The following is a 71,791-nucleotide window of genomic DNA, read 5'->3' as shown; positions in this document are numbered from 1 at the left end:
CTGCCAACCTAGCAGTTCGAAAACATGCCAATGTGAGTAGATCAATAGGTACCGCTTCGGCAGGAAGGTTATGGAGCTCCATGCGGTCATGCCAATGGCCACATGACTTTGGAGGTGTCTATAGACATGGGAATGTGAGTAGATCAATAGGTACTCCAGCGGGAAGGTAATGGCGCTCCATGCAGTCATGCCGGCAACAAGACCCTTGGAGGTGTCTATGGATAATGCCGGCTCTTCGGCTTAGAAATGGAGATGAGCACCAACCCCCAGAGTCGGACACGACTGGACTTAACGTCAGGGGAAAACCTTTACCTTTACTTATTATATCAAATGGAAACAATGCCTATTATTGCTTCAAACGTTATTAAAAGTATTTATACTCTGGCCAAGTATTTTATTTGACCAAGTATTGTAATTTACATAACATAACAAACTTCAGAATCATATACAGTGGAGTCTCACTTATCCAAGCCTCGCTTATCCAAGCTTCTGGATTATCCAAGCCATTTTTGTAGTCAATGTTTTCAATATATCGTGATATTTTGGTGCAAAATTCGTAAATACAGTTATTACAACATAACATTACTGCATATTGAACTACTTTTTCTGTCAAATTTGTTGTATAACATGATGTTTTGGTGCTTAATTTGTAAAATCATAACCTAATTTGATGTTTAATAGGCTTTTCCTTAATCCCTCATTATCCAAGCTATTTGCTTATCCAAGCTTTTGCTGGCCCGTCTAGCTTGGATAAGTGAGACTCTACTGTAGTAGTAGTAGTAATAATAATAATAATAATAATAGGACTTGTTTAATTATAGTTTCATATTTCTATGTTGTGGATTTTAAATGGCATTTTTGAAATGTTTTGAGCCACTTTGTGTCTCAGCCAAGAGATAAAAGCAGGATGTTATTTGTTTGTTTGTTTGTTTACGGAGTCATTGAATGTTTGCCATTATATGTTGGAATTTGCCCTGAGTCCCCTTGGGGAGATAGGGCGGAATACAAATAAAGTTTATTATTGACACAAAGACAGAGTACGACAGCAAATGAGATATATATATGTTGGATTTCGTATCACAAAATCACAAGTTGAACACTTCCCAAGTGTCTAGGACTGTGTGATGTATTATTATTATTATTATTATTATTATTATTATTATTATTATTATTATGACGCAAAGACACAGTATGACATGGCAAATGAGATATATATGCTGGATTTCATGTCACAAAATCACAAGTCGAACACTTCCCAAGTATCTAGGACTGTGTGATGTATTATTATTATATTATTATTATTATTATTGACGCAAAGACACAGTATGACATGGCAAACGAGATATATATGCTGGATTTCGTGTCACAAAATCACAAGTCAAACACTTCCCAAATGTCTAGGACTGTGTGATGTATTATTATTATCATTATTATATATTATTATTATTATTATTGACACAACATCATTGTATGACACAGCAAACAAGATCGATATGCTGGATTTCATGTCACAAAATCACAAGTCGAACACTTCCCAAGTGTCTATGACTGTGTGATGTACTATTATTATTATTATTATTATTATTATTATTATATTGACACAAAGACATAGTATGACATGGCAAACGGGATACATATGCTGGATTTCGTATCACAAAATCACAAGTCGAACACAAGTCCCCTTGGGGAGATAGGGCGGAATACAAATAAAGTTTATTATTATTATTATTATTATTACTATATTATTATAATTATTATAATTATTATGTTGTTGTTGTGGTTGTTGTTGTAATTATTATTGTTATTACTAACTTGGGTACACAGCTTTGCCCGGTTTATTTGAAAAAGTCATTTTTCTAATTGTACAAAATGCATAAGGTTGTGGATGAACTACAACTCACATCATGCCAGGTTAACCCCGAGAAACATCAGTACTTAAAGCAAGGGTCCCCAAACTAAGGCCCGGGGGCCGGATGCGGCCCTCCAAGGTCATTTACCTGGCCCCCGCCCTCAGTTTTATAATATAATATTTTTATATCAGTTTTAATAATATAATATATTGTATATACATATAATATTGATAATAATCTTATGTTATACAATATAATACTAACAGTAATACCATATAATAATATTAATTATATGTTATATATTACATATTATATAATAGTACTAGCTGTGCCCGGCCACGCGTTGCTGTGGCGAAGTATGGTGGTATGGGAAATAAAGTACAGTAGAGTCTCACTTATCCAAGCTAAACGGACCAGCAGAAGCTTGGATAAGCGAATATCTTGGATAATAAGGAGGGATTAAAGAAAAGCCTGTTAAACATCAAATTAGGTTATGATTTTACAAATTAAACACCAAAACATCATGTTATATATCAAATTTGACAGAAAAAGCCGTTCAATACACAGTAAAGTTATGTTGTAATTACTGTATTTACGAATTTAGCACCAAAATATCACGATATATTGGAAACATAGACTACAAAAATGGCTTGGATAATCCAGAAACTTGGATAAGCGAGGCTTGCATAAGTGAGACTCTACTGTATGGAGGAATTGGTGGTAGTTAAGGTAAAGGGTAAAGGTTTTTTCCTGACATTCAGTCCAGTCATGTCTGACTCTAGGGGTTGGGGCTCATTTCCATTTCTAAGCCAAAGAGCTGGCGTTGTCCGTAGACTCCTCCAAGGCCATATGGCCGGAATGAATGCATGGAAACAATCAGGGCCAGCTAACAATCAGGGCCAGCTAACATGGAAACAATCAGGGACGTTAAAATCTGATAATCTGTTGAAGAGGGTAAGTGAGGCCTAACTGTGCCTGTTCCCTGGGCTGAGTAGGTTGCTAGGAGACCAAGTGGGCGGAGCTTAGCCTTCAAACTGGCAGCAATTGGATAAAAACTATTCTTCCTCTCCCTGTAATTAGGACTTTATTTTTCTTTTCTTTTTGTTGTATCAACCTAGAGCCGTGGATGATGGGTTGTGTTGTCAAATTTCGAGGTTGGGGGGGCCTGTAGTTTTGTTGTTTTGTCCGCTGCCCTGATGCCATCACTCTTTTATATATATAGAAGATAGTGGTATATTTATTTATTTATTTATTTACATCATTTATATTCCGCCCTTCTCACCCCGAAGGGGACTCAGGGCGGATCACATTACACATATTAGGCAAACATTCAATGCCTTTTTAACACAGGACAAAGACAAACAAACATAGCTCCGAGCGGGCCTCGAACTTATGACCTCCTGGCCAGTGACTCATTGCTCTCCCGTCTGCACCACAGTTCAGTATAGTAATATATAATGCTAATATTGTGTTATGCTAATAATATAATATATTGTATGTACATACAGCTGCTCTGAGTCCCCTTCGGGGTGAGAAGGGTGGGATATAAATGTAGTAAATAAATAATTAATTTTAGACTTGGGCTCGGCCAAAGTCTGACATGACTTGAAGGCACAAAACAACAACAACAATCCTAATTAACTTGACTATCTCATTGGCCAGCAGCAGGCCCACACTTTCCATTGAAATCCTAATAGGTTTATGTTGGTTAAAATTGTTTTCATTTTTAAATATTGTATTCTTTCGTTGTTGTTGTTGTTGCTCTACAAATAAGACATGTGCAGTATGCATAGGAATTTGTTTGTATTTTTTTTCAAATGATAATTCGGCCCCTCCACAGTCTGAAGGTCTGTGGACCGGCCCTCTGCTTCAAAAGTTTGGGGACCCCTGACTTAAAGTTTGTTATGTTGGTCAAGTTTTCTCTGGATGCATCATGGGTGAGAGTTCAGTGTGTTCTCTGGCTGTAGGGTGAACTACAACTCCCACTATGGTGAGTCAATCCCCTCAAACTCCTCCAATAGGTTGAGTTAGTAATGCGGGTTCTGTGTGCCAAGTTTGGTCCAGATCCATCATCGGTGGAGGTCACAGTTTCCCTGGTTGTGGGTGAACTACAACTCCCAGAAAGGAAGGACAGTTCTCTAACCCTAACCCAGACCCATCCAGTAATAAAATTTCATCATATCAAGTATGTGTGCCAAGTTTGACCGAGATCTATTGGTGTTTGGGTTCATAGTGTTCTCTGGATGTAGGTGAACTACAACTCCCCCAAATCAAAATGAATTTCCTTCCCTCAAAGACCTCCAGTATTATTATTATTATTATTTTTGCAGGTCATGGGGCCTCTCTGTGCCAAGTTTGGTCCAATTCCATCTTTGGTTGAGTTCAGAGTGCTCATTGATTGTAAGTGAACTATAAATCCCAGTACCAACAACTCCAAAATGCCCAGGCCAATTCCCCTCAGAACTTACCAGTATTCACATTTGGGCATAATGGGTCTGCAGGCCAAGTTTGGTCCAGTTCCATCACTGGTGGAGTTCAGAGTGCTCATTGATTGCAGGTGAACTATAAATCCCAGTACCAACAACTCCAAAATGCCCAGGCCAAGTTTGGTCCAGATCCATCATTGTTTGGGTCCATTCCCGAACTGGCTGTCAATCTCCTTTGTCAATATCCTATCGGCTTTGAGATTTTTCAAGCGAAGGCGGGACTAGCCCCTTTTAAACGACCTGCCTCGTCGACAATTGCTCTCGTCATGGCCGTGCTGTCAATATCCTTTGATTGAGGGGCGCCTCACCCTATTGGCTTTTACGATTGGCCGGCGGAGGCGGGACTAGGCTGTTTTACTCCCGCCCCTCGCTCAATGTGACTAGTCAGCTGAGCTCCGGCGCCTTCATTCCACTTCCGCTTGTGAAGCCGCGAGGAAGGAGGCAAGGGTTCTCCGGAGAGGCGGCGAAGGGAGCCGGCAGGAGCTGCAGGAGAGCGCCGCGCCCGCCAGCCATGGCCAGCCAGTCGCAGGGCATCCAGCAGCTGCTGCAGGCCGAGAAGAGAGCCGCCGAGAAGGTCGCCGAGGCCCGCAAGAGTGAGTGAGGCCTAGTAGGCCTATCTATCTACTACTACTACTACTAGGCCTTCCTATCAACCCTTGGAGCCCTGACTCTCACAGTCGGGGAAAAATGAATCACTGTCTAGGTTGGTGTGCTTTTTCAGGGCTTTCTGGCCATATCCCAGAAGCATTCTCTCCTGACGTTTCTCCCACATCCATGGCAGGCATTCTCAGAGGTTGTGAGGTCTGTTGTAAACTGAACAGGGTTTATATACCTGTGGAATAATGTCCAGGATGGGAGAAAGAACTCTTGTCTGTTTGAGGCAAGTGTGAATGTTGCAATTAATCACATTGATTAATAATAATAAAAAGGTAAAGGTTTTCCCCTGACGTTAAGTCCAGTCGCGTCTGGTTCTGGGGGTTGGTGCTCATCTCCATTTCTAAGCCGAAGAGCCGGCGTTGTCCATAGACACCTCCAAGGTGGAGCCCCCAGATGGCGTAGTGGACTAAGTGACTTACTTGAAGGTTGGGTTGCTGACCTGAAAGCTGCCAGGTTCGAATCCCACCCGGGGAGAGTACGGATGAGCTCCCTCTATCAGCTCCAGCTCCATGCGGGGACATGAGAAAAGCCTACCACAAGGATGGTAAAAACATCAAAACATCCGGGCGTCCGCTGGGCAACGTCCTTGCAGACAGCCAATTCTGAAGAAGCAACTCAAGTTGCTCCTGACACGAAAAAAAACCCCCTCCAAGGTCATGTGGCCGGCATGACTGCATGGAGCGCCGTTACCTTCCCGCCGGAGCGGTACCTATTGATCTACTCACATTGGCATGTTTTCGAACTGCTAGGTTGGCAGGAGCTGGGGCTAACAGTGCCCGCTCACGCCGGTCCCGGGGTTTGAACCTGGGACCTTTCGGTCTCCAGCTCAGTGCTTTTAACGCACTTCGCCAACAGGGCTCCCTTAATAATAATACAGTAGAGTCTCACTTATCCAACATAAACGGGCCGGCAGAACGTTGGATAAGCGAATATGTTGGATAATAAGGAGAGATTAAGGAGAAGCCTATTAAACATCAAATTAGGGTATGATTTTACAAATTAAGCACCAAAACATCATGTTATACAAGAAATTTGACAGAAAAAGTAGTTCAATATGCAGTAATGCTACATAGTAATTACTGTATTTATGAATTTAGCACCAAAATATCATGATATATTGAAAACATTGACTACAAAAATTTGTTGGATAATCCAGAACGTTGGATAAGTGAGTGTTGGATAAGTGAGACTCTACTGTAATAATAATAATAATAATAAGAAGAAGAAAACTGAAGAAGGAGACAGAAGGCCTGATCCTTGCAGCCCAAGAGCAAGCCATCGGAACAAATGCAATCAAGGCCAAGATCGAAAAATCAGCTGATGACCCAAAATGCAGACTGTGCAAGGAAACTGACGAAACTCAGCTGCTGTAAGAAAATTGCACAGACAGACTACAAACAGAGGCACAACTATGTGGCCCAAATGATTCATTGGAACTTATGCCTCAAGTACCACCTCCCAGGAGTAAAGAACTGGTGGGATCACAAACCTACAAAAGTATTGGAAAATGAGCACGCAAAGATACTGTGGGACTTCCGAATCCAGACTGACAAAGTTCTGGAACACAACACACCAGACATCACAGTTGTGGAGAAGAAAAAGGTTTGGATCATTGATGTTGCCATCCCAGGTGACAGTCGCATTGACGAAAAACAACAGGAAAAACTCAGCCGCTATCAGGACCTCAAGATTGAACTTCAAAGACTCTGGCAGAAACCAGTGCAGGTGGTCCCAGTGGTGATGGGCACACTGGGTGCCGTGCCAAAAGATCTCAGCCGGCATTTGGAAACAATAGACATTGGCAAAATTACGATCTGCCAACTGCAAAAGGACACCCTGCTGGGATCTGCACGCATCATCCGAAAATACATCACACAGTCCTAAATGCTTGGGAAGTGTTCGACTTGTGGTTTTTGTGATACGAAATCCAGCATATCTATCTTGTTTGCTGTGTCATACTTTTATAATAATAATAATAATAAGTTTATTTGTATCCCGCCACCATCTCCCCCGGAGGGGATTCGGGGCGGCTCACAGAAATATCAGATACAAAACAATAACAATGTACAATACATCAATGTACAATAACATGCACTGATTATAATATTTAAACATTGACCAGAAGAATGAAACACACTTATTAAAAACATAGAATTAAAACAGTGAGACTGTAATGATAGATTAACAAAGTGTATATTATAAGTTGTGAACTCAGAAACGTAGATTAAAGTGCCACAGATTCATTTGATTCATTAATTAGCATTGAATAGCCTTGCAGCTTCAAAGCATGGCTGCTTCCTGCCTGGGGCAATCCTTTGTTGGTAGGATTTTAGCTGGCCCTGACTGAATGGCCTTTCAGATTCAAAGCCTGGCTGTTTCCTCTTGGGAGAATCCTTTTTTGAGATCTGTTAGCTGGCCCTGATTGTGTCCTGTCTGGAATTCCCCTGTTTTCAGAGTGTTGTTCTTTATTTACTGTCCTGATTTTAGAATTTTTTAAATACTGGTAGCTAGATTTTGTTCATTTTAATGGTTTCCTCCTTTCTGTTGGAATTGTCCACATGCTTGTTGATTTCAATGGCTTCTCTCTGTCATCTGGCATGATGGTTATGAGCGTGGTTGAGCATTTCTGTGTTCTCAAATAATATACTGGGTTCAAGTTGGTTCATTGAGTGCTCTGCTATGGCTGACTTTTCTGGTTGAATTATTCTGCAGTGCCGTTCATGTTCCTTGATTCGTGTCTGGGCAATGCTGCTGCATTTGGTGTCAGCCAGGCTTTGAAGCTGCCAGGCTATTCAATTCTAATCAAGGTGATTAACTGCAACATTCACACTTACCTCAAACAGACAAGAGTTCTTTCTCCCACCCTGGGCGTTATTCTATAGACATACAAACCTCATTTGTGTAGTTTCCAATATACCTCACAATCTCTGAGAATGTGGGCTAAGTGTCAGGAGATAATGCTTTTTGGAACATGCACGTACAGTCTGGAAAACTCACAGCAACCCAATTAAAAGTCAGATTTGCTATACTTCCTATTGAATTCTGTGGTTAATGGAATTATTTCTTTTTTGTCTTCCCCAAGATGAGATGCCAGGATTACTCAAACCATATCATGTGCAGAATAGTAGTAATAGGGAAGTGTGACTCCCAACGCACATACTGGAAACTGTTTTTTTTTCTTTAGGATGTGATTTGTTACCGCAGACGATGGAAAAGATGAAAAATGTTGAGATTGGAGCTATTCCGTTAGCTGCAAAGGCAGCTTTAACAGTACAGTCCTTTAATTTGAGTCTCATTGGATTCAGTGGGGTTTCTTCCTAGGTTTGACTCCTGAAAGCCTGGAATTCTCTCTATTCTTGGGATTAGGGCAAAGCATTGCGTAGCAGGTCTTATCTCTTCTTGTGATTTTTCTTCTTTTTATTTGATGGCTTAGATGAGATCCTGCTTCTCTTTTCATGTTAGAGATGTCTCGATGGACCTCTCCTTGTAGAAGTCAACCCTTCATATGGAGTGATGGTCAAATGGTCAAAAGTTTTAGAAGCAATATCCTCGATAAAAACCTATCCAAATACAGACAGAAAGCTCTCTCCGTTCTGTCTCTTCTCCATGGTGTCGTCCCCGAGTTCGCTAAAGGGATTTTGTAGCCTATCGCTAAATCCGAAAACACTGCCAGGCATTGTCTGGATTTGATGTACTGTTTAATCTTAGGTAAGCTGCTTATTGCCTTTGATATCTCATCTGTTTTGCTCTTCTCACAAAAACAGGAAAGAACCGGCGGCTGAAGCAAGCGAAAGAAGAAGCCCAAGCTGAAATCGAACAGTATCGCTTACAGAGGGAGAAGGAATTCAAGGCAAAGGAGGAAGCGGTGAGTTACCACTAATGTACACTAATAGTTGTTTTCATTTTGTCCCTGTTGGCTTGTAGAATTGCAGAGTTGCCCTCTTAGTAAAAAGTATATACTCCATTCAGGAAAGAAGGCTTAGCTAATTGGAACAGGAAGGATTTTTTTGTGGTACCCAAACTGTGGCACTACTTTCCCTGTTGGCAGGCTTTTGCTTCTGTTGTTTAGACCGTGTTTGTATTTAATGTGTTGGGAGCTCACAGTGTCTAGACTGTATGATAATACATCTGTCAGCCCTAGCCTCCCATACGTGGACATGAGAGAAACCTCCCAGCAGGATGGTAACACATTTGGGCATCCCCTGGGCAATGTCTTTGTAGACAGCCGATTCTCACACACCAGAAGCAACTTGCAGTATGTTTCTGACACAATAAAAAAATTGGAGGGATTTCTAATAGGCCATAATGGGTACTACATTATAATAAAATAATAATAAAACAAATGTGTGATGATGATGATAATAATAATAATAATAATAACTTTAATAATAATAATAATAATAACAACTTTATTTTTATACCCCACTATGCCCTGAAGGACTCGGGGCGGCTTACACTGGGACAAACCCAAAACAGTATTACATCAATAAAAACAGTAACACAATAAAATCACAGTATGCGTGTAATACTCACATCCCCCATTTTTGGGGTGGCAAAGTCGGTATTTATATGTTCCTCGCAGAATAGTCGCAGAGCCATTTGAGGCTGATTTCCCCTTCCTCTGAAGGAAAGGAAATGTTCCTGGTTTGAAAATGTTATTTCCTTTTTGAATTGTGCACTCCTTTCTTTGATTTTTTGTGTTCGGCACAAACTAGGTTGAATTAACTGAGACTCAATTATCAGCCATTGTTTTTATTCTGCTGCCACCATGTTGAACTGACTGAGACTGTATGAGACATTCATTGAAAACTATAGCAACATGTGCTGTAATGTCTTGCAAAAACAAAGTTTTGGCAGTTTAATAAACTTTTCCCATGTTTTTGTGATCAAACCAATTAGGAGATTTATTTATTTATTTATTAGCGGCATATATATCCCGCCCTTCTCACCCCGAAGGGGACTCAGGTTGGCTGACAAGTTATATGTACATACGATATACTATATTATTAGCGTAGCACAATATAAGCATTATATATTACTATATTGAACTATATCACTATATTGCAATATTATTATTATTATTATTATTAATATTATTAATATTAAAGATAATATAAATATATAATTATAATAGTTATTATATTGTATTATATTTATAATCCAGGAACAAAATTGTGTTACATAGTGTTGTTTCTTATTATTTGGTGGGGCCAGGAGGACTTCTCCAGATGTCCTCACAATCTGAATGGACTCAGTATGAGGTGCCGTTTTCTGATCACCGAATCCTAAGCCATTCAGAGCTTGATGTGTGCCGTTTTCTCTCAGGCTCTGGGGTCCCACGGCAGCTCCACTACCGAAGTGGAGAAGGAGACCCAGGAGAAGATGTTTGTGCTCCAGAGCAACTTCCAGAAGAACCGGGAAGAAGTCCTCAACAGCCTGCTGAACCTCGTCTGCGATATCAAGCCAGAGATCCATTTGAACTACCGCATCAATGGCTAGAAGAATATCTAAACCTTCACGGAGCATAATACCAACTCCAGCTCTGCCCCTTCTTTGATAAAAGAGCTTAACTTATTTCCAAGAGTTGTAGATATTCTTGATCTCCTCCCTAAGCAAGAAAAAAATGTTCCTTTTGTCTCTTTAGTTCAATTATTGTGTCTCCAAAGTGCTTTATTATAGAAGGTGACTCTTGGGATGCTTTGCAATAAGTATTAAGTCCACATGCTGTCCTAAGTATTTGAAATATGAAGGCAGGCCTCCTTCTGCATAGCTCTATGAATTTGGGTCCAAAGAGCACCTCCCTCTACCTCGCTTTGTAGGAAAAGTGGTGGAGGTTGAATTTATTTGTTGTGTAAGGAGTGGTTTTGAAATAGGTTCTGTAATAACAACCAGCCTCTTTATACCTTTCCTGTTTAACTTGAACTAGAAACCTGTCCTTGATGGTGCTTCGAGAAAAAGTAAAGATCTGATTTAACCCACATTTTGATTAAAATGGCTTTTTTCTTGGTTTTCTTGTTGCCCAACTCCAACTTTCTGTCACTGATACTTCAGTCACAAGCATTGGAATGGTGATGATGATGATGATAATATTTTTTTTTCGTGTCGGGAGTGACTTGAGAAACTACTAGTTGCTTCTGGAGTGAGAGTAATAATAATAATAGTAATAGTTAAATAACCTGCCTGTTGAACATCTATGTTATAATGTGTTGTCGAAGGCTTTCATGGCCAGAGTCACAAGGTTGCTATGAGTTTTCTGGGCTGTATGACTATGTTCCAGAAGCATTCTCTCCTGATGTTTTGCCCACATGTGTGGTAGGCATCCTAAGAGGTTGAGGCATCTGTTGGAAACTGGACAAGTGGGGTTTATTTATCTGTGGAATATATAGAGTGGGAGAAAGAACTCTTTGTCTGTTTGAGGCAAGTGTGAATGTTGCCATTGACTACCTTGATTAGCATTGAATACCCTTGCAGCTTCAAAGCCTGGCTGCTTCCTGCCTGGGGGAATCTTTTGTAACACCTCCCAACCATGGACATTTCTCCCAACTTGGGCATCCCACAGATATATAAACCCAAGAGAGCTAGAGCCCACAGAGGAGATGCCAATGAACAAGAGTGGTCCGACGAAACCAAGATGTTGAACACCATCTTATAATAATAATATTATTATAACTTTATTTTTCTATCCTGCCTCCATCTCCCTGAAGCGACTCAGGGCAGCTAACATGGGGCCAAGTCCAAAAACAAAATATGAATAGAGTTACAACATAAATAAACACTATCAACAAAACAGATCAAATAAAATAAAACAGATTAAAACACAGTAATACAATATAATACAATAATAACAAAATGAAATGATAAACATCACCACTCTTGGATAAAAAGGGGGGCGGTCAAGTCAAAAAATGCAAAAGTACAGTACAAAAGTACAAGACCTTTTGATAAAGTGCCTGGACCAAGTGTTGAAGAGTTATCTAGGAAAGTTTACGTTAGGGTAGGAAGTCAAGTTGTTTCCAATACTGGGGCAAACTAAAATGCGGAAAAGCAATATTTCTATAGGAGGGGTCTGTCGTGGGGGTAAATTATTCAAATGCACACTGGAAAATCCATGTTTTTAACTGTTTACTAAAGGCGCAGACATGGTTGGGGCCGGTCTTGGAGGTGGAAGAGCAGTTCGCAAAGCCGCAACCGGCCAAGGCTCTGGCCATGCTTCACTTCCAGGTCCAGGATCTGCCAAAATCTCCAGAACTTGTGACGAAAGTCCAGCAAATAAGTGGTTGCTGAACGCGGAGCCTTCCTTGACCCTTCACTGCTTGACCAAACTCCTGAAATATAAGCAAAACTATGCCAAATGAGAGAGGTCTTCACGGGTTCAGGTAATGGCCATGACATGAGGAACTTGGTTGAAGGTGCAATGGCAATGAAGGTCTGCAAAGTGAAAACAATGGTATTCCCTGTAGTAACCTATGGATGTGAGAGCTGGAGAGAGCGAAGGAAGACTCAGCTTTGGAGGAAAAACCTGAGAGTGCCTTGGACCATGAGAAGATCCAACCAGTCCATACTCCAGGAAATAATGCCCGGAGGGAAGGATATTAAAGGCAAAGATGAAGTACTTTGGCCACATAATGAGAAGATAGGAAAGCCTGGAGAAGAACATTATGCTGGGGAAAAAGGAGGAGGTGCAGAACAAGGGCAAGATGGGTGGATGGTATCCTTGAAGGTACTTGCTTGACCTTGAAGGAGGTGCGGGTGGCAACGACTGACAGGAAGCTCTGGAGCAGTGGTTCCCAAACTTATTTGGCCTGCCGCCCCCTTTCCAGAAAAAAATATTACTCAGCGCCCCTGGAAAGGGGGGCGTGGCTTACAGGGGTGGGTGTGGCTCCTGCTCAAGAGGGCGGGGCTGAGCCTCTCCCCTAGTCCAAGATGCAGGGCTGGGAGGGGGAGGTGGGCGGGGCCACAAATGGGAGGCCATGACTGGGATGGGCGGAGTTACGAGCTCTGAGGCAGGGCTGAGCTTCTATCCCTGTCCTGCAGCGCCTTCCAGGACACAGGGGGCGGGGCTAGAGGAGGGGGCGGGGCCGCTTCCAAAGTGCCTGATGGGGCTGAACTTCTATACCCCGCTCCCATGTTCTAACAAGTGCCTCGGGAGGTATACAGAGGCTCAGCCCTGTCTTGTGCTCTTGGGAAGAGGCCCCGCCCCAGCCTCGCCCTTTAGTCCTAAAAGGCCTCTCAGGAGAAGTATAGAGGCTCAGCCCTGTCTCAGGCTCTTGGGAAGAGGCCCGGCCCCCACCTCAGCCTCGCCCTTTAGTTCTAAAGGGCTTCCCAGGAGAAGTATAGAGGCTCAGCCCTGTCTCAGGCTCTTGGGAAGAGGCCCGGCCCCCACCTCAGCCTCGCCCTTTAGTTCTAAAAGGCTTCCCAGGAGAAGTATAGAGGCTCAACCCTGTCTCAGGCTCTTGGGAAGAGGCCCGGCCCCCACCTCAGCCTCGCCCTTTAGTTCTAAAAGGCTTCCCAGGAGAAGTATAGAGGCTCAGCCTTGTCTCAGGCTCTTGGGAAGAGGCCCCGCCCCCACCTCAGCCTCGCCCTTTAGTTCTAAAAGGCTTCCCAGGAGAAGTATAGAGGCTCAGCCCTGTCTCAGGCTCTTGGGAAGAGGCCCGGCCCCCATCTCAGCCTCGCCCTTTAGTTCTAAAAGGCCTCTCAGGAGAAGTATAGAGGCTCAGCCCTGTCTCAGGCTCTTGGGAAGAGGCCCGACCCCCACCTCAGCCTCGCCCTTTAGTTCTAAAAGGCTTCCCAGGAGAAGTATAGAGGCTCAGCCCTGTCTCAGGCTCTTGGGAAGAGGCCCCGCCCCCACCTCAGCCTCACCCTTTAGTTCTAAAAGGCCTCTCAGGAGAAGTATAGAGGCTCAGCCCTGTCTCAGGCTCTTGGGAAGAGGCCCGACCCCCACCTCAGCCTCGCCCTTTAGTCCTAAAAGGCTTCCCAGGAGAAGCATAGAGGCTCAGCCCTGTCTCAGGCTCTTGGGAAGAGGCCCCGCCCCCACCTCAGCCTCGCCCTTTAGTCCTAAAAGGCTTCCCAGGAGAAGTATAGAGGCTCAGCCCTGTCTCAGGCTCTTGGGAAGAGGCCCCACCCCCACCTCAGCCTCGCCCTTTAGTCCTAAAAGGCTTCCCAGGAGAAGTATAGAGGCTCAGCCCTGCCTCAGGCTCTTGGAAGGAGGCCCCGCCCCCTTCCCCAGCTCCGCCCTCTGTGTCCCAACAAGAGCCTCAGGAGAGGTATAGATTCTCAACCCTGTCTCAGGCTCTTGGGAAGAAGCCACGCCCCTCCCTTGGCCCCGCCCCCTGTGTGTCCTAATAGGTGCCATCACCGCCCCCCTGGATTGCGGTAGCGCCCACTTTGGGAATCACTGCTCTGGAGTGAGCTGGTCCATGGGGTCATGAAGAGTCGGAAGCGACTGAACGAATAAACAACAACACCTTCACTTTGGGAAGAAAGACAGAGAATCCTTTATGTGAAGCCTATTCTCTTTGGCTTCCGCTGTCGCCGTTGCTCAACATTGGCACGCAAAGCCACTAATTAAATAGATTTTTAAACAAAATCCCATTCTGCAACGTCAGCGGGGAAAGGGCCCGGTTGACTCAATGTCAGTGCTTTAATCTAGGCTTTTTTTTTTTGCTCAGTGTTCTGATTTGATTTTTAATTTTCTCTGCCTCGATTGAATGAAATTACTCGCCATTTGCGTTTTAATTAGACCAGGCTTAGTGACAATCGGTCACAGAAAAAGCAAAAACAACACATATTTGGATCTTATAATAGCGCCTAATTTTAGTGTGTAATCTGTTTAAGCAGATTTCCGTTTCTCTCCCAAGCCCTGGAGTAAATTGCAATTATATTCCTTAATCTCATTTCCCCCCAATAATAAACTTCATGGCACTGAATAAGGAGAAAGAGAGGATGTAATTTCAAATATATCGGGCTGCAATGATGCATTCTTCAAACTGGGTTACTGCAGAATTCAAATCTATTACGAGTTCAGCTTTGGGGAGAAGGATTTGAGGAGCACATGACTGCATTCCTTTCTTCAAAGCTGAGCAAAAAGCTGGGGAATGGTGGGAATAAGATCTCCTTTCCTGGCTGGTTGGATTCTGATAAATCTCCGTCAACAGGAGAAAAAGATTTTGCGGAAGATCGAACACTGCACCCGGATCTTGCACTTCTAGTTTAGAAGTAAGGAGATGTTTTTGTTTACTTCTTTTCTGCATCCAGCTATTAAAACAAATGTCCCCAACATCTTTCCAAAAGTATTATTATTATTATTATTATTATTATTATTATTATTATTATTATTATTATTATTACACAACAAGATGAGTCCACAGCAGACATTCTGCTGGCTGGTGTATTATTATTATTATTATTATTATTATTATTATTATTATTATTATTATTATTATTATTATTATTGTTATTAAGTATTCACCGTTCTGCTTCCAAGAAACAATTGCAGTTACTGTTTTGGTCCTAGTTGTAAAAGAAATTATCTATAAAAGACAAGGCATGCTTACTAAACTGCACTCCTATAATAATAATAATAATAATAATAATAATAATAATAATAATAACAACTTTATTTTTATACCCCACCCCATCTCCCCAATGGGGACTCGGAGCAGCTTACATGGGGACCATATAACAACGTTGATGTCTGCTTGTACTACAAAGGCTGTTGGGAGGTAAAGTGGCCCTCTGTGACGTCGGTATATAGATGGAAAGGATGATTTAGGTCTCTAGGTATGTATGGATGCAATGCTCATATGCAGTCACAAGAGGGCAGTGTATAGATAGAAAGGATTAGCTCCTAGGTATGTATAGATGTAATGCTCAGATGCAGTCACAAGAGGGCGGTGTATGGATAGAAAGGATTGGCTAGGTCTCTAGGAATGTATGGATGCAATGCTCAGATGCAGTCACAAGAGGGCAGTGTATAGATAGAAAGGATTAGCTCCTAGGTATGTATAGATGTAATCCTCAGATGCAGTCACAAGAGGGCGGTATGTAGATAGAATTAGCTACTAGGTATGTATGGATGCAATGCTCAGATGCAGTCACAAGACGGCAGTGTATAGATAGAAAGGATTGGCTAGGTCTCTAGGAATGTATGGATGCAGTGCTCAGATGCAGTCACAAGAGGGCGGTGTATGGATAGAAAGGATTGGCCAGGTCTCCAGGTATGTATGGATACAATGCTCAGATGCAGTCACAAGAGGGCAGTGTATCGATAGAAAGGATTAGCTCCTAGGTATGTATAGCTGTAATGCTCAGATGCAGTCACAAGAGGGTGGTATGTAGATAGAATTAGCTATTAGGTATGTATGGATGCAATGCTCAGATGCAATCACAAGACGGCAGTGTATAGATAGAAAGGATTGGCTAGGTCTCTAGGAATGTATGGATGCAGTGCTCAGATGCAGTCACAAGAGGGCAGTGTATAGAAAGGATTAGCTAGGTCTCTAGGTATGGATGCAATGCTCAGATGCAGTCACAAGAGAGCAGTGTATAGATATAAAGGATTGGCTAGGTCTCTATATATGGATTCAGTGCTCAGATGTAGTCACAAGAGGGCAGTGTATAGATAGAAAGGATTAGCTACTGGCATCTATGTATGGATGTAACACTCAGGTGCAACCACAAGAGGGCAATATGTACTTTAAAAATATTTGCTTTTGGTAGGTGAAATGGCCAAACCAAAAACACCACAGCCTTGAAGGCCACAGTCAGGACATCCACCCTATAAGGAAGTAAGCATAATGTGCATTTGGAGTATAAAAGCACATGAGATATCTCTTGCCAGTTCTTGGATGCATATTTCCATCATTCGCTTCATTGCATGTCTGCAAACACAGTTGTGGATTCATACAGTTATGAAGCACAGATTTTGGCTCTCACTTCCAGAAAATGTGAAGAAAATATTTGTCCTCGGAATATCATAAGCACCGAACACACACAAACAGATGGCACTGTATTTTTGTGCCTTCCCAAACACCTCACCACAATGGATGGATTGTTTCCTTCATTCTTTATCGTGGTTGCGAAATGTTTTGTTTCACAACCGTTGCAAGCACACAGAGTCAACATCATGTGCTACTGGTGACTCAAGTTTTGGAGGTTCGAAGAAGCTCCAAAACTTGTCCTCCACTAGGCTCTCCCTAACTTGTCAAACCAGGGATCGTGATAGTGCCCGGAGATGAAGTAGAGGAAATTATATTTATTAAAAGAACTAACATTCTGATGTGTTGTAAGAGTGTGTAAACGTTACAATTTCACAATCATTTCTCTCCCATCTGTCACTGCCTTTGACTCGAAGGGAGAGAAGAAGCTCAGTCACAGCTCTATCATGCAATGTCCAATAGTAGTAGTTGTATTTCCCCTTAAAATTGGGACTGAAAGAATGCATTACCACAAAATTTGATAATCCAGGTCTTGATAACCCGGAAAGCTTTGGTCGCCTTGGTGGATGACTTCTGCAGAGAACTAAGGGTGAATGTGTTCCTGTTGGTTCTCTTGGACATCTCAGCGGGTTTTGATACCATCAACCATGGTTTCCTTTTGGGTCAGCTTTCCAGAATGGGTCTTGGAGGCTTCCTGGAGGACTGTACCCAGATGGTGGTGCTGGAGGACACGTGATAGGACCTCATGTATCTCTGTTGGTTCTCTTGGACATCTCAGCGGGTTTTGATACCATCAACCATGGTTTCCTTCTGGGTCAGCTTTCCAGAATGGGTCTTGGAGGCTTCCTGGAGGACTGTACCCAGATGGTGGCGCTGGAGGACACGTGATAGGACCTCATGTATCTCTGTTGGTTCTCTTGGACATCTCAGCGGGTTTTGATACCATCAACCATGGTTTCCTTCTGGGTCAGCTTTCCAGAATGGGTCTTGGAGGCTTCCTGGAGGACTGTACCCAGTTGGTGGCGCTGGAGGACACGTGATAGGACCTCATGTATCTCTGTTGGTTCTCTTGGACATCTCAGCAGGTTTTGATACCATCAACCATGGTTTCCTTCTGGGTCAGCTTTCCAGAATGGGTCTTGGAGGCTTCCTGGAGGACTGTACCCAGATGGTGGTACTGGAGGACATCTGATAGGACCTCTGGTCATTAATCAGGATGAAGTTATCCAGAGTTTTGGTGTTGGGTGCCATCTCTACGCAGATGACACTCAACTCTACTACTCTTTCAACCATGTCCCAAGGAAGATCACCGGATCATGGACAGGTGCCTGACAGTTGTGATGGACTGGGTGAGGACCAACAAGCTAAGGTTTAATCCAGACAAGACAGAGGTCCTCCTGGTCAGTTGCAAGACCCATCGGAGTATAAGGTGGCAACCTGTATTCTACGGGGTTACACTTCCCTGAGGATACAGGTCCAGAGTCTGGTTGTCCTCTTGGACTCGGCACTTGAAACTCGGTCTTTACACAAAACTTGTGCACTAGCTATGACCGGACCTTGAGAAACCTGATTTGGCCATGGTGATCCATGCCTTAGCTACATCTAGAACGGACTACTGCAATGCACTCTACGTGGAGCTGCTTTTGAAGATACGAGGGTTGAATGAAAAGTAATGCCTCCACCTTCGTTACTTGGGTATGAATGGGAATGTTTTAATAAATCAAATGCAGAAATAATCCTCAGAATGTCCTCTTTAACTACCACTATTCACTTTTCCACATAATCGCCAGACAATTGGATACATTTCTGCCAACGATGAACAAGTTTTCTGAAGCTGTGACGGAAGAAGTCGACACTCTGTTTCCGCAACGAGCGTCTCACAGGACCCATTGTGCACCTTACTCGCCCAACGATGCACAGGACTCACATCAACACAATCACCATAAACAGCTTGCATTCTCCGATGAATCTTTTTTGAAGTGACACTTTCTGCTGTCAAGAATTCAATGATTGCACGTTGCTTAAGTCACATTGACCGACCGTCTGCGCAGGGTTCCATACTTCGCACTTTAACAACACAACTGTTCAATGCTAAGGTTTCCCGTCTGCGCAGGGTTCCATACGTCGCATTTTAACAACACAACCGTTCAATGCTAAGACTTTCCCGTCTGCGCAGGGTTCCATACTTTGAACTTTAACAACACAACCGTTCAATGCTAAGACTTTCCCGTCTGCACAGGGTTCCATACTTTGAACTTTAACAACACAACTGTTCAATGCTAAGGTTTCCCGTCTGCGCAGGGTTCCATACTTCGCGCTTTAACAACACAACCTTTCAATGCTAAGACTTTCCCATCTGCGCAGGGTTCCATACTTTGAACTTTAACAACACAACTGTTCAATGCTAAGGTTTCCCATCTGCGCAGGGTTCCATACTTCGCGCTTTAACAACACAACCGTTCAATGCTAAGACTTTCCCGTCTGCGCAGGGTTCCATACTTTGAACTTTAACAACACAACTGTTCAATGCTAAGACTTTCCCATCTGCGCAGGGTTCCATACTTCGCGCTTTAACAACACAACTGTTCAATGCTAAGACTTTCCCGTCTGCGCAGGGTTCCATACTTCGCACTTTAACAACACAACCGTTCAATGCTAAGGTTTCCCGTCTGCGCAGGGTTCCATACTTCGCGCTTTAACAACACAACTGTTCAATGCTAAGGCTTCTCCATCTGCACAGGGTTCCATACTTCGCATTTTAACAACACAACCATTCAATGCTAAGACTTTCCCATCTGCGCAGGGTTCCATACTTCGCATTTTAACAACAAAACCGTTCAATGCTAAGGCTTTCCCGTCTGCGCTGGGTTCCATACTTTGCATTTAACAACACAACTGTTCAATGCTAAGGCTTTCCCTCCACATGGAACTGTCTGCGCGGGGTTCCATACTTCGCACTTTAACAACACAACCGTTCAATGCTAAGGCTCCCCCGTCTGCGCAGGGTTCCATACTTCGCACTTTAACAACACAACCGTTCAATGCTAAGGCTTTCCCGTCTGCGCAGGGTTCCATACTTCGCACTTTAACAACTCAACCATTCAATGCTAAGGCTTCCTGCCCAATTGAACTATAGAGGAGAGTCTACTGAACAAGCCAGGACCTGCCGCATACCAGTGCTGCCATCTGTGGAGGAATTACGAAGGTGGAGGCATTACTTTTCGTTCAACCCTCATAGCTCGTAGACTGCGATTAGTACAAAGGTCGTCTGCCAGATTGCTAACTGGGGCAGCTTACAGGAGTATAACTTCCGTAGTTAGTTTCTGGCTGAGCTTTGAATTTTTCTATGGGCAGGTGAGCAAAGGGCATGCGTGTTGCGTGTATGAACGGGCCTCTTTTTCTGGGATCGGCCTCAACTCGGCTGTTTTTGTGGCGAGCCCAACCTTGCTTCAGAGCGTGACTCAGTGTAGCAGTTCAGGAGGAAAAGAAAAGAAAGCAAGTGGAAGTGAAACATGTAGAATGGAGCTTTCAAAACACTCCACGGTAAACACCATCTTCACAGCCAACGTCTGACCACCACTTGCGCATGGAATGGAAGACGTGGCCCCACTTGGCTCTATGTTTTTCCTCCAGGAAAATACCTACAAGAGCTCCATGACAATCACCAGATGAGGAGGGCTGGATCCAGAGAAGATAATCTGCCTCCTTATCGTGACTTTGGGGTAAAGTCAAGCGGGCATGGCTGAGGAAAGGGAGCTGTCGTTCTCCGTCGCTTTCTGTCACAGCCAAACAGAAGACTCCTCTGTCTCCGGGAGAAATGGTAAGTGGAATTATTTATTATGCCATAAGGAGAGAGATTAGCATAGAAATGTTTCTTCTATCACGGTGAGTGGTTGTGTGCTGATTCTTTATGTGCATTTCAATGCTTTTGCGACACCTTTGGGTGGATAATAATAATAATAATAATAATAATAATAATAATAATAATAATAAGCAGTCAAAGAAGAAGAACATGCCCTGGCAGAATATGTAAAGCAAAGTGAAGAACCTGCTTTGATTGAAGTCAAAAATCAGAAACTCCTCAAAGCACAGCAGACAAAAAACCAGTACAAGAAAACCGCACTACAAACTAGAGCTGACAACTGGCACAACAAAACATTGCATGGAAAGTTCCTTGACAAAATTGAAGGAAAAGCTGATAAGGAGAAGACCTGGCTCTGGCTCACGAATGGGACCCTGAAGAAGGAGACAGAAGGCCTGATCCTTGCAGCCCAGGAGCAAGCCATCAGAACAAACGCAATTAAGGCCAAGATTGAAAAATCAGCTGATGACCTAAAATGCAGACTGTGCAAGGAAACCGACGAAACCATTGATCATATCCTCAGCTGCTATAAGAAAATCGCACAGACAGACTACAAACAGAGGCACAACTATGTGGCCCAAATGATTTATTGGAACTTATGCCTGAAGTATCACCTCCCAGCAGTAAAGAACTGGTGGGATCACAAACCTGCAAAAGTATTGGAAAATGAACACGCAAAGATACTGTGGGACTTCCGAATCCAGACTGACAAAGTTCTGGAACACAACACACCAGACATCACAGTTGTGGAAAAGAAAAAGGTTTGGATCATTGATGTTGCCATCCCAGGTGACAGTCGCATTGACGAAAAACAACAGGAAAAACTCAGCTGCTATCAGGACCTCAAGATCGAACTTCAAAGACTCTGGCAGAAACCAGTGCAGGTGGTCCCGGTGGTGATGGGCACACTGGGTGCCGTGCCAAAAGATCTCAGCCGGCATTTGGAAACAATAGACATTGACAAAATCACGATCTGCCAACTGCAAAAGGCCACCCTACTGGGATCTGCGCGCATCATCCGAAAATACATCACACAGTCCTAGACACTTGGGAAGGGTTCGACTTGTGATTTTGTGATACGAAATCCAGCATGTCTATCTTGTTTGCTGTGTCATAATAAAATAATAACAATACATTATTTATATTCCACCCTATCTCCCCAAGGGGACTCAGGGCCACAGTACACATTCACGGCAAACATTCAATGCCATTTGGAGACAGGACAGAACAGAAAAAGACAGACAGAAGGAGGTCCGTAGTTTTGAAATCCAGTTTTTTGGTGCCTTGGAGGTTGAGGTTGCGCTCAGATTCAGTCCCAGATTCATTCTCTGTCATGAAGAGCCATCAAGACTTCCTCCTTCCACCTTTCTCTCAATCACCACATTTCTGGTCTTGTTATTTATGGTCGTAAAATACCCCCACAATTTGCGATATCTAATTTCTCAACTTATATATTATAAGCTGTTTTCGGGATGCTTAGGTGAACAGTGAGCTGGGCTTGAGGTCAAGCACTCACCCCGACCGGGCTTTGAACTGGCCACCTTTCAGTTGGTAGATCTTATTACTGCTGTTGATTTACCAGCTGTGTTACAGCCCAGTTCATATGGAATGAATATCAATAACCAATTTCCTTCCCCAAAAGTTACATTTCATTCCAGTACTCCCGTCATTGACGCTGAACCTTCTTTACTATTCTTCGTAGGGTTTCAGAACGGGCTGGTGCTCCTGGTCCTTACAGCTCACCAGGCCTGTTTTTCCACCCCGTTGGATATAAATCTGTGGTCAGATAGGCTGAAGAACTTGGGGATTGAGGTAAGGTTCCATCTCTTTCTGAGATCTGAAGAGCTAAAGGAGTGTGGTTTGTGGAATGCCACCAAGACTGTGACCAGTTCTGAGCACCACAATTCAAGAAAGACATTGACAGTCTAGAACAGTGGCTCTCAACTGGTGGGTCCCCAGATGTTTTGGCCTTCAACTCCCAGAAATCTGGTTGGGATTTGCGGGAGTTGTAGGCCAAAACACCTGTGGACCCACAGGTTGAGAACCACTGAACTAGAACGTTTCCAGAGAAGGAAGACCAACATGGTCAAAGGCCTGGAAACCATGAATCCTGTGAGGAGCTGTGGATGTTTAGCTTGAAGTAAAGGTTGAGAGGGGACACAAGAGCCATGTGTAAATATTTGAAAGGATATCCCATTGAGGAGAATGTCTGCTCTAGAGACAAGGACACAATGGGGCAATTGAGTCAAATGATTCCACCGAAACATTAGGAAGAACATCCTGATGGTAAGAGTTGCTTGACCATGGAACGTGCTTCCTTGGTCTCTTTCTCCAAGGAACAGAGATTGGTTGACCATCTCTTTGATGGTGTTGTAAAGAAGTGTGTTTTTATTTTGATTTATAGATGTCATGTTTAATTTTGTTTTAAAAGTCATGTTTAAATATGTTTAAAAGGGTAAGTATTAGTCACCAATGCGTGGGGGATGGTAACCAACTCAGCATTCTGAGGCAGGTTACCGTAGCAACGGGGGCGGAGCCACCCGCCGTTTGGAAAAAAAAGAGGGAATGTTTTAAAAAACAGCTCAGTTTGTGATTTTTAGTCACAGGGAAGACACTGGTTCCAAGTTAGGGAAACCAGGGAAGCTCAGATCTCTAGTTGAGTCAGATTAAGCAAGTTAGGTGACTTGTTTAGGTTTAATTGTAGAGACTGAGTAGTAGGGGGAAGCAATCCCAGTTAGATCCAGAGTGATCAGTTTTGGTTGTGAGAGGAGAAAGTAATTTGAAAGTGAATCCATCATAAGTTATATTTGCAACTGTTATCTAAGTGCCTTTAAAGAAGTTACTGTAACCACTAAGCTCTGTGCCTGAAATAAACTTGTTTTTGTTCTTTTAACATCAAAGTCTCTGTCACACATATATTCTAAAATAAGTAACGCTACCATCTAAAGTAAATTAAAAAAAGAAAAGAAAGATCAAAAAAAGAATAATTTCCCCTCTGCCTGACATCTCCACAATTGGTGGCAGTGGATATAGTTAAACATTTTATAATAATTAATTAATTAAAAACATCATCAATTCACCACATTTGGTGGCAGCGGTGGGATTCAAAAAGTATTCCTCCCTGCCACTTCGCCACAGGTGTGATCCTACATGGCTGAGTAGGGTTGGACTAGGTAGCCCTTGTGGCCTCCTCTGACTCTATGATTCTATGGTCCAGGTGCAATCTCTATTTGTTAATCTCATGTTTACATTCACAAGGCAGAAAATCCAGATCAAACAGATCTCAGGGAACAAGTTGTGGCTTTCTGTGGGCTGTTAGCTTCATTGCTACACGCCCATATTAGTTCAGCTTCCAACTCAGGATAGACTTTGCTACTGATTGCGGACACAATGATAATGATTGTATCATCATCGAAACAGATGACTGTTGACCAGTGGAAACACCTAATCCAACATGCAGTTTTGGAGCCAGAAGTGAGAAACTATTTGTTCTACAACTCCAGGGCTTTTGGAATATCCATTGCTGTGGTAAGAAGAACGGGGCATCCCAGATATTCATGAAAACATATATGTTTTATGTCTAAACACATATATTCCATGATATCTTGTAATTATCCTTGTTAAATGGAGACAATGGAAATCTTACTCCTGTGTCACAAATGTATATACCGTATATACTCGAGTATAAGCCGACCCGAATATAAGCTGAGGCACCTAATTTTACTACAAAAACTGGGAAAACTTATTGACTCGAATATAAGCCGAGGGTGGGAAATGCAACAGCTACAGGTAAATTTCAAAATAAAAATAGATACCAATAAAATTTCATTAATCGAGGCATCAGTAGGTTAAATGTTTTTGAATATTTACCGTATTTCAAAGAAAAGCAATAAACTAGCTCTATAAGTGGAAAAGTAGGGGCAACAAAAGCAATATGGTATCAACAATAAAATAATAATAATAATAATAATAATAATAATAATAATAATAATAATAATAATAATAATAAAACTTCATTTGGATCCCACCCTATTTCCCCATGGGGACTCAGGCCGATTTCCAACATAGTAACAGGCAAACATTCAATGCTTATATAAACAATGCAGAGCTAGATATAGATCTATAATTATAGACACTAATTTCACATATGCATTTCCCTCTGAAACATTTGCAAATCCCCTCTGTGTGTGTGCATTTCCCCTACAATATTTGCAAGCCACACACACACATATATATATACACACACACACACACACACACACACACACACACACACACATCTATCTAGATATGTCTATATATATTTGTGTATTCATTTCCCCCCCTGTAATATTTGCAAGCCCAATATATAGGTAGGTAAGAATATATTCATATCTATCCAGACATCTCTCTTTATATAGATACTAGCTGTGCCCGGCCACGCATTGCTGTGGCAAAGTGGTGGTGGTATTGGTTAAAAATTGTGTAATTTTTATTTGACGGTATTTGTATTTTTTTATAATTTTTATTGTAAGTTATCTTTTTATTATATTTTATTATTTTCTTGTATTATTTTTAGTTATTTTCTGTTATAGTATTTTATTGTATTAATTTTTTAGTGTTTTTAATTATTTTTAGTGTTTTTTATTATTTTTATTGGGTTGCTAGGAGACCAAATTGGAGGAGCTTAGCCTTCTAACTGGCAGCAATTGGATAAAAGCAATTATTCCTCTTTCTCTAATTAGGACTTTATTTTTCTTTTCATTTTGTTGTATCAACCTAGAGGCGTGGATGATGGGTTGTGTTGTCAAATTTCGAGGTTGGGGGGCCTGTAGTTTTGTTGTTTTGTGGGTCGCCATGATGCCAACACTCTTTTATATATATAGATTTGCAGAGACTTGCAAACATATGAGGGTAAATTCATATATAAAATTAATGTATATGTATGGCTACAGATACACAGGTACATGGATCTATATGTATAAAGGATTTGCAAAGACCTGCAAACATATGAGGGGAAATGCATATATAAAATTAATGTATATAGATAGATACAAATATAAAGGTACATAGAGATGGCAAAAGCTTGCAAAAGGTTAATGCCTATATATCTGTAGGAGAGTTTAACAAATATTTCAGGGAGAAATGCTTTCATAAGATTAATGAATATATATTTTTCTTCTTCCTGACTTGCAAGAGTGTCTTTCTCTTATGAAAACATTCCCTAGATTAAGAGCGAGAGGCTTTGCAAAAGAAAACACACTGATAAGGGAGGAGAAGAGAGAGATCACATATTGCAAGCAATAGCCTGCAGGCTCTGTTGCTGGCCTTGATCTTGACCCGATTATAAGCCGGGGGAGGCTTTTTCAGCTCATAAAAAGGGCTGAAAAACTCAGCTTATCTTATCTTCGAGTATATACGGTAATTTCCCTTTCCTTGTCATTTCAGATTCTCTATGTAATCCTCTGGGTCAATCTTTATTCCACACTAAAGGCATTTTCCGTAGGACCTTCTTGGGAAGTCAGCATCATAGTCACTGTAGTGGCCTTAGTGGCCGCTGTGGTCGTCCGACTCGTAATCCATCGATACCAAAGCAAGGTGAGAAGACATTGGATGTGTCTTGAGTTGATGCTTGTTTGGTGCGATTCTCTCTGATCCAGTTATGAATGGATTTTGGCAAGACTTTGAGGGAGGACTACTAGGGCCAATGAACTTCCACATTCTGTGTTGTTTATAGTTGTGTTGTTTATAGATGTGCTCAACTAGGTCTTCTTCTCTGCTAAGTGTTTCTGCTTCTTCATTCACCAGATGAATATGAATACTGACATGAGGCTGGCAGCTGCAAATGAGGTTTTCATGAAACATGAATTCCTGGTGGGCTTCACCAATCTTCCAGACAAGCATCGTAGCGTTCCACAGGTATCCTTTCTGTCCAAGACAAGAAATGCACAAATCTAATAGGTTGGTTTTGTTAAACTCCTAAAGAACGCATCTGTGAGCTTACCTCAGATTGAGTCAGTTTGGGAATCTGGTGCAAGGTATCCAAGAACACCTTGCTTTATATCAGGGGTCCCCAAACTAAGGCCCGGGGGGCCGGATGCGGCCCTCCAAGGCCATTGACCTGGCCCCCGCCCTCAGTTTTAGACTTAGGTTTGCCCAAAGTCTGAAATGACTTGAAGGCACAACAACAACAACAATCCTACTTAACTTGACTATCTCATTGGCCAGAAGAAGGCCCACACTTCCCATTGAAATCCTGAAAGATTTACAGTATGTTGGTCAAAACTGTTTTTATTTTTAAATATTGTATTGTTCTTTCATTTACTAATACAGTAGAGTCTCACTTATCCAATGCAAATGGGTCAGCAGAATGTTGGATCAGCAAATATGTTGGATAATAAGGAGAGATTAAGGAAAAGCCCATTAAACATCAAATTAGGTTATGATTTTACAAATTAAGCACCAAAACATCATGTTATACAACAAATTTGATAGAAAAAGTAGTTCAATACACAGTAATGCTATGTGGTAATTACTGTATTTACGAATTTAGCACCAAAATATCACGATGTATTGAAAACATTGACTACAAAAATGTGTTGGATAATCCAGAACGTTGGATAAGCGAGTGTTGGATAAGTGAGACTCTACTGTATTGTGTTATGGTAATAATATAATATATTGTGTATACATATAATATTGATAATAACTTATTTATATATTACAGTATTTCTACCCCCACCCTTCTCACCCAATAGGGGACTCAGGGCGGCTAATAATAATAATAATAATAATAATAATAATAATAATAATAATAATAATACAATATAATAATATTGTAATATATATATATATATATATATATATATATATATATATATAATGTAATATTACTAATAATATTATGATATAGTGGTATAGTACAATATATTAATATATAACGCTAATAGTGTACTATGCTAATAATATAATATTGTATGTACATACAACTTGTAAGCTGCTCTGAGTCCCCTTCAGGGTGAGAGAGGGTGGGATTTAAATGTAGCAAATAAATAAATAAATAAATGTTGTTGGGGGGGGCGGGCGTTTACACTACAAATAAGACATGTGCAGTGTGCATAGGAATTTGTTCAGTTTTTTTTTTCAAATGATAGTTCGGCCCCTCAACAATCTGAGGGACCATGAACTGGCCCTCCACTTAAAAAGTTTGAGGACCCCTGATCTAGATGGTCTTTGGAGGTCTCTTTCCTTACCTATGGTCTTATGAGATCGTCTAGATCAGGGGTCCCCAAACTAAAGCCCATGGGCCGGATGCGGCCCTCCAGGGTCATCTACCTGGCCTTTGTCCTAAACTTTAGACTTAGGGTTGACCTAAATCTGAAATGACATGAAGGCACACAAAAACAATCCTAATTTTTTACTATGTCATCATAGTCCGGCCCCCCAACAGTCTGAGGGACTGTGAATCAGCCCTCCACTTAAAAGGTTTGAGGACCCCTGCTTTATATTATGTGGTGTGTCTCCAAATTAGGCTTTCTAAAGACATGTACCTTTTCACTTTGCCTTCCTGAATTCCCTAGTTTCCATCTGACAACCAACCTATAATGTAGGTTTCAATAATGGTCCTTATAGTTCCTTTCAACTCTATGATTCTGTGAGTTATTTCATTGTTCTTCACCAGCCCAACTCTGGACCTAGAACTTGACAACCTTGTTGTAGATCAGTCATCAGAGGCTGATAGTTTAACTGATGATTTAGAGAGGATTGTGAGCTTTCCTGTAGATGATTAAGAGAGGATTGTGAGTTTTCCTGTGGCACAAAGTGATGGGCTCTCAAGTCTGGGAAATTATGCTTCTCTGTGAGAAAACTGGCAGAGAAAGTGTAGGCCTCGAGGGCATCCAGGGGAGTCAGAAGTAGTAACAGCAGATAAGGAATTGAGTGAAGAACTGAGTGATAAGAAGTGTTCTTATGGGAACCCATAAGCTACGGAGATAAACAAAGTCTTTGTTTACAAATCAGAGCTGAAATAGAGTATGTCGTTCAGAGAGATTATGTGGAAAAGTTGTGAAAGAAATTCATGGGAAACAGAATGCTTTCATGGGTGTCTATTAAGCAACAAGTTGTTAACTTTAAGGTCAATTCAGGCAACACTGTGTTAGAGTGAGAAGCTAAGTCTGAGTTCTCTTTTTCCTGGTTCCCGTCAAGCTTTGATTTTGAATTTAATATATCCTGGAAGTTTTCTATGTTCCTGTTCATCTACTCCTGTTCAAATCTTTCTAGTTATATCTTCCTAATTGTGGACTTACGTTGGATCTGTGATTTCTGGCTGTTCCTGGACTTTGTCACTTTTGGAACTTTATGAGACATCTGGATTATTGTTTGGTTCTTACCTTTTGCTAAACCTTTTTGGATTATATATCTTCCTTTTTATTTGTATTCCTGGACTCTTGTGTGGTGCAGTGGTCATAGGTGTTTCCAGGCCTGGAGTGCAACACACCTAGAGGTTGAGTCTTACCCGACTTTCCCATATTCAACCATATCTTGAGCCAGATAGAGGTTTTATATGCCCTTGCTACAACCTGATCTCTTCTATTTTCACTTTGTGGTGATATATACACTACTGTGTAAGTCAAATCTGGGTAGAGTGAGCACAGGGAACTCAGTAACTAACCATCCACAAGAGCCATAACCCAACTTTAATAGTTCTGGTGAGCCATAATTCTCTATAAACCAACCACAAGAGCCACAATGTGTAATGAAGTACAGATTTTTGGTTTACAAATGTTATGTTTAATTGTGTGTTTGGGTTTAGAAGGGTAAGTATTGCAGTTGCTGCCTCTCAGTGCTCAGAGGCTGGTTGCCATGGAGAAGTGGGCGGAGCCAACTGCCATTTTGCTGAAGAAGTGCAGAGTTTTTTAAAAAAGAAGGCCAATCTGTGCTCTGATGAGGCACAGGGAAGACTGATCCTAGGTTAAGGGGATCAGGGAGACTCAATTGGTCATTTTGAGTCAGTTTAAAATAAGTTTGGTGACTTATTTGATATAATCTGTGTCCTAGTAAGGAACAGAGAATCTGTGATAGCAGATCACAGGGGTGACTGTGGTATAAAAGTGACTGAGGAATAGAGTTTCCTTAAGTAAAAGAAGTAATATTTTAGAGAGTTGGTTCATCTTATTCTGGAATTGTAACTGTTATTAAGAATACCTCTTTGTGAGAAACATCATTGTAACAACTAAGCTTTGTGCCTGAATAAACTTGTTCTTGTTTTTCCAACATCGAAGCCTCTGTCATATATATTATAAACCAAGGACGCTACCATCTAGAGTGAATAAGAAGAAAAGAAGTAAAAGTAAAAGGTCTCCTCCCTGACTCTTTGGTGGCTAGATCATTACAATTGGTGGTTCCATCTTTCCAAATTAGTGACAGTCATAATTAGCTCCATTACAAATTGGTGGCAGCTCCTCGTAATTAAGCATCCTTTACAATTTGGTGGCAGCAGTGGGATAAAAAGATTCCCCCCTGCCTGAAAGAGCCTTAGACGTAATTAAGTTCGTTACACAATGCAACTAGACAGCTCTGTTGTGCTGCGAAGAAAACACAGTGTGTATTTAACTTTCCTACATTCCATTCAGCTGTGGTTTATCCATTACAAGGTGGAACCCTGCCTTCAGTCCTTGGCAGACACTTTGGTCCAAATGAAGAGGAACCAGGAGGTGAGTCGTTTCTGTTCTTGCCTTGAGGCTGACAATCTGCAGAAAGACCACAATTGCTATAAACCAATGATGGGCAACCTTTTGCGCTTGGTGTGTCAAAATTCACCAAAAAACCTAGCATGACTTGGGTGGTGTGTCACTTCGAGAAAAAAACCATAATTTCGCAATATGTATAGTTTAAATAACAAAAATATATAATTGTTATATATAACTGTATTCAATAAATCAAAAACTATTTACTACCATTATTTACATGTACAACTATCTATGGTACCTCTTGCAATTTCCTCGCTGATTTTTCTCTATTCTAGTTTCAATGTAGTCATGAGCAATGAATAATATAAAAATAATATAATAGTAATTATATGATAATATACTACAATAATAAGGTAAAGGTTTTCCCCTGATGTTAAGTCCAGTCGTGACCGACTCTGGGGGTTGGTGTCATCTCCATTTTTAAGCCAAAGAGCCGGCATTGTCCGTAGACACCTCCAAGGTCATGTGGCCGGCATGACTGCATGGAGTGCCATTACCTTCCCGCTGGAGCGGTACCTATTGCTCTACTCACATTTGCATGTTTTCGAACTGCTAGGTTGGCAGGAGCTGGGGCTAACAGCGGGCGCTCATTGCGCTCCTGGGATTTGAACCTGGGACCTTTTGGTCCGCAAGTTCAGCAGCTCAGCACTTTAACACACTGTGCCACCACCAGAGGCCGACTACAATAATAATAGAATAATATATATATATATATATATATATATATATATATATATATATATATAAATGTAATGTGTATAATTGCCATGGAGTAAACAACAAAACCACTGGACCAAATCACACCAAATTTGGCCACAAAAGACATAGTCATCCAACCAATCTGCATGCAGCAGCGTGTCAGCAAAAATGGCTAGGCGTGTCAGGTTGGCCATCACTGCTATAAACAAAGATGGACAAGCAAGGAAGTCTATCTTAGCAGATAGAAGTTGCCTTGAAGTTGTTTCTGACCCATGGCAACCCTAAGACAAATCTGTCATGGCTGTTGGCTCTCATGCCAGTGGGAAGTTGTATTTTCACATCGGGAGGCAATATGCTTGCATTTCAAAATGAAATGCCTCATTGAAAAACAGAAAATGGTGAAGCCATGTCTTAGTTTGTGTGCTGTAGTATCGTCATTGGAATTGTTTCTTTTCCATCTACACAGAAGCACAACATGGACAAACTCTGCCTTGTAATCGAGAGCCCTGTTGTCTCTGCTCTGGGAAGTAAATCAGACAGATCTTTGGAAGAGACCCCACTCTTATCCGAGAGAAGGAACAGCAGTAGAGGAGTCATTACATATCGGGAGCCCCTCCGTCTCATCCCCGATGGAACTCCAGAAGTAAGATTTTGCTTTGCAAGAGGTTCCATTCGTGTGGCATACGTTTTCCTCAGTTTAGCCTGTCTTCCTTAGTTATGTTCCAGAAGCATTCTCTCCTGACGTACTGCCCACATCTATGGCAGGCATCCTCAGGGATTGTGAGGTATATTGGAAACTGGGTTGATGTGAGTTTTCAGGGCTGTATGGCCATGTTCCAGAAGTAACTACCGTATATACTCGAGTATAAGCCGACCCGAATATAAGCCGAGGCACCTAATTTTACCACAAAAAAACTGGGAAAACATTGACTCCAGTATAAGCCGAGGGTGGTAAATTTCAGAAATAAAAATAGATACCAATAAAATTACATTAATTGAGGCATTAGTAGGATAAATGTTTTTGAATATTTACATAAAGCTCTAATTTAAGATAAGACTGTCCAACTCTGATTAAATCATTATTATCTTCTTCAATGTAAATGTGCTTATGTATCCTTTTAATAATAATAGAGTAAAATAATACATGTAATAATATTTATTTATTTATTTATTACAACATTTATATCCCGCCCTTCTCACCCGAGAGGGGACTCAGGGCTGCTTACAATAAGCACACATATAAATATTATACAATACACTATAAATCAGATTAAAATTATTAACTTACATCAGCATTCATAAAAACATTCAAAAATGCAAATGGATATGTATTTATTATTATTATTATTATTATTATTATTATTATTATTAATAATAATAATAATAATAATAATACAGGAAAATAATACATGTAATAATAAATAGAGTAAAATAATAAATGCAATAATAATAATAATAATAATAAGATCAGAGTGAAATAATAACTATATTATTAATAATAAAAAATAGAGTAAAATAAATGTAACAACAATAATAGAGAAAAATAATAAATGTAATAATACCAATAATAATAGAGAAAAATAATAAATGTACCATATATTCCCGAGTATAAGCTGACCCAAATATAAGCCAACCAGGACCCTCACCCGAGTATAAGCCGAGGGGGGCTTTTTCAGTCTTAAAAAAAGGGCTGAAAAACTAGGCTTATACTCGAGTATATACAGTAAATGTGCAGATGTCTATAATCTACAGTAAAACGTAAAAAGGAAAGTATGCTATATAATATAGTATCAAGTAATAGATATATAAGTTTTATATTTGTAATGTAATGTTATCTTCTATATAAACAAATTTTAGTAACAACTGTCTTTCAAACTGCAAAAATTGTAGTGTTGTACTAATATCAATCTATACTGGATTTGAATGGAATCGGTGGTAGATCCTAGCCCCGTCCCTGTGAAAACTGTCACGTCAACTTTAACCCTGAAACATATCGGTATATGACTTGTATCCAGGAGCTATTCTACGGAGAACTTATACATATGTTATTTTATTTACTGAATGGACTTTATCTACGCTCCAGTAACTCTTGAGAACATTATCAAGATGGCAGTAAGATTGTACTTGGTTTTCTTTTATTTGTTTTGGCATAACTGGAACTAAGCTAGAGACTGTAACAGTTTTCCTTTAAGACTTATGTGAATGGTTGCCAAATTGTTCATTTGTATGTTAAGAATTGTTAATTAACTCGATTCATCGCTGCAACAGCACTTTAGATTATTATTAAGTTGACAATAAGCCTTTGTTTGTTTTTCATTTCCAATGGGCAAAATTAGAACGAAAACTAGAAACTGGAATAGTTTTTCTGTTATACCTTTGTAAGTACACGGTAAACGGTACACCTTTATGTGAAGAACTATACTAATGCAATGAATAAGAATACAAGTATTGGATACTTGTATGAATTTTTGGTTTACAGATGTTATGTTTAATTGTGTGTTTGTGTTTTAAAAGAGTAAGTATTACAGTTATTGCATCTCAGCACTCAGAGGCTGGTTGCCAAGGAGAAGTAGGTGGAGCCAACTGCCATTTTGTTGAAGAAGTGCAGAGTTTAAAAAAGGGATTCAGTCTGTGCTCTGATGAGGCACAGGGAAGATTAATCCTAGGTTGAGGTAATCAAGGGGATTTAATTGTTCATTTTTGAGTCGATTTAAAATACGTTTGGTGACTTATTTAATGTAGTCTGTGTCCTGGTAAGGAACAGAGAATCTGTGATCATATATCACAGGGTGACTGCGGTTTAAAAGTGGCAGAGGAAGAAGTTCTAACTACTTTAAGTAAAAGAAATGACACTCATTCTAGTATTGTCACTGTTAATAAAAGTGCCTCTAAGTGAGAAACAATATTGTAACCACTAAGCTCTGTGCCTGAATAAACTTTTTATTGTTCCTCCAACATCTAAGCCTCTGTCGCATATATTATAAACCAAGTTGTGTTACCATCTAAAGTGAATAAGAAGAAGAAAGAAAAACATTTTAAAAAGGTCTCCTCTCTGAGTCTTTGATGGTGGCGTCTTCACAAATTGGTGGCAGCAGTGGAATAAAAAGATTCCCCCTGCCTGAAAGAACCTTAGTCGTTCTTAGTCCTTTACAAATTGGTGGCAGTCGTTAATAGCTCTTTACAGATACCTTAAGTAGAGTATACGTAGCTATATATACTACGAGTAGACATGAGAGTTTTCACAGGGATGGGGCTAGGATCTACCACCGATTCCATTCAAATCCAGTATAGATTGATATTAGTATGACACTACAATTCCCTGCTTTTGCAGTTTGAAAACCAGTTGTTACTAAAATGTGTTTATATAGAAGATAGTATTACATTACCAATATAAAACTTATATATCTATTACTTGATACTATATTATATACCATACTTTCCTTTTTACGTTTTACATGTTCCAGAAGTATTCTCTCCTGACGTTTCACCCACACCTATATCAGGCATCCTCAGAAGTTATGAGGTCTGTTGGAAACTAGGCAAGTGGGGCTTATATATCGTTTGTCTGGTGTTCCTGTCTTCCAACTCTGTGATAAGTTGATCTTGACTTGGACATCTCAGCAGGTTTTGATCTTGACTTGGAGGTTTTGTTGAGAACCAAGGTGGTGCAGTAATGGCTACCTACCTATCACAAAAGGTAGTGCAATAATTTGAGTGTTTAACCAGGTCCTGAGGAGATCAGGGTTCAAATTCCCACTCAGCTATGGAAGCCCATCTTGGGCAAAGTCACCATCTGTGAGCCTCAGAGGAAGGCAATGGCAAGTCTGCTCTGAATAAATCTTGCTACGGAAACTCAGTGAGAAAGTTTCCATAAGTTTCCATAAGATAGTACTGCCCTACGATTCTGTGAGACCAGGGCTGAAATTCCCACTCATCCATGAAAACCCACCAGGTGACCTTGGACAAGTCATCTTTTGGAATTCAACCTCACATTTCTCAAGTCTGTAGCTTCATCCTAGCTGAAGTAATTCATGCCTTTGCAGGATAACACTCTTCAGTAAACATTGACACTTCTTCTTCTTTCCTAGGAGATGGCCCAACATCTGTTGACAATCTTCAGTGGCTACTACGTCAGGCTGTTGGTCAGTGGTCAGCTCCCAAGGGTTCCATCAGGATGGCATGTCAACCTTGCCCATGTCCCGTGCCTCTGTCAATTCATTGAAGCCACAGTGCTGGGAAAGAGATCTTGAAGTGAGAAGAGACCGATGAGTTCTTACGATCTCCAGGTGAATATCACCAACTGACAAACAAGGAAGAGAATCAGAACAATCCACAGCATGTGTCACACCTCAGAATAGTTCACCTTGCTATAGACACCCAGTCTATAGAAAAAAGAAAGTCTTTTGTAGTTTTATTGAGCAAAAGCAAATATAAATCAAAGCAGGCAGTAAAAAAAGTCCATAGAAATCCAATAGTTCATAAGCCATAATAATCCACAAGTCCATTAGCCAAAACAGTAAACGACAGATCCCAAAGAACAAAGGCCCAAAGGTTTCAAAGATCCAGGAACAGAAATCTTCTCTTGGCATGAAACCGAAACATTCACTCAGATGAAGTGAGAATTTGCTTTGACAAAAATCTATTGCCAAACACACACTTTTAAAAGCACCCCAGAAATGTATTTCTCTTTCCTGTGGAGGCCTCTCTTCCCTGCCAATCTCACACTCCTACGGGGCTGAACTCCCTTCCATAACAACTGGTCTGCCCTAGATAATTCAAGGTCTTCGTTATCTTGCACCTGAACCGGGGCTGAAGACAGCGGGGCTTGAGACATCTCTTGCTCATTAATTCCCATGGGAATGTCGTCCTGGCTGTTATCTATGGCCTGTGGGGTCAACAGTTCATTCTGCTCAAGCTGCATTTCTCGAGCCTTTGAATCAGCCTGTATTATTCCCATGCCATCCTCCTGAAAATCATCCTGCATCCCATCATCTAGCTCTTGTATCTGAAACCCAGAATCCCCTTCTTCATCCTCACTCTGGCTATGCTGTGGCTGAGTCACAACAGCATGGAAAAAACCCAACAATTGATTACCTTCTCCATATGTAAAGGTAGAGTTACAGCTGGGCTTTAAGAAAACAAAAATAATGGCCTCAGATGATTTCCAAAGCTTCAAAGTGGGTGCTAGACATCAAAATAGCTGGCAACTGTCATAATCTTAAACCAGAATGGACATTGCTGTCAAGAAGAAGAATACAACTTGAAATACCAACTATGGAGGATCCGATCCTCAAGTGTAAAGATTTATCACTTAGATACCAAAATCAGAAGCATCCATGCCATAGCATTTCTCATTTCTATGGGCAGAAACAGGATCAATGCAACTAAAATGTAGTTCTGGAGGACAGTTCTATGGAGACAAAGGTCGGGGCTCAGCAGTTTGATGCTGGGGATGCTGGGGATGCTGACTCGGAGGATGAGGGGAATGATGGACTTTTCTCTGTGTGTGACCAGGCTGAACCTCAGACAGAAATGCAGGCCATAAATCAGAGAGTAGGGTCGACATCTGCAGAAGAATTAGAGGATATTGGGGATTCCTTTTCTCTTGATAATGGTCCTCCTCAGCCTTCAGAAGATTAGGGGTTACCCTGACTTAAGGTTTTGCTTGGAGAGAGCAAAAGTAATATTTATTAGAACGTCAGAAAGACTTCGTGAGAAGCAGTCCTTGAAGCCCAGGTGCCAAAGGGATGATCTCATGGCTTCTTGGTCAGGTTTGGGTTTAAATTGAATGATATTTTCCTGGTTTCTTTAGAGCAGATGACGTTGTGTTAATATCAAGTTCATTTAAAAGTCTTAAGTTTGCCTTAGTTCTTATAATAGTTTTGCCTCGGAAAAGTTCCTGTTTTCATGCTTATGGATGTATGCCTATGTTCCCGACTTCCTGGAATTCATGTACCTTGCTACCTTGGACTGTTGATCTTCGTATTTTTGGACTATTGCTATTTCACAGCGCCTTTTCCACGTCTTTCTGGGAAACGCCAATTTTCCTTTTGTATGTGCTTTTTGTAACTAAACGGCTGTACTTAGTGCATGCTGAGTGAAAAGGCGTTCCTTCCTTGGCTAGAGTGAAACAACAATTGACTGATAAAATGACCAATACATGCAATCTCGAACTCTCCCTAGAAAGCAAAATGACTAGATTGGCACTCTTGTGTTTGGCCCATAGCAGGGGTTCTCAAACTTTTTAAGTGGAGGGCCGATTCACAGTCCCTCAGACTGTTGGGGGGCCGGACTATGATGAAATAGTAAAAAATTAGGATTGTTTTTGTGTGCCTTCAAGTCATTTCAGACTTAGGTCAACCCTAAGTCTAAAGTTTAGGACAGAGGCCAGGTAGATGACCCTGGAGGGCCGCATCCGGCCCATGGGCTTTAGTTTGGGGACCCCTGATCTAGACGATCTCATAAGACCATAGGTAAGGAAAGAGATCTCCAAAGACCACCTAGATGATCTCATAAGACCATAGGTAAGTAAAGAGATCTCCAAAGACCATCTAGATGGTTTCATAAGACCACAGATAAGGAAAGAGATCTCCAAAGACCATCTAGATGGTTTCATAAAACCATAGGTAAGGAAAGAGATCTCCAAAGACCATCTAGATGGTTTCATAAGACCATAGGTAAGGAAAGAGATCTCCAAAGACCATCTAGATGGTTTCATAAGACCACAGATAAGGAAAGAGATCTCCAAAGACCATCTAGATGGTTTCATAAAACCATAGGTAATGAAAGAGATCTCCAAAGACCATCTAGATGGTCTCATAAGACCATAGGTAAGGAAAGAGACCTCCAAAGACCATCTAGATGGTTTCATAAGACCACAGATAAGGAAAGGGCCCCCCAAAGGCCATCTAGAGAATCTCATAAAACCATAGGTAAGGAAAGGGGCCCTCAAAGGCCATCTAGATGGTCTCATAGGACCATAGGTAAGGAAAGGAACCTCCAAAAGCCATCTAGATGGTCTCATAAGACCATAGGTAAGGAAAGGAACCCTCAAAAGCCATCTAGACAATCTCATAAAACCATAGGTAAGCAAAGAGACCTCCAAAGACCAGACAGACTTAGGTCAACCCTAAGTCTAAAGTTTAGGACAGGGGCCGGGTCAATGACCTTGGAGGGCTGCATCCGGCCCATGGGCCTTAATTTGGGGACCACTGTTCCATAGCATGGAATAGTATGATCAATTAAAAATTATATGACAAGACCTATTAAAGTGGGAGGCAGTAGGAAAAGAGGAAGACCAAAAAGGAAGCCACAAGGTGTCTTGGAGACCGCTTTTTCCCAGAGATGTCATGAGTCAGAGCCAACGTGATCGCAACAGTAGTAGAAGGAATGATTGAAAAGACATTCCATCTTTATTTTAAGGAGCAAACCATGGTCAACTGAGTAAGGCTGATGGAAGCTCTCCAAGGTCCTGGATAGACATATGAAAAACGAGTGTTGCGAGATTGTTCTCTTCTTTGTTTACTGTAATAATTAGGCTTGCTCAAATAATTCGATTTCCCCGTTACCCGTTATTAATTCGTTATTTTCGTTAGTTTTGAAGCAATATACGGCCTTGATTGTCCACACGTCTGGATATCGCGGTTTCGAATCGCGAGAGGCCGTTTTTTCTTATTTCGTCGTTTTTTTCGTTAGGAAAAAAAAGCTTTTGCAAATCACCCAAACTCCCACCATTCAGGCCCTTTCCTTTTGCCCCTCAGCAAAAGGGGCATCACGGGCTCAGCCAATGGGAGGGGGCGAGGGGGAAGGAGGCCGAGGAGGAGGAGGAAGACGGAGGGGGGAAATGGCCGCCGCCGCCGCCTCGCCTCAGCTCAGGCCTGGAGAGACAGAGAGGGGCCCGGCGGTGAGGAGGAAGAGGCCCGGGATGCGAGGGGGTGTGGGCCAGGCCCGTCCTCGGCTGCTCCCGGGGAGGGAGGGAGGGAGGACTACGACTCCCAGGGGCCCAGATTCGCACCTTCCCTCCCCCCAATACAGGTCTCCATACGACGCTACATGAACTTGAATGGATACTGTGGTTGTGTTGTCGAAAGCTTTCATGGCCAGGATCACACTGTTGTGGTATGTATTCCGGGCTCTATGGCCATGTGCCAGAAGCATTCTCTCCTGACGTTTCACCCACATCTGTGGCAGACATACTCAGAGGTTTTCACGTCTGTGCGAATCTAGGCAAGTGGGGTTTATATATCTGTGGAAGGTCCAGGGTGGGAGAAAGAACTCTTGTCTGTGGGAGGCAAGTGTGAATGTTGCAATTGGTCACCTTGATTAGCATTGAATAGCCTTGCAGCTTCAAAGCCTGGCTGCTTCCTACCTGGGGGAATCCTTTGTTGGGAGGTATTAGCTGGCCCTGATTGTTTTCTGTCTGGAATTCCCATTTTCTGGGTGTTGTTCTTTTACTGTCCCGATTTTAGCTTTTCTGTAGCTAAAAATGCATATAAAATTGATTCTATAGGGAGGATAAATGATTGGATTTCAACTCCTACAGCTTGGCTTTCTCTGCCAATAATGGTACCATACCAAACTAAACCTCCCAAGATTCTGTAGCAGTGAGCCATCTTGGATATTGTAAGGGATTTATTATTATTATTATTATTATTATTATTATTATTATTATTATTATTATTAGACCTTGCTCCCAGGAAGGTGCCTTCGCTGTGGCTCCCAACTTATCTATCTACCTTTCCACATATTCTCCACATTGTGTGTATGTGTATGTATATTATATATACATGAGCCCCGATGGCGAAGTGTGTTAAAGCACTGAGCTGCTGAACTTGCAGACCGAAAGGTCCCAGGTTCAAATCCCGGGAGCAGAGTGAGTGCCCGCTGTTAGCTCCAGCTTCTGCCAACCTAGCAGCTTGAAAACATGCCAATGTGAGTAGATCAATAGGTACCGCTCTGGCGGGAAGGTAATGGCACTCCATGTAGTCATGCCGGCCACATGACCTTGGAGGTGTCTATGGACAACACTGGCTCTTGGGCTTAGAAATGGAGATGAGCACCAACCCCCAGAGTCAGACATGACTGAACTTAACGTCAAGGGATACCTTTACCTTTACCTATATACACACACACACAAACACACACACACATATGCAGGGACTATATATATATACACAGTATATATCACACACAAACCAATTTAACAAAGTTTCAGCCACAAAAACAAGGTTTCTGAAGTAGAACAATGACTTTCACAGTAAAGACAACCCAATTTAACAGGAAATAAGACTTTCAAACCAGGAACAGATTTCTGCAATTATTAAAAAATGGTTTATTATAAAAGCTATGAAAATTTGCCAAAAATCAGAGGATAAGGGAAACGTTCCAAATTTTGGTGAGCTATCAGCGTTAAATGTGTTCTACCACTGTACCAAGTTTGAAGAAGATCACTCAAAAAATGAGGGTGGGAGAGTCCTGTAAAGTCCTCTCCCTCTGTGCTGTTTTTGGGAATTGCGCATGCGCGTCCGCCATTAACGAATTAATTTAGAAAATAACGAATTTTCGTTAATTTCGAATTTTTTGGGGGGCAAAATTCAGAAATGACATCAGAAACGAAACGCTGGCACCCCCTGCTTTTGAAACGAGTTTAGAATCAATTTTTTCATGGATCGCTCAAGCCTAGTAATAATCTTGTTTGCCATGAGAAATAATGTAGGAAACATTATCTCACAGGAATGGTGTGGGATGAAGCAACTGGACTGACTCCAGTGGGATGATTAAAGGAATACATCTTCCAGACCAGACGATAAGAATGTAAAGCATTTCTGGAGTGAGGATAGAAGTTTATTTCAGTTGGGTTGAAATTGGATGCTTGCCGAAGCAGCCTGTTGACTCCGATTCCTGGACATCATGCTGTTGTTGGTGATCCTTTGACATGATTCTTGGTGATCCAGAATCAGGGTTTTCTTTGTTTTTGGTCTTTAGTCAGTCTTCATCTACATCTATCAGGATTACAGGCAAGGGGGTAATCGGACATGTTTGTCTCTTCTCAAGTAGGAGTTTGCAAACATGTCTTCATGACTGCCTGTGGTGATAACGGGATTATGGGAAAGCTTTAGCAACATCATGGTTTTTCCAAGTCGGAATGGCACAGGATACCATGCTAGTGGATGGTATCCATGCAGCCTTCTATCTTCATGACCGAACACATGGCTCCAGGACGGGACGGATATTTGCAGCTGGTGGTCTAGGTGGACTGTCTGTTGGTTCAAATATATATTCTGGCGCATCGTCGTCAGCACCTCTGCAACAACAGCCACAGCAGATACCCATCATTTGATGCCCAGGCTGCAAATGATGGAAATGACATCGCGTGAACACCAAGGCTTAAGTCCTACAACACAGTCTATAGCAGTGGTTCCAACCTGTGGTCTATGGACCACCAGTGGTCCCCAAGAACTAAAGTATGGTCCACAGCCTCACCATTACTACACCGTTGCAACGAGAGCAAGTGGTCTTGCAAAACCCTCTTATAGTGCCGAGGCAACGGGGATGTCGGGAGGGGAGAGCTTGACTACCCATGAAATGAATAACAACAAGCCTCCTGACTGCTGCTTCTCCTCCTCCTCCCTCCGAGTGAAGCCATAACACTAAAATATGGTCCACAGCCTCAGTGTTACTACTACAGATAATAACACAGCCCAACCACATTTTTTCTTGTTATCTTCGTTCTTAGGCCTGTTCCTGGCGTTACTTGGGGTGCTGATTCAGAAAATTCCATTGGATATTATTTATTTATTATTTATTTACATCATTTATATTCCGCCCTTCTCACCCCGAAGGGGACTCAGAGCGGATCACATTACACATATTAGGCAAACATTCAATGCCTTTTTAACACAGGACAAAGACAAACAAACATAGCTCCAAGCGGGCTTCGAACTTATGACCTCCTGGTCAGTGACTCATTGCTCTCCCGTCTGCGCCACAGCCCCGGGTAGACCACATCAGCTCTAGATGATTAAATATGGTTTTCTGTTGGCAAGCAGATGGTGACTACTGGATGGCATACGTTCTATATCAAAAACTAGAGCTGATGTGGTCTGTCCAGTGCAGTTTTCTGAATCAGCACCCCAAAGAACCGAACCGAATCTAAAGTTGACCAAAAACTGATTTGTAATCTTTTTGGTACTAATGTTGGAGAGTGGTCAAAGTAGTTCCTGGTCAAGAAATGGTTGGAAACCACTGATCTAGCTCCTGTACTAATGTTGGAGAGTGGTCAAAGTAGTTCCTGGTCAATAAATGGTTGGAAACCACTGATCTAGCTCCTGTACTAATGTTGGAGAGTGGTCAAAGTAGTTCCTGGTCAAGAAATGGTTGGAAACCACTGATCTAGATCCTGTACTAATGTTGGAGAGTGGTCAAAGTAGTCCCTGGTCAAGAAATGGTTGGAAACCACAGATCTAGCTCCATTACTAATGTTGGAGAGTGGTCAAAGTAGTCCCTGGTCAAGAAGTGGTTGGAAACCACTGATCTAGCTCCTTTATTAATGTTGGAGAGTGGTCAAAGTAGTCCCTGGCCAAGAAATGGTTGGAAACCACTGATCTAGCTCCTTTACTAATGTTGGGAGTGGTCAAAGTAGTCCCTGGTCAAGAAATGGTTGGAAACCACTGATCTAGCTCCTGTACTAATGTTGGAGAGTGGTCAAAGTAGTCCCTGGTCAAGAAATGGTTGGAAACCACTGATCTAGCTCCTTTACTAATGTTGGTGAGTGGTCAAAGTAGTCCCTGGTCAAGAAATGGTTGGAAACCACTGATCTAGCTCCTGTACTAATGTTGGGAGTGGTCAAAGTAGTCCCTGGCCAAGAAATGGTTGGAAACCACTGATCTAGCTCCTGTACTAATGTTGGTGAGTGGTCAAAGTAGTCCCTGGTCAAGAAATGGTTGGAAACCACTGATCTAGCTCCTGTACTAATGTTGGTGAGTGGTCAAAGTAGTCCCTGGTCAAGAAATGGTTGGAAACCACTGATCTAGCTCCTTTACTAATGTTGGTGAGTGGTCAAAGTAGTCCCTGGTCAAGAAATGGTTGGAAACCACTGATCTAGCTCCTGTACTAATGTTGGAGAGTGGTCAAAGTAGTCCCTGGTCAAATGGTTGGAAACCACTGATCTAGCTCCTTTACTAATGTTGGTGAGTGGTCAAAGTAGTCCCTGGTCAAGAAATGGTTGGAAACCACTGATCTAGCTCCTGTACTAATGTTGGTGAGTGGTCAAAGTAGTCCCTGGTCAAGAAATGGTTGCAAACCACTGATCTATCTCGTGTACTAATGTTGGGAGTGGTCAAAGTAGTCCCTGGTCAAGAAATGGTTGGAAACCACTGATCTAGCTCCTGTACTAATGTTGGTGAGTGGTCAAAGTAGTCCCTGGTCAAGAAATGGTTGGAAACCACTGATCTAGCTCCTTTACTAATGTTGGGAGTGGTCAAAATAGTCCCTGGTCAAGAAATGGTTGGAAACCACTGATCTAGCTCGTGTACTAATGTTGGGAGTGGTCAAAGTAGTCCCTGGTCAAGAAATGGTTGGAAACCACTGATCTATCTCGTGTACTAATGTTGGTGAGTGGTCAAAGTAGTCCCTGGTCAAGAAATGGTTGGAAACCACTGATCTATCTCGTGTACTAATGTTGGTGAGTGGTCAAAGTAGTCCCTGGTCAAGAAATGGTTGGAAACCACTGATCTAGCTCCTGTACTAATGTTGGTGAGTGGTCAAAGTAGTCCCTGGTCAAGAAATGGTTGGAAACCACTGATCTATCTCGTGTACTAATGTTGGGAGTGGTCAAAGTAGTCCCTGGTCAAGAAATGGTTGGAAACCACTGATCTATCTCGTGTACTAATGTTGGTGAGTGGTCTAAGTAGTCCCTGGTCAAGAAATGGTTGGAAACCACTGATCTATCTCGTGTACTAATGTTGGTGAGTGGTCAAAGTAGTCCCTGGTCAAGAAATGGTTGGAAACCACTGATCTATCTCATCTACTAATGTTGGGAGTGGTCAAAGTAGTCCCTGGTCAAGAAATGTTTGGAAACCACTGATCTAGCTCCTGTACTAATGTTGGTGAGTGGTCAAAGTAGTCCCTGGTCAAGAAATGGTTGGAAACCACTGATCTAGCTCCTTTACTAATGTTGGGAGTGGTCAAAATAGTCCCTGGTCACGAAATGGTTGGAAACCACTGATCTATCTCGTGTACTAATGTTGGGAGTGGTCAAAGTAGTCCCTGGTCAAGAAATGGTTGGAAACCACTGATCTATCTCGTGTACTAATGTTGGTGAGTGGTCAAAGTAGTCCCTGGTCAAGAAATGGTTGGAAACCACTGATCTATCTCGTGTACTAATGTTGGGAGTGGTCAAAGTAGTCCCTGGTCAAGAAATGGTTGGAAACCACTGATCTAGCTCCTGTACTAATGTTGGTGAGTGGTCAAAGTAGTCCCTGGTCAAGAAATGGTTGGAAACCACTGATCTAGCTCCTGTACTAATGTTGGTGAGTGGTCAAAGTAGTCCCTGGTCAAGAAATGGTTGGAAACCACTGATCTAGCTCCTTTACTAATGTTGGTGAGTGGTCAAAGTAGTCCCTGGTCAAGAAATGGTTGGAAACCACTGATCTAGCTCCTGTACTAATGTTGGTGAGTGGTCAAAGTAGTCCCTGGTCAAGAAATGGTTGCAAACCACTGATCTATCTCGTGTACTAATGTTGGGAGTGGTCAAAGTAGTCCCTGGTCAAGAAATGGTTGGAAACCACTGATCTAGCTCCTGTACTAATGTTGGTGAGTGGTCAAAGTAGTCCCTGGTCAAGAAATGGTTGGAAACCACTGATCTAGCTCCTTTACTAATGTTGGGAGTGGTCAAAATAGTCCCTGGTCAAGAAATGGTTGGAAACCACTGATCTAGCTCGTGTACTAATGTTGGGAGTGGTCAAAGTAGTCCCTGGTCAAGAAATGGTTGGAAACCACTGATCTATCTCGTGTACTAATGTTGGTGAGTGGTCAAAGTAGTCCCTGGTCAAGAAATGGTTGGAAACCACTGATCTATCTCGTGTACTAATGTTGGTGAGTGGTCAAAGTAGTCCCTGGTCAAGAAATGGTTGGAAACCACTGATCTAGCTCCTGTACTAATGTTGGTGAGTGGTCAAAGTAGTCCCTGGTCAAGAAATGGTTGGAAACCACTGATCTATCTCGTGTACTAATGTTGGGAGTGGTCAAAGTAGTCCCTGGTCAAGAAATGGTTGGAAACCACTGATCTATCTCGTGTACTAATGTTGGTGAGTGGTCTAAGTAGTCCCTGGTCAAGAAATGGTTGGAAACCACTGATCTATCTCGTGTACTAATGTTGGTGAGTGGTCAAAGTAGTCCCTGGTCAAGAAATGGTTGGAAACCACTGATCTATCTCATCTACTAATGTTGGGAGTGGTCAAAGTAGTCCCTGGTCAAGAAATGTTTGGAAACCACTGATCTAGCTCCTGTACTAATGTTGGTGAGTGGTCAAAGTAGTCCCTGGTCAAGAAATGGTTGGAAACCACTGATCTAGCTCCTTTACTAATGTTGGGAGTGGTCAAAATAGTCCCTGGTCAAGAAATGGTTGGAAACCACTGATCTATCTCGTGTACTAATGTTGGGAGTGGTCAAAGTAGTCCCTGGTCAAGAAATGGTTGGAAACCACTGATCTATCTCGTGTACTAATGTTGGTGAGTGGTCAAAGTAGTCCCTGGTCAAGAAATGGTTGGAAACCACTGATCTATCTCGTGTACTAATGTTGGGAGTGGTTAAAGTAGTCCCTGGTCAAGAAATGGTTGGAAACCACTGATCTAGCTCCTGTACTAATGTTGGTGAGTGGTCAAAGTAGTCCCTGGTCAAGAAATGGTTGGAAACCACTGATCTAGCTCCTGTACTAATGTTGGTGAGTGGTCAAAGTAGTCCCTGGTCAAGAAATGGTTGGAAACCACTGATCTAGCTCCTGTACTAATGTTGGTGAGTGGTCAAAGTAGTCCCTGGTCAAGAAATGGTTGGAAACCACTGATCTAGCTCCTGTACTAATGTTGGTGAGTGGTCAAAGTAGTCCCTGGTCAAGAAATGGTTGGAAACCACTGATCTAGCTCCTGTACTAATGTTGGTGAGTGGTCAAAGTAGTCCCTGGTCAAATGGTTGGAAACCACTGATCTATCTCGTGTACTAATGTTGGTGAGTGGTCAAAGTAGTCCCTGGTCAAGAAATGGTTGGAAACCACTGATCTAGCTCCTGTACTAATGTTGGTGAGTGGTCAAAGTAGTCCCTGGCCAAGAAATGGTTGGAAACCACTGATCTAGCTCCTTTATTAATGTTGGAGAGTGGTCAAAGTAGTCCCTGGTCAAGAAGTGGTTGGAAACCACTGATCTAGCTCCTTTACTAATGTTGGGAGTGGTCAAAGTAGTCCCTGGTTAAGAACTGGTTGGAAACCACTGATCTAGCTCCTTTACTAATGTTGGAGAGTGGTCCCTTGTCAAGTGGACCCTAGTCAAGAAAAGGCTGGGAACCACTGGTCTATAGTCTATGCAACTATATGTAGTTACAGAATAGTAATTAAACCCTCTTAGTGAATTGGGCAAGGCAGGTGAGACTTCTGGGAGTTGATGTCCAAATCTCCTGGAGGACCATCGTTTGGGAGTCACTGATAGCCCTGGCCAATGTACATCTTGGTGCCTCAAATGTTATCCCTGTTTCTGGGGATATCTGAAAAAAATTGGTTGGGTTGTTGTATGTTTTCTGGGCTGTATGGCCATGTTCTAGAAGTATTCTCTCCTGACATTTCGCCCACATTTAGGGCAGGCATCCTCAGAAGTTATGAGATATGGAGAAACTAAGCAAGGAAGGTTTATATATATATCTGTGGAAAGTCCAGGGTGAGAGAAGAGGCCAGTGTGAATATTGCAGTTAATCACCTCAATTAGCATTGAATAGCTGCATCTCCTGGATTCTTCCAGCCTGGGGGCATCCTTTTTTCGGAGTCGTTAGCTGCCCATGTCTGGAACTCCTCTGTTTTCAGAGTGTTGCTTCTTATTTACTGTTCTGTTTTTTTGAGTTTTTTTAATGCTGGTAACCAGACTTTGTTCATTTTCATTGTTTCCGGGCTGTACGGCCATGTTCTAGAAGTATTCTCTCCTGTGGACAACTTCAACAGAAAGGAGGAAAGCATGAAAATGAACAAAATCTGGCTACCAGTATTTAAAAACTCAAAAAACAGAACAGTAAATAAGAAGCAACACTCTGAAAACAGAGGAGTTCCAGACATGGGCATTAGACATGTCCAAAAAATCGTTTTGAATCGTATATCAGAATTATTTCGGATTGTTCTCGCTTTTTGATACGCATTCCGAGACATTGTCTCACAGCGTAACCAGCAATGTAATTCGAACCATTGTTGGCCCATTCTCTAATTGTCTCTTAATGTTTTGTTATCCTCCCCCCAATTTTTTTAACGTGTTTTTAAATATATATTTTTTAATTTTTTTGTTTCTGCAACCTACCTTGAATGGGAGCTTAGCTCAGCCTAACATAGTTCTTTCTCTTAGCAAGAGAATTTCTAGTTTTCAAAGTATCTTTGCACTCCTTGCCAGGGCATTGCTTGGCGTGGTGGTCACTGGTCCAATTCTAATGGAAGGCATTGGGTTGAGGCTTGTGGGATTACATAGCCAGAGACACCATTGATTTCCAGTGTCCTTCTTGCTTACAAATATAGCAAGGGAATTTCTAGTTTTCAAAGTATCTTTGCACAACTTGTAAGGGCATTGCAAATTTGATGAGGATAGCTCAAGAAATGAGGGTGGGAGAGCCCTGTAACCCCCCGGTTCCTTTTTTTTTTTTGCGATTGCGCATGTGCGTCCGCCATTTTAGAAACATTTAGAATCATTACGAATTTTCGGAAATATCCGAAATTTTTGGGTGAAAAAAATCGGAAATACTTTCTATATCGAAGCGCCAGCGCCCCCTACTTTAGAAACGAGAATTGAAACATTTTTTTCATCGATCGGACATGCCTAATGGGCAGCTAACGACTCCGAACAAAGGATGCCCCCAGGCAGGAAGAATCCAGGAGATGCAGCTATTCAATGCTAATTAAGGTGATTAACTACAACATTCACACTGGCCTCTTCTCTCACCCTGGACTTTCCACAGATATATACAAACCTTCCTTGCTTAGTTTCTCCATACCTTATAACCTCTGAGGATGCCTGCCATAGATGTGGGCGAAACGTCAGGAGGGAATACTTCTGGAACGTGGCTGTACAGCCCGGAAAACATACAACAACCCTGTGATCCCAACCAATTCGATACCAAATTGGTTGGGCTGTGTAATGTAGTTTGACAGCACTTTGACTATGTTGGCTCAATGCTGTGGAATCCAGGGAGTTGTAGTTTGACGTGTGGCACCAGAACTCTAGAGCTCTTTGCTAAAGATCTTGTAAAACTGCAGTTATCACGAGTGCATACCGTGTTTCCCCTAAAATAAGACCTCCCCAAAGAATAAGACCTAGTAGGGGTTTGGGGGGATTGCCAAATATAAGGCCTCCCCTGAAAGTAAGACCTAGCAACTAAGAATGGGACCTTCCAGGCTGCAGCAGAGTTCCATTGGGAAGCATGGCTGCAGGGCAGAAGCAGCATTCATACGCACTGGAGGGAGGGAGGGAGGGAGAGAGAGTGCTTGCTTTCTGTGCCTCCTGCCTGTCCCCCAGCTACAAAACCTTCCGTCTGCGCTGCCTGCCGTTTCTTCCTTCCTTCGGAGACAAGGCTCCGTCCTGGCCATGCTCCCTTCATCCCAGAGGCTTCTGATTGGCTCCTGGTGCCAGGGCAAGGGAGCGTGGGAGGGAAGGAAGAGGGCTTCAACACCCTTTCCTGCTCCTTCTGCTTCTTAAAGGTACAGGACGCATTGGGATTCTCCTCCCATTCTTATTCCTATCCTATGCCATGAAACTTATTTTATACTATTATTATTACCATATTATTAGCCTCATATTCTGTTATTATTATATCCCATTATTATATTATCCTATTAATATATATTATATCATTATATTCTATACTATTATTCTATTCTATTATATTATCATATTATTCTTATATTATTAGCATATTCTGTTATTGTTATTATATTCCATTTTATATTATCCTATTAATATATTTTATATAATTATATTATATTCTACTAGCTGTGCCCGGCCACGCGTTGCTGTGGCAAAGTGGTGGTGGCATTGGTTAAAAATTGTTGTGTAATTTTTATTTGACGTTATTTGCATTTTTTAAAATTAATTTTATTGTAAGTTATATTTTTATTTATTATATTTTATTATTTTCTTGTATTATTTTTAGTTATTTTCTGTTATAGTATTTTATTGTATTAATTTATAGTGTTTTTTATTATTTTTATTGGGTTGCTAGGAGACCAAGTTGGAGGAGCTTAGCCTTCTAACTGGCAGCAATTGGATAAAAGCAATTATTCCTCTCTCTCTAATTAGGACTTTATTTTTCTTTTCTTTTTGTTGTATCAACCTAGAGGCGTGGATGATGGGTTGTGTTGTCAAATTTCGAGGTTGGGGGGCCTGTAGTTTTGTTGTTTTGTCCGCTGCCTTGATGCCATCACTCTTTTATATATATAGATTATTCTATTATATTATCCTATTAATACCATATTATTATCATCATATTCTGTTATTATTATATCCTGTTATTATATTATCCCATTAATATATTGTATATCATTATATTATTATTTTATTATTCTATTATATTATCATATTATTATTATTATATTATATTATATTATATTATTCATGACTACATTGAAACTAGAATAGAGAGAAATCAGCGTGGAAACCTTGTGAAACCTAAACTGCAAGAGGTACCATAGATTGTTGTACATGTAAATAATGGTAGTAACAATAAATTCTTGATAGGATTCAGTTTGTCTGGTTATGCTGGTTTGTGATGACACAGTATATAATAAATGTTCATTTTGTTGTTCAACAATAAATGTGAGCTCTTCTACATGGAAAAATAAGACATCCCCTGAAAATAAGACCTAGTGCATCTTTGGGAGCAAAAATTAATATAAGACCCTGTCTTATTTTCGGGGAAACAGGGTAGCATTGAGGCTTGGCAGTTCAAGTATCAAAGTACATCCGTTCTACAGTGAAGATGTACATTTGGTTGAGTGCCAACTACGCAAGTCAGAGACAAAGAGGAAGCATGCTAAGTGGCGACATTTGAAAAGCAGCTGGGAAAAAAAGGAATGTCGGAGGAGAGATTTGGATGGTTCTTTCCAAACCTAGACATCCGTTGGTCATAGCCATTATTTTACTTACTGTTGGTGATGAGTTAGACAATGTTTCCACAAACAGTCTTTTTTTCTGTCTGCATTCAAGGAGTATATGGCCAGGAAGGCATCCTGTTCTGTCCTTCAAGGGGTTGGTTGCCCTAGTAACCCTATGGTTGGCAGGTAGGTAAGGCTGTTTTGTGACTCATGCAACTCCATTGTTTTGCTTCCTCTTAAACCAGATGACTGATCAGGAGGCCTACAATGATATCCTGGTGATTCCATTTTAGTTGCGTCCGGAGGTGTATAGTTTGGGAAAGCTATGGAGTGTCCCGGCAGAGATGTCTAAATGCCTGATCCTCAAGTACAAAAACCAGGATACCAGAGGTGTTTGCTATAGTAGTTAATGTGGAATGACTGCTTTATTTGTGCTGGGGTCCTGTCTGTGTGTATAAACTCTTCCCTTTCCCTACCATCCGTGTCTAACAGACCCGCGGCATCTGTTCGAAGCTGTTAGACCCAGCTCCTGCCAACCTAGCGGTTCGACAATATGCAAATGTGAGTAGATCAATAGGTATCGCTTCGGCGGGACGGTAAAAAGGTGCCCACACTGAAGGGACCATAAGCCAGAAAATAGTAAACTTTTGCCTATGTAGCTTTGCCTCTGCATATGCCCCTCCCTTCCTGTGAGCTGGTGCCTTTCTCCAGGAAGTTCCAAGGAGAGAAGAAAGCTCAGAGTAAACAAGTGAGGTCACAAGTCTCATTTACACCAAGTAGGTGCGGAAGGTGAGGAAGACCCTCAGCCATTGGTCAATTTTAGATAAGCCAAAGGTATATATTCTTTGTTTGCTGTGCACATGTTGCAATGGCCTTTTGCATGGCACTGACCCACTAGAGTGACTGTGTGATATTATTATTATTATTATTATTATTATTATTATTATTATTATTATTATAAACACAACAAGATGAGTCCACAGCAGACACTCTGCTGGTTGTTGTATTGGATCACACGTCGGACACTATTATTATTATTATTATTATTATTATTATTATTATTATTATTATTATTATTTTATTATGACACAGCAAACAAGATAGACATGCTGGATTTCTTATCACAAAATCACAAGTCAAACACTTCCCAAGTGTCTAGGACTGTGTGATGTATTTTCGGATGATGTGCGCAGATCCCAGTCGGGTGGCCTTTTGCAGTTGACAGATCGTAATTTTGTCAATATCTATTGTTTCCAAATGCCAGCTGAGATCTTTTGGCACGGCACCCAGTGTGCCCATCACCACCGGGACCACCTGCACTGGTCTTTGAAGTTCAGAGTCTTTGAAGTTCAATCTTGAGGTCCTGATAGCGGCTGAGCTTTTCCTGTTGTTTTTCGTCAATGCGACTGTCACCTGGGATGGCGACATCAATGATCCAAACCTTTTTCTTTTCCACAACTGTGATGTCTGGTGTGTTGTGTTCCAGAACTTTGTCAGTCTGGATTATTATTATTATTATTATTATTATTATTATTATTATTATTATTATTATTATTATTATTCTCTTTCTAGAAAGTGAAAAAGGAAAATACAATCATGTTGGTCAAGAATTTTGGATATGACATTTGCTTAATGGTTGACTTATAAATCTTATGGTAAAGGAAATGATACTTGTTTGGGCCTTGGTGGTGGGGTTATGTTTTTGTAAAATGTTCATTGCTTTTGTGTTTTGTTTTACTGAAAGTTGTTAATGTATGTACATAAAAAATAATTATAAAATATTATTTATTTATTTATTTATTTACAGTAGAGTCTCACTTATCCAAGCCTCGCTTATCCAAGCTTCTGGATTATCCAAGCCATTTTTGTAGTCAATGTTTTCAATATATCATGATATTTTGGTGCTAAACTCGTAAATACAGTAATTACAACATAACATTACTGCGTATTGAACTACTTTTTCTGCCACATTTGTTGTATAACATGATGTTTTGGTGCTTAATTTGTAAAATCATAACCTAATTTGATGTTTAATAGGCTTTTCCTTAATGCCTCCTTATTATCCAACATATTCGCTTATCCAAGCTTCTGCCGGCCTGTTTAGCTTGGATAAGTGAGACTCTACTGTATTTATTTTGAAGAAAGCTAGTCAAGAAAATACTACCAATAACGTTGCCATCAGTCTGAGTCAACATGAAGGCATGGAAAACACAGAAAACACACAAATAAAAATGAACAACAACATCTCTTTTAATGAACACCTTTGAACTCCAGCATTTTCTAAATTCAGTGCTTGCTTTTATTGGTCTCATAGGCAAAGGAAATCGAACGCATCCATCTCCTTTCAAAGAGGAGTTTCTGAACTTGTCTTCATGGCTACCTATGACGACGAGAGAGGGTTTAGCAAGTTTTCTCTATGTGGGAGAAATATGACTTCATGACTACAATTCTCAGATGCCTTTAGCTAGCACGGGCCCCATCTACACTGCCACATAGTGTAGTTTGAAACCATTATATGGTCCTATCATGCAGTGTAGATGGGGCTGCTATCTATGCTGACTTCCAAATTGTAGTTTTCTCAATCAAGAGCAGCACAGGATGTCCTTCCAGTGATGGGCGGACCCCATGCAGTCCTTTATCCTCATGTTCCAATGGGCTGGTCTTGAATAGGAAAGTTGCACGTGGCAGCAGGCTTGGCCATTTTGGGTTGACGTTGTCATCCACCTACTTGCGGAACTGCACACAGTTGCGGGAGAGAGAGAAAAAAAGATGAGGAATGGCTATCAGATTGTTCCAAGAGTTGGAAATCACACATTAGGAATGGAAAGGAAGCTATAGCTCCCACAGCTCAGGAGACACCAATGGCCCTCCATCCAATGACATTGCAGGTTATGGCGAGCGCCGTGAACATGTCCAAGAGCCCTGCCAATCTCCTCCACAAACACCACCCTGCCCACCACCCATATGGGGACAATTTCATCCTCGATTTTCTGTTTTTAGTCCACCACAGACATCCCAGTGTTTCTGACTCTCTCCATTGGTGTGGAATTTGCATGACCCCGCCCACTTTCATAACCCTTATTCTTTTCTATGGCACACAGCAAACAGAGGAATTGATCTGCAATTGAAAATACTAGAAAGGTTTGGGGAGAATTCACCATGATTTATAGGAGTTATAGGCACTGGGATATATAGTTCACCTTCAATCTAAGAGCACTCTGAACTCCACCAATGATGGACCTGGGACTAACTTGGCAGACAGAACCCCCATGACCAGGAAAAATTACTGGAGGGATTTATAGGGGTTGTAGGTACTGGGATGTATAGTTCACCTTCAATCTAAGAGCACTCCGAACTCCACCAATGATGGACCTGGAACTCACTTGGCACACAGAACCTCCATGAGCAGGAAAAATTACTGGAGGGATTTATGGGAGTTGTAGATACTGGGATGTATAGTTCACCTTCAATCTAAGAGCACTCTGAACTCCACCAATGATGGACCTGGGACTAACTTGGCAGACAGAACCCCCATGACCAGGAAAAATTACTGGAGGGATTTATAGGGGTTGTAGGTACTGGGATGTATAGTTCACCTTCAATCTAAGAGCACTCCGAACTCCACCAATGATGGACCTGGAACTCACTTGGCACACAGAACCTCCATGAGCAGGAAAAATTACTGGAGGGATTTATGGGAGTTGTAGATACTGGGATGTATAGTTCACCTTCAATCTAAGAGCACTCTGAACTCCACCAATGATGGACCTGGAACTCACTTGGCACATAGAACCTCCATGACCAAGAAAAATTACTGGAGGGATTTATGGGAGTTGTAGATACTGGGATGTATAGTTCACCTTCAATCTAAGAACACTCTGAACTCCACCAATGATGGACCTGGGACTAACTTGGCACACAGAACCTCCATGACCCACAAAACATACTGGAGTTCTTGGGAGGGATTTATAGGAGTTGTAGTTCACCTACATCCAGAGCGCACTATGAACCGAAACAGTGATGGATCTGGACCAAACTTGGCATGCATAATCCATATGCCCAAATTTGAATACTGGTGGGTTTTGAGGGGAATTGGCCTGGACATTTTGGAGTTGTATGTACTGGGATGTATAGTTCACCTGCAACCAATGAGCGCACTGAACTCCACCAGAGATGGAATTGGACTGAACATGGCACACAGAGGCCCCATGATCAAGAAAAAATACTGGAGGTCTTTGGGGAAAATTCACCTTGATTTGCGGGAGTTGTAGTTCACCTATATCCAGAGCACACTATGAACCCAAGCAATGATGGATCTGGATCAAACTTGGCGCGCATACCTGATACACCCATATTTGAATACTGGTGAGTTTTGAAGGGAATTGGCTTGGACATTTTGGAGTTGTAGGTAATGGGATTTATAGTTCACCTGCAATCAATGAGCACTCTGAACTCCACCAAAGACGGAATTGACCACATCTAAAGAGGTTTGCTTGCTTATCCCTTTTCCTAACCTTAAATTATTTTCCTGGGAAAATAAAAATCTCTTAATACCATCCAGTTCCTTTACCTTTTTCCTCTGGTTGGATGGAAGGTTCCCTCAGCATCCCTTCATCATTTTTGCAACAGCTTCTGCAGCAACTCTGAATTCTTGCGGCCACATAGCTGCAGGCTGAAGACCACAAACAAGCAAACAGACAAATTGAAAACATTGGTCGGAAAGCCCCTATGTATTAAAAATCCGTTTTCAAAAACCCAATCCCAAATAGACCTATACAAATTGTGTTAATGGATGCCACAGCCACATCCTGCAATACCTTAGAGCATTAACAAGTCCTCGAAACAAAAAAAGAGAAAGGATGTGGTTTGAGATGAAAATGAGATGCATCATTGTTTAGTCTGAAAAACTCTCCTGAATATTTTTTTTCTATATCCCGGTTTGGTGCCACAGCGGGTTGAACTGCTGAGCTGCTGAAATTGCTGACTGAAAGGTCGGCAGTTCGAATCCGGGGAGCGGAGCGAGCTCTCATGGTTAGCCCCAGCTTCTGCTGACCTAGCAAAATTTAAAGAGAAGGCATGAACAGTGGCAGCTTCCATTCCAAAAGGGCAGTTAATCCACTCCAGGCTTTAGTTTCCATTTTAAAGAGGCTATCCAAGTATAGCTCTACACCAGTGATTCCCAAAGTGGGCACTACTGCCCCCTGGTGGGCACTGCAGTGATCCAGGGGGGCGGTGATGGTACCTATTAGGGCACGGGGGCGGGGCCAGGAGAGGGGCGGAGCCTCTTCCCAAGTGCCCAAGACAGGGCTGAGCCCCTGAGGCACTTGTTGGGATGCAGGGGGTGGAGCTAGAGGATTGGGCATGGCTTCTTCTCCAGAGCCTGAGACAGGGCTGAGCCTCTATACCTCTCCTGAGAGGCCTTTTAGGACTAAAGGGCGGGGCTAGGGGCAGGGCCTCTTCCCAAGAGCCTCTGTATACCTCCCCTGAGGTGCTTGTTAGAACATGGGGGTGGGGTATAGAGGCCCCACCCCCTCCTCTATCCAGGACAGGGATAGAAGCTCAGCCCTGACTCAGAGCTTGTAACTCTGCCCCTTTGTGGCCCCGTCCATCTCCACCTCCCTCTCCCAGCCCTGCCTCTTGAACTAGGGAAGAGGTTCAGCCCCGCCCCCTTGAGCAGGAGCCACGCCCACACCTCTAAGCCACGCCCCTCTAAGCCACACCCCCTTTTAAGGGGGTGCTGAGTCATATTTTTTCTGGAAAGCAGGCAGCAGGCCAAATAAGTTTGGGGACCACTGCTCCGCACCATTTGGCAATTGACTCCATTTATTTGCATTAAGCTTGAGGCTTTACCAACTTTGTGCAAACATAAGGCCCCATGCAAAATATCGAAAGTAACAACAGTGAAGAAGTGATCCTGCATCCATCCTGCTTTGGAAATGAGAGCAGATCACTGGGATCTCTTGAACACAGGACAACATTGAGAACGGCAAGCCAACTTCCAACTATTGCCTGTAGCTATCTCAAAGTCCAATTATTTCCTTCTTCATCGCAATGTATTTCCTGGCACTGGAGAGGAATCAAAGGTCAGTGGCAGAACACTTGAAAGAATGAGTTTCGATCCCACATTCCTCCAGTTTACATAATTCTTTGTCTCGCAGCTGAGAACGAGACTTTCGCTGTTTACAGTAGACATCACGGAATAGAGTTGACACCCTCCGCCTTAGTCTCTTACATTTCCTGCCGAAGGAAAGCTAAGTCCCTTGAGAACGGCTCACAAGGTAAACAACATGGATCTGGATCCTATAAGCACACTTTATGGGTTGCATCTCACACAAGGAAGTATTTCAGGGTTGTTGTGTGTTTTCCGGGCTTTTGTGTCGGGCAAGTTTTCGTACTCTTACCATTACGAGCTCCTGAAGTACCGAAGGTACCAAAGGAAACTGAGAAAACGAATTCCGTGCACAACCCTACTATATAATGCAGTTCCACACTAGCTGGCTGTTAATTTTCCACCAAAACTTACAGAATTTTAACCAAAACGTTTCCCATTTCACATAGAAGCTTTGCACAAAGACACAAAGACACAATAGAGTTGCCTTGAACTTTCTGGCAAATCCTTTGGAAAGCAGTGACTCTTTGCCGTTTCCCCTCAAACACCAGGGGAAATAAAGGAAACAATAACCATGATATTTTTTTATTTATTACTTTCTTTAAAGCTTGAGGTAGGACACAACATAGTTAAAAGAAGGGAAGGAATCCTTCGTTTTGCCTATGTGTAAAGCCGCCTTGAATCCCCTTTGGGATTGAGAAGGGCGCGATATAAATATTGTAAATAAATAAGTTCATTTCTAAATGGGGAAAAAAACATTGCTCCAAGAAGCCTACAGAAATATTGGTCCAAAAGGGTCAGAACTCCTGGTCCAAAGGAAACCCACTTTTCATAGAATCATAGAATCATAGAATAGTAGAGTTGGAAGAGACCTCATGGGCCATCCAGTCCAACCTGCTGTCAAGTAGCAGGAAATCACATTCTAGAGTCTTAACGTTGGAATATTGAAGTTACGAAAGCGACTTAGATAAAGGAATTTTTCTCTTACCATTGATAATAACTCAGACCATGTTTCTACTCGTAGAGGAGAGCCTCTCCTTGGTCTCCGTCTCTCTCTTCCTCCTGCTGTTTCTTCCGCGTTCTCTCTCTTTCTCTCTCCTTCCTCTTCCAGTCGCCAGGTATATAGGGTTGGTTGCTCTTGCGACTTGTCTCCTCCTCCTGCAAACACATCTTCCTGCCCTGTAGAGAGTTGCCCCAGTAACGCAACCCAAGTCATGCGCAGGGAGGGAAGGGCTGCTCATATGACTTGTCATGCTCCATTGTTTGCTTCATGCTGGCCTTTAGGAGGAGCTGGGCTGTGCTTCAGCACCTGGGGACCATACAGGAAGGTTCTCCTAACTCATCAAATTATTATTATTATTATTTTATTGTATGACACAGCAAACAAGATAGACCTGCTGGATTTCGTATCACAAAATCACAAGTCGAACACTTCCCAAGTGTCTAGGACTGTGTGATGTATTGTTGGATGATGCGTGCAGATCCCAGTAGGATGGCCTTTTGCAGTTGACATATCGTAATTTTGTCAATGTCTATTGTTTCCAAATACTGACTGAGATCTTTTGGCACGGCACCCAATGTGCCCATCACCACTGGGACCACCTGCACTGGTTTCTGCCAAAGTCTTTGAAGTTCAGTCTTGAGGTCCTGATAGCGGCTGAGTGTTTCCTGTTGTTTTTCGTCAATGCGACTGTCACCTGGGATGGCGACATCAATGATCCAACCCTTTTTCTTTTCCACAACTGTGATGTCTGGTGTGTTGTGTTCCAGAACTTTGTCAGTCTGGATTCGGAAGTCCCACAGTATCTTTGCGTGCTCATTTTCCAATACCTTGGCAGGTTTGTGATCCCACCAGTTCTTTACTGCAGGGAGGTGGTACTTGAGGCATAAGTTCCAATGAATCATTTGGGCCACATAGTTGTGCCTCTGTTTGTAGTCTGTCTGTGCAATTTTCTTACAGCAGTTGAGGATATGATCAATGGTTTCATCGGTTTCCTTGCACAGTCTGGATTCGGAAGTCCCACAGTATCTTTGTGTGCTCATTTTCCATTACCTTCAATTTTGTCAAGGAACTTTCCATGCAATGTTTTGTTGTGCCAGCTGTCAGCTCTAGTTTGTAGTGTGGATTTCTTGTACTGGTTTTTTGTCTACTGTGCTTTGAGAAGTTTCTGATTTTTGACTTCAATCAAAGCAGGTTCTTCACTTTGCTTTACATTTTCTGCCATTATTATTATTATTATTATTATTGTATGACACAGCAAACAAGATAGATATGCTGGATTTCATTTGTTGGGGATGCTTTGATTGTGCATTCCTGGATGCTCCTTGTGATCTCTTTCAACTCTGTGATTCTATGATATAATAATAATAATAATAATAATAATAATAATAATAATAGATATGCTGGATTTCATTTCACAACATCACACAGTCCCAGATACTTGGGAAGTGTTCGATTTGTGATTTTGTGAAATGAAATCCAGGATATCTATTATTATTATTATTATTATTATTATTATTATTATTATTATTATTATTATATCATAGAATCACAGAGTTGGAAGAGATCACAAGGAGCATCCAGGAATACACAATCAAAGTACTCCCAACAAATGAAGGGTTTGTTAGACCTGATATCCCAGACAAAGTGTCTCCCAACAAATTTCGGGCTGGTTGAAAGCTCCCTTCACTACTATTTCTCTCTTTTCTGAAAGGCATCATCCAAGTCCTCCATCTGTCTCGAAGGTCTATAGTAGACCCCACCAGGGCTGGCCCAAGGTAATTTTCAAGTGTAGGCGAACAGAATTTTGGCACCCCCCCCCCCCCACAAACCAATCACTGAAAAATAAAAGCGTTAGATAAGCAAAAATGTTGGATAATAAGGAGGCATTAAGGAAAAGCCTATTAAAAATGAAATTATATTATGATTTTACAAATTAAGCACCAAAATATCATGTTTTACAACAAATTGACAGAAAAAGCAGTTTTATACATGGTAATGTTATGTAGGAATTACTATATTTGCAAATTTAGCACCAAACATTATACTGGGATATAGGGCAATGTGGACTCTGATAACTCAGTTCAAAGCAGATATTGTGGGTTATTCTGCTTTGATATTCTGGGTTATATGGCTGTGTGGAAGAGCCCTGGGGGTCCTTAGGAATCCATAGGAATTAAAAGGCCACCGAAAGGGAATCTGGCCTCCTAGTATTAAAAAAAAAACTCTAAAATCAGGACAGTAAATAAAGAACAACACTCTGAAAACAGGGGAAATCCAAGTCATGGATCTCCTTACATCCTTGAGATATAATGTCGTTTCCTGTGTGGTCTGTTTCTCAAAAAACTTGACAGAAATGCTTTTACGAGCATTCCTGATGGACCCAATAAATATGTCATTGTTCTGTGGGATTTGAGTGTTGTAATGTGTTGTGTGGCCAACATGGCTACCCTTGGATGGTTTCCCTGTCCACTTGACTCCAGTTGTTTCAATGCATTATGGAAGAAGACGTGGGAAAGGCAGGTTTCTCCTCTGCAAGATCTGATATGGGAGCTCAGTTGCTTATAGCAGGAAAACCATAAATTACCCTGATGCTCTTTGAACTGAAATGAGGGCAAGCTTTACTCCCGGGTAGTATTTGAAGCTGTTCAATATGCAAAGCATGTTCTTTCTGGGAAATGTTGTGTCCTCTTCAGGAAGTGAGCTTTCTTGTGTGATAATGTTGCAAAAGACTCAAGCTGGCAACTGTAGTTTCCATTTGACTTTCAAGATGCACTTGTAGTTTAGGTTGGTCAAAGAAATGGAGACGTCAAGTCATATTGGAGAAGCTCACAATGGAGCCTGTGCAGTCAATAAACACCATGGACAACATTATAGATTCATAGAATTATCGAGTTGGAAGATACTGTGAGGGCCACCAAACCCAACCTTCTGCCTGTACAAGAAACCACCATTCTTGATTGACCATTTCCAGCTTCCTAGTATCCTTCTTGAAGTGTTCACAACTGAAGATATTTCTGGTACCATTCCTTAAACAATATTTATTTTGCTTTATGGATATCAACAAGAGATTGGACTTCACCTCAATTCCCAGGTTCTTCAGACTCAACTGTTGTTCTGAGATGTGTAAGAACTAGCTCTTGACACTGAGTTGAATATGATTGCTTGCTTGAGATGTCATGTAGGATATGGTCCATTTGGAAAACTGGAAATAACAGTGATGATGTGTCAGCTTTTATGGGGTCACCAGTTTTGTGATATCCATAGTTATGGCCACTCTCATTCATGAGCAACTGCAGCAGCTGGATACTGTATAGCCGATGGTCTTCCAGGGGCTTCTGAAACCATCAGTTCTTCTAAGCCACTTTGAGGACACTTCTCAGCCATTTCAGGAGGATTGTCATTGAAAACTTTTGACAAATGGCATCCAGAGTTCTCTTCAATTTTCTGTTCTGACTAACAGCGCATGGATCATACAAAGACATGGGATGGGACCATCATGAGTATGGAGATGGTCCACTGGTTATAGCTTTTTGTCCAAACTGTGAACTATGTGACCATCCTAGATTGGTGTTTCATGGAAGTGATGGGCCAGGTGAAACTAATTATGGACGGGGGCACCTTAAAGACTTTAAATACTTGATTTGGCACAAGCTTTGGAAATGGGTCTAGGGCTGTGGTTCCCAACCATTTTTTGATCAGGGACCACTTTGACCAGGGACCACTTTGACCAGGGACCCCTTGACCAGGGACCACTTTGACCAGGGACCCCTTGACCAGGGACCCTTTGACCAGGGACCACTTTGACCAGGGACCACTTTGACCAGGGACCCCTTGACCAGGGACCTCTTTGACTTGGGACCTCTTTGACCAGGGACCTCTTTGACTTGGGACCTCTTTGACTTGGGACATCTTTGACCAGGGACCACTTTGTCCAGGGACCACTTTGACTAGGGACCACTTTGACCAGGGACCCCTTGACCAGGGATATCTTTGACCAGGGACCTCTTTGACCAGGGACCTCTTTGACTTGAGACCTCTTTGACTTGGGACCTCTTTGACTTGGGACCTCTTTGACCAGGGACCTCTTTGACGTGGGACCTCTTTGACCAGGGACCTCTTTGACTTGGGACCACTTTGACCAAGGACCTCTTTGACTTGGGACCTCTTTGACCAGGGACCTCTTTGACTTGGGACCACTTTGACCAGGGACCTCTTTGACCAGGGACCTCTTTGACCAGGGACCTCTTTGACTTGGGACCTCTTTGACTTGGGACCACTTTGACCAGGGACCACTTTGACTTGGGACCACTTTGACAGGAGACCTCTTTGACCAGGGAGCACTCTCCAACATTACTACCACAAGGGTTACGAATCAGTTTTGATCAACTTTAGATTCGGTTTGGTTATTTGTGGTGCTGATTTAGAAAATTGCATTGGCTGGGCCACACCAGCTCTAGTTTCTGATACAGAACATATGCCATCCAGTAGTCGCCATCTCCTTGCCCACAGAAAACAATATTTAATAATCTAGAGCTGATTTTCCCTGCATGTCTTGCAGACCTTATTTTAAGTCTCACGGCTCACCAATGGGGAACCATTGGTCTAACAGCTCCATTTCCACAGCTCATGTTATTCATTTGTCCGGAAGAAAGGAGAAGTTATCGATAACTTAATGTGCCCATAAACAAATAAGGATGCCTAAGTACAAAGCAACAGTCATTTCAGAATTCACAAAAACAAAAACACCGCATGTCATGTGGTTGCGCTCGCAGTTGCTGAGTGTCCAAGAATGCTGGGAATTGGGCTCACCGCAGCAACTGATCTGTGATGCTGACGGAGGTTTCCAGCATTTGCTGCTGACTTCACGGAAGTCCCACAGCTGTTCACGGTTGCCCTTTTTTCCTCCTCACCCTCGACCATACCAGTATCCACCAAAATTCCCATTCATTCTGGGAGGAAGAAATGACTGGCTTTCACAAGAAAACCAGGAGCATTGTTCATCATCCGACCTTAGACTTCAAAGGACCAGACTTTGTCATGAGGAGGACCTGACACATCTTTGAGCACTTTGGGATTTTCCATGCTTTCACGTAAACCTGAGAACAGATGTTCTTTTGGGAAACGCCTTGCATTTTTCACGGTGGAGGTAAGTGGTTGGAATAATTTTTTTACAATAAAACAAATCTATATATATAAATGAGTGATGGCATCAAAACAACAAAACTACACAACTACACAAAACAACAAAACTACAGGCCTCCCAACCTCGAAATTTGACAACACAACCCATCATCCATGCCTCTAGGTTGATACAACAAAAAGAAAAGAAAAATAAAGTCCTCATTAGAGGGAGAGGAATAATTGTTTTTATCCAATTGCTGCCAGTTTAGAGGGCTAATCTCTGCCCACTTGGTCTCCTAGCAACCAACTCAGCCAAGGGACAGCCAGGGTTCAGTTAGGGGACAGGCAGATTTAGGCCTCACTTAGGCCTCTTCCACAGATTATCTAATTTGCACTGGATTATATGGCAGTGTAGACTTAAGGCCCTTCCACCATACTTCGCCACAGCAACGTGTGGCCGGGCACAGCTAGTAACATATATATCTATCATTGCTCAGTGATCATTGGGACGTCTGCCTGCTTGCTTTCTCCCACTCACATCTAGACCTCACAACCTCTGAGGATGCCTGCCATAGATGTGGGTGAAGCATCAGGAGAGAATGCTTCTGGAACATGTCCATACAGCCTGGAAAACACACAACAACCCTGCACCAATTATAGTCGCTGTCACCAGATGGTGCTGTTCCACATGATCTTTGAAATGTAGTCCAAGCCAACATCAGTTCCACTCCATTCGAAATTTGGTTTTAGACAGTGTTTTCTATTTTAAGTTGCGAAAGACATTTTCCATCCTCTATTAACTGCAACCAGGAAACAGCCAACTGTACATGGAACCATGTATTGTTTTCGAACTGCTAGGTTGGCAGAAGCTGGAGCTAATAGCGGGAGCTCACCCCGCTCGCCGGATTCAAACCTGCGACCTTTCAGCCAGCAAGTTCAGCAGCTCAGTGTTTTCACCTGCTGCACCATCAGGGGCTCCTAATAATAATAATAATAATAATAATAATCGAAAAATCAGCTGATGACCCAAAATGCAGACTCTGCAAGGAAACTGACGAAACCATTGATCATATCCTCAGCTGCTGTAAGAAAATCGCACAGACAGACTACAAACAGAGGCACAACTATGTGGTTCAAATGATCCATTGGAACTTATGCCTCAAGTACCATCTCCCAGCAGAAAAGAACTGGTGGGATCACAAACTTGCAAAAGTATTGGAAAATGAGCACGCAAAGATACTGTGGGACTTCCGAATCCAGACTGACAAAGTTCTGGAACACAACACACCAGACATCACAGTTGTGGAAAAGAAAAAGGTTTGGATCATTGATGTCGCCATCCCAGGTGAGAGTCACATTGACGAAAAACAACAGGAAAAACTCAGCCGCTATCAGGACTTCAAGATTGAACTTCAAAGACTCTGGCAGAAACCAGTGTATTATGACACAGTAAACAAGATAGACATGCTGGATTTCGTATCACAAAATCACAAGTCGAACACTTCCCAAGTGTCTAGGACTGTGTGATGTATTTTCGGATGATGTGTGCAGATCCCAGCAGGGTGGCCTTTTGCAGTTGGCAGATCGTGATTTTGTCAATGTCTATTGTTTCCAAATGCCGGCTGAGATCTTTTGGAACGGCACCCAGTGTGCCCATCACCACGGGACCACCTGCACTGGTTTCTGCCAGAGTCTTTGAAGTTCAATCTTGAGGTCCGGATAGCGGCTGAGTTTTTGCTGTTGTTTTTCGTCAATGCGACTGTCACCTGGGATGGCAACATCAATGATCCAAACCTTTTTCTTTTACACAACTGTGATGTCTGGTGTGTTGTGTTCCAGAACTTTGTCAGTCTGGATTCGGAAGTCCCACAGTATCTTTGCGTGCTCATTTTCCAATACTTTTGCAGATTTGTGATCCCACCAGTTCTTTGCTGCTGGGAGGTGGTACTTGAGGCATAAGTTCCAATGAATCATTTGGGTCACATAGTTGTGCCTCTGTTTGTAGTCTGTCTGTGCAATTTTCTTACAGCAGCTGAGGAGATGATCAATGGTTTCGTCGGTTTCCTTGCAGAGTCTGCATTTTGGGTCATCAGCTGATTTTTCTATCTTGGCCTTAATGGCCTTTGTCCTGATGTCTTGCTCCTGGGCTGCAAGGATCAGGCCTTCTGTCTCCTTCTTCAGGGTCCCATTTGTGAGCCAGAGCCATGTCTTCTCCTTATCAGCTTTTCCTTCAATTTTTGTCAAGGAACTTTCCATGCAATGTTTTGTTGTGCCAGCTGTCAGCTCTAGTTTGTAGTGCGTTTTTCTTGTACTGGTTTTTAGTCTGTCTGTGCAATTTTCTTACAGCAGCTGAGGATATTATTATTATTATTATTATTATTATTATTATTATTATTATTATTATTATTACCTGCTGCACCACCAGGGGCTCCATCAGTAAATTAGTATTGATGAAACCAAAAATGTAATATGTTTCACTATCGTCATTTCACCCTTCTTTAAACACTATGCAAAGTTTGTATATTGTTATTTTAAAAATCCAAAAATACTAGGGAGAGAAAACAAAACCCATATCACTTGCCCTGTGATCAAGAGTTCTGATAGTTTAAGTCCCAAACTCCCAGAAAGCCAAAGTTAGAAATGGTTGCTCCCTGTGTGAGTCATTCCTGTTTCTTCCCTGGATGTTTTCCAAGGTCCGAGGCTACTCACATCTTGACTGTCATCTACTAACCTCTTGAGTCATTGAAAGACCCAGCTGAGAAAGTTACTTTTAGTCCAGATCAACAGAAATCAATTAATGTTCTTCGACTTGGAAAAGTTCTGTAGCTCACCGGGTCCACTTTGACGCTTCTTATGAACAACTGAGTAACTGTACAAATGTTACAAAACTAAAGTCATTCTGAGTCACTGCAGCAAGGGAAATGATTTCGCTTTTTCACTGAGTAATCAAGAAAGGAGAAACTCTCTCATGTGCAGCTGTTTTAAACACAGCTGCTCAACCAAAGGCAAATCACTTCTAACATAGTTTTGAAAATTCAGTCCATTTCTGGTCAATGCGTGTCCTGTATCTATTCGTCATGGATCAGGATGCGGAAAGCCTTCAGACTGTCGTTTCCTCTCATCCGTTTCTTTCAAACCAAATATTCTTCAAGTTTTAAAAGATTTGAAAAGCTTGTAAATCCATCAAAAACGAGCTGATAAAAAACTCATTTTCATTTCATCCGTCAAACTCAATGGATGGAAATTCTATTAGACTCAGCTTGGGTATTTGATAGGCATGTGCAATCCTGGTAAACCTTGACCCGTTTCGTGTCCCAGCTTTCGGTAAGGGTCCCAATCTATTTGTTTGGGAGCCTGCCAAAATCATGAAGGCAGATATCTGTTTTTGTTCTGGGGTGCTGAAAAATCCATTTTCTATTGGCCCATTATGGTGGAGGGGGCTCCCCAGGCTCCCCTTCCCATCATTTTCCCTTCATTTCAGGCACTTAAGATACTTCTACTCTAGAGGAGAGGTGCTCAGCTGCAGGCAGGTGCATGCTTTAAAGAGACTTCTTACGTGTTTCTATTCTAGAGGAGAGGCGCTCAGCTGCAGGCAGGTGCATGCTTTAAAGAGGTTTCTTACGTGTTTCTACTCTAGAGGAGAGGTGCTCAGCTGCAGGCAGGTGCGTGCTTTAAAGAGGCTTCTTATGTGTTTCTACTTTAGAGGAGAGGTGCTCGGCTGCAGGCGGGTGTGTGCTTTAAAGAGGCTTCTTACATGTTTCTACTCTAGAGGAGAGGCGCTCAGCTAAAGGCAGGTGCATGCTTTAAAGAGGCTTCTTACGTGTTTCTATTCTAGAGGAGAGGCACTCAGCTGCAGGCAGGTGCGTGCTTTAAAGAGGCTTCTTATGTGTTTCTACTTTAGAGGAGAGGTGCTCGACTGCAGGCGGGTGTGTGCTTTAAAGAGGCTTCTTACATGTTTCTACTCTAGAGGAGAGGCGCTCAGCTGCAGGCAGGTGCGTGCTTTAAAGAGGTTTCTTACATGTTTCTACTCTAGAGGAGAGGCGCTCAGCTGCAGTCAGGTGCGTGCTTTAAAGAGGTTTCTTACTTGTTTCTACTCTAAAGGAGAGGCACTCAGCTGCAGGCAGGTGCGTGCTTTAAAGAGGCTTCTTACGTGTTTCTACTCTAGAGGAGAGGCGCTCAGCTGCAGGCAGGTGCATGCTTTAAAGAGGATTCTTACGTGTTTCTACTCTAGAAGAGAGGTGCTCAGCTGCAGGCAGGTGCGTGCTTTAAAGAGGCTTCTTACGTGTTTCTACTCTAGAGGAGAGGCGCTCAGCTGCAGGCAGGTGCATGCTTTAAAGAGGATTCTTACGTGTTTCTACTCTAGAAGAGAGGTGCTCAGCTGCAGGCAGGTGCGTGCTTTAAAGAGGCTTCTTACATGTTTCTACTCTAGAGGAGAGGTGCTCAGCTGCAGGCAGGCGCCTGCACTTTTTCTCCTGGGCTTATATGCCACACACACTCTTTCTAAGGCAAGGAGTCAAGTTCTTGTTTCTTACTCTAGAAGAGAGGTGCTCAGCTATGGGCACGTGCACGTTTTGTCTTCTGGGCTGCACCATCCTTGTGGGAGGCTTCTCTCATGTTCCTGCATGGAGCTGGAGCTGATAGAGGGAGCTCATCTGTTCTCTCCCTGGGTGGGATTCGAACCTGGCAGCCTTCAGGTCAGCAACCCAACCTTCAAGTCACGAGGGTTTTATCCCCTAGGCCACCGGAGGCTTCTAGGTAAGGAAGTGTGATGACATCCTGGAAGAGGAGAGTAGTTTTCAGGGAATTAGGGTTTTCTTTTTATTTGCTGGGGGATTAATAAAACAGATTAAACTGTAATGCCGAAAAGCAGAGGAGGAGCTGAGATTGGCTCCTGCTTTCTTTAGTGTTGGGCAAGTTTTCATACTGGGAGGGCTCTTACCATTATGGGCTCCTGAAGTACCGAAGTTACTGAAAGAAAAGAAGGAAACAGAAGATACAAATTCCATGCGCAAGCCTAGCATTTCAGTATTTGAAATTAAGCATCAAGTTATGCTTGGCCGCCTTTCAAGTGAGTCATGCCGATTTCTGAATTGCTAGGGCTCTACACAGGGGACCGGTATTTAGTCAGGGCTTAACAACCAAAGATGTGACAGATTAACAAAGGTAATTCTGGGAAAACCCTGATTATCTCACTTTATTTGAATGTGGGATGTCAATGGGAAGTACACAGGAATGGACGCCAGGAATGGGGTAAAAAAACACTGGGTTTTCCCACCCTTTGTCATGAAATATGATGTATGGTGTGAATTGAATTTTATGAAATTCATTTTATGATTGGGTCTATATAGTCTCGAGATGCCATTCTAGGATTGAAGCCTGGGAAACTACGAGAAGGAGGTGAAGAATTCATAAGTTGCTGATGAGAACTGTGATAAATGATTAACTATTAAACTTTTGGTGAAAAACAACATGTGTGATCCATGAAAAAAATTCTTCAAAGCTCGCTTCTAAAGTAGGGGGTGCTGGCGCTTTGTTTCTGAAACTACTTCCGAATTTTGACCCAAAAATGTTCGAAACTTATAATATTGGCTTTAGTTCTGAAAAACATGCGACGGCATTAGAAAAATTGGCTATCCCGGTTTGATACAGCGGGATACACACGACGGGATAACTCGCATCGGAACTGCGTTTGAAAGTGACAAAACAAACGAATTAGATCCAACATACGACGGATTCGCCTTTTTTTGCCCTACCCTAGTGTTTACATTATCAGAGACAATGGCTCTTTAAGTTAAGGAAATATTTACAAGGCTCCTTATGTTTACCAACACTAATTAAGGAGAGTTAACATCTGCCAGGGACTGATATGAAGCCAGGATATTTCAGGCTGGAAAAACATTTATCATTCATTTACAACTTTGGAACAACATCAGCAAAAATATTGCTATATAAGAGACCTTTGAATATTCCAAAATTGAAAAGTTCTTCATAATACCTTCTGCCCACAAACTCATAAATCTGCTTCTAATGGAGATGGAAAAATATTTCCCATTTTGGGATCATTTCCCAAGAATATTTCATAGGGCATCATTGCTCTACAGAAATAAAAAAATGGACTTTATTGTCTACTTCTAAAATGAAGGATCATACAAATTTTCTCCTGGTTCTGTTGCAGGCATAGTCCATTGGGATTCATCTTTAAGGAAAAGAGGAGGAAGTCCCAATGAAAGACTCATAACTAAAGAGATGCTATAAAATGTATTTATTTGACATTTAGATGTCTTCCAAAAATATATATAATTTAATCACTTAAAAAAAATAACCCGATAACAAGCAGCCTGATTATTGCACATCAACATGGGTTTACAATTGATCGTTTCTTCAAACAGATACACAACAAGCGCAAGAATATTCATGATTATTAACTCCAAGGTCAAAACATTGGGATTATTGTGCTAGAAGGTCCAGTTGAGAAGAATTACAGATCAGTGAGAATGTGGGACATTGCTGGTATTCAATACTATATGATTTCTGTATTCACAGGGAATACATTATGGAGTCGTGGTGGTGCAATGGGTCAAACCCTTGTGCTGCTGAACTGCTGACCTAAACGGTAGCAGTTCGAATCCACAAGATGAGGTGAGCTCCTGTCTGTCAGCTCCTGCCAACCTAGCAGTTTAGAAAACATGCAAATGTGAGTAGAAAGGTACCGCTTTGGTGGGAAAAGGCAAAGAGCAATCTTGCCGGCCACACAACCAGAAGGCAACAACGCAGGCTCCTCAGCTTGAAAATTGATAAAAGCACCTCCCCAGCACCAGAGATGAGCACTGCTTCCAGAAGCCGGAAATGAAAGGAGAAGCCTTTGCCTTTGTATGTGTTTGTGTGTCTTCATTGTATATGACTGTAAAGGCATTGAATGTTAAATGCTATAGTCCTCTCTGAGTCCCCTAGGAGAGAAGGGCGGAACATAAATAAAGTGTATTATTATTATTCCAAGGCCCCTGAAACCAGTTATAGTAGTGAATCCTTTACTTTGACTATACTAGGGCTAGAAACATTGCATGGAATAGCACTAGAGGACCTAGAGAAACCCACAAATGCTTCTGGAAGGATTTTTTTTTTTAGTATTAGTAAGTTTTGTTTGAAGAAATAACCACAATCCCCTATTGGAAAAAAAAAGTCTGCCTAACGTGGACTTTCCAAAAGAGGGGAGAACTGTTAGAAGAAGAACATTTGGGAAACAGGCCTAGTCAAACATTCTTCAGGGCCCAGAATTATGAAGAATCCAGTCCTTAGGAGAAAGCATTCAGACGAAACCATACCACTATGATTGTGTATCCCGGTTAAAGTGGGATCATACTACTCTACGTCTGTAGTGTGAAGGAGCTTCAGGAATTCTTATCCATTGTTAGATTAGAAAAGCACCAAAGAAAGTCATTGCAGGTAAAGCGATGTCCACAAGCTCGGGGTTACTGACATTAACCATGAGTTTGTCCCGTTCCCGTAATTCGAGGATACCTCCCAAGTAGAGTGTTTTCTTCCACATTTCTTTCTCCCCGATGGAAGTGCTGGTTATCAATTGCTGTTTGGGTTCGCTTCCATAGCTGGAACTGATTTTGGAAATGATCTGGGTTATGATGGTCTTCTCGGAAGGATTAATCATACATTTCTCCAAGTTTTCACACTTGCCGTCAGGGCAGCGGTAAGAGACCTGAGTGTACACAAAGTAATCCCCCGTTTCTGGGACCGTCAAGTAACCATCGCTGTATGTAATGGTGTCTTCTTCATGTGTTCGGTCATTTCTCCAGTAAAGGATTGGCAAGCTACCTGGCATGCAGCTGGATTGTTTCTGGGCCCCTGAGGAGAAAGGGAAAACAATGTTATGCCGTTAGAAGGGGCCAGGGGGGTCAAATGGGTTAACCTTTGTGCTGCTGAATTGCTGACCTGAAGGTCGGCAGTTCGAATCTGAGGAATGGGGTGAGCTCCCGCTGTTAGCCCCAGTTCCTGCCAACCTAGCAGTTCAAAAACATGCAAATATGAGTAGATCGATAGGTACTGCTTTGGCGGAAAAAAAGGCAAAAGTCGCCCCAAGCAGTAATGCAGGCCACACGATCAGGAGGTGTCTATGGACAATGTAAGCTCCTCGGCTTGGAAATGGAGAAAGAGCTCATCTCCCAGAGCCGGAAATGTGCACTGCCTCCAGAGCTGGAAATGAAAGGAGAAGCCTTGCTTTTGTCTGTGTATGTGTGTCTTACTTTAACAAGTCATTGAATGTTTGCCTGTGTTTGCTTACAAGTATAAGCTTGGAAATGGTTATGAGCACCTCCCCCAGAGCCAGAAATGTGCACTGCCTCCAGAACCGGAAATGAAAGGAGAAGCCTTTGCCTTTGTCTGTGTATTTGTGCTTCATTGTATGTCATTGTAATCAAGGCATTGAATGTTTGCCTGTGTTTGTTTACAAACTGTAATCCATTCTGAGTCCCCTTGGGGAGAAGGGCGGAATATAAATAAAGTGTTGTTGTTATAATAATAATAATAATAATAATAATAATAATAATAATAATAATTATTATTATTATTATTATTATTATTATCCTCTTGCTAGATGTTTTCACAGCTCCTGAAGCAGCTTCCCCTTTTGCTTTGGCTCAGCACTAAGATTGCTTGCCATATGATGCGAATCTAATGCGCACCCTCATTTTGGTGTGGTTGTTCAGCTAAAAAAGGTGAGCATTATATGGAAATTACCCTTACCATCCGACATGTACTAAAACTTACCAGCCAGGTGAGTCCTTGCTTTTCTTATGGAGGCTGAAAAGTAGGCAAGAAGAACAAACAGAGAATTACTTGGGTTTTCCAAAACTGCATTTTGCTTATTCCATGTAGTTCTTGGCTGCAAAGATGAGCAAAGAGTCTGGATGATGGGAAGTCATGGTCCCACTCTCTTCTAGAGTTGTGTGCAAAATTATTTTCTCCCGTTTCTTTCATTTTTTCGGGAGCCTGAAACGGGAAACCC

General features: G+C 42.0%; 3 protein-coding genes and 3 long non-coding RNA genes across 7 annotated transcripts in view; 3 read left to right on the top strand and 3 right to left on the bottom strand.

Moving 5' to 3' along the window:
• The window catches only part of atp6v1g1 (ATPase H+ transporting V1 subunit G1), a 33,526-nt gene extending 22,553 nt beyond the window's left edge, over positions 1-10,973 (top strand). Inside the window, exons 1-3 of one of the 2 annotated variants that reach the window (XM_003227534.3) lie at positions 4,729-4,929; positions 8,758-8,858; positions 10,319-10,973. In XM_003227534.3, the coding sequence (XP_003227582.1) occupies positions 4,848-4,929; positions 8,758-8,858; positions 10,319-10,492 (357 nt within the window). In that variant the 5' untranslated portion in view covers positions 4,729-4,847 and the 3' untranslated portion in view covers positions 10,493-10,973. Of the gene's footprint in view, positions 1-4,728; positions 4,930-8,757; positions 8,859-10,318 lie in introns of those variants that run through there. The other variant, XM_062959653.1, reaches the window with a different exon arrangement.
• A 9,369-nt stretch (positions 10,974-20,342) lies between these two features.
• tmem268 (transmembrane protein 268) lies at positions 20,343-37,309 on the top strand. The gene is made up of 8 exons (XM_062959652.1): positions 20,343-20,749; positions 22,494-22,603; positions 24,212-24,319; positions 26,219-26,368; positions 26,579-26,689; positions 30,403-30,483; positions 31,685-31,861; positions 35,307-37,309. Exons 1-8 carry the CDS (start codon positions 20,668-20,670, stop codon positions 35,466-35,468), a joined length of 981 nt encoding a protein of 326 aa, XP_062815722.1. The 5' UTR covers positions 20,343-20,667; the 3' UTR covers positions 35,469-37,309.
• A 3,739-nt stretch (positions 37,310-41,048) lies between these two features.
• LOC134293114 (uncharacterized) lies at positions 41,049-50,807 on the bottom strand. Its single transcript, XR_010000149.1, has 2 exons — positions 50,595-50,807; positions 41,049-41,565 (listed from the first exon to the last, which is right to left on the bottom strand). It is a non-coding gene; the product is annotated as an uncharacterized LOC134293114 (long non-coding RNA).
• LOC134293115 (uncharacterized) lies at positions 50,653-52,800 on the top strand. Its single transcript, XR_010000150.1, has 2 exons — positions 50,653-50,728; positions 51,035-52,800. It is a non-coding gene; the product is annotated as an uncharacterized LOC134293115 (long non-coding RNA).
• LOC100557452 (uncharacterized) lies at positions 52,775-57,829 on the bottom strand. Its single transcript, XR_118863.3, has 3 exons — positions 57,640-57,829; positions 55,113-55,214; positions 52,775-53,278 (listed from the first exon to the last, which is right to left on the bottom strand). It is a non-coding gene; the product is annotated as an uncharacterized LOC100557452 (long non-coding RNA).
• Positions 57,830-69,022: 11,193 nt separating this feature from the next.
• Positions 69,023-71,791, bottom strand: part of tnfsf15 (TNF superfamily member 15) — a 14,567-nt gene continuing 11,798 nt past the window's right edge. The window contains exons 3-4 of the mRNA XM_008120757.3: positions 71,554-71,586; positions 69,023-70,632 (exon numbers count right to left, since the gene is read on the bottom strand). Of these exons, the coding sequence (XP_008118964.1) occupies positions 70,184-70,632; positions 71,554-71,586 (482 nt within the window). The 3' untranslated portion in view covers positions 69,023-70,183. The remainder of the gene's footprint in view (positions 70,633-71,553; positions 71,587-71,791) is intronic.

Source organism: Anolis carolinensis, unplaced genomic scaffold, assembly GCF_035594765.1.
Source record: "Anolis carolinensis isolate JA03-04 unplaced genomic scaffold, rAnoCar3.1.pri scaffold_7, whole genome shotgun sequence".
Classification (NCBI taxonomy): domain Eukaryota; kingdom Metazoa; phylum Chordata; class Lepidosauria; order Squamata; family Dactyloidae; genus Anolis; species Anolis carolinensis.
Note: the sequence above shows the minus strand (reverse complement) of the source record. Positions and strands in the feature narration are given on the sequence as shown.

Bases quoted from the DNA above. Each gene is read 5' to 3' on its own strand.
- tmem268 (XM_062959652.1), top strand. From the start codon at position 20,668: ATGGCTGAGGAAAGGGAGCTGTCGTTCTCCGTCGCTTTCTGTCACAGC. The intron at 26,369-26,578 runs GTGAGAAGACAT...TTCATTCACCAG, and splicing joins TCCATCGATACCAAAGCAAG to ATGAATATGAATACTGACAT. The intron at 26,690-30,402 runs GTATCCTTTCTG...CATTCCATTCAG, and splicing joins AGCATCGTAGCGTTCCACAG to CTGTGGTTTATCCATTACAA.